Genomic DNA, 72,089 nt, shown 5'->3' with positions numbered 1-72,089 from the left:
AGTCCGGCTGACAATTATTTAAAGTATATAAACAGATATAGTGTTGTTGTTTTACAATGTTTGGTACTATTCTTCTTTTAGGGCCAATGACCATTGTTCTCAAATTAATCTTTGAGCCACATATAATACTTGTGAACCAGAATTAGATTGTTAACGAGACCGTGTATGTGGTAAAGCTGTTTATTAACCTTTATCCCCTTGTTTTTGAGTTGTTGTAATTAACACATTTATTGCGTAGAAATAATTGGCTTAGCTGGGAAAAGGTCTTCTTATCTTTATTGCCTTTCTTTTAAATAATCCTTCTTCTGGCATATACATACATACAATCAGGTTGTGTAGACACGGTTAAACAGAACTCACAGTTTCTACTCCACTAAGAAGGTCCACTTTATGGTAAATTTTGTGATAACACCCCCTCTATATGACCTTGTGTGATTCATGCCACATGTTGATGGTACCATATTTATTAATCTTGGTGTTTGCTGCCCCTTTTAGGGGTAAGTTCACACGGCGGAATGTCTAAAGGAATTCTTCCGGAATATTCCACATGGACTTCTGCTACAACATCCCATGATTTCAATGGAATTCTACTGCACTCTGCACTCTGAAAACCCTGATTCTGGTGTCCACAGAAAAAACTGACTTGTCGGAAACGCATTGCCGGAACTTTCAAATGTGCTAAATGTCTGGCTATGTTTTCCGGGTGTATATTCCACACATTTTACTACCGTGTGAACATACGCTAAGGACATCTCCAAGGGGGATTCAGACAGTTCTCTCAGTTATAGTGCGGGTGAATGAGCAAAATTATGTTTTACTTATCCCGATTGGTGGTCCCATTAGTGAGATACAGCCCCCACTGCTAACATTAGCTCTTTTGTATAATGGAGACGGGTGCCGGCAGGAATAAGGGAGAATTGGGGATTGAAGCAGGGATGCTTGCAATCCTGGCTCCTGCCTCCATTGCGCAAAAGAGCTCATTGCATATTAGCATAGGGGGGGGGTCTATCTCAATTACGGGACCATTGCTCAAGGTGAGTAAGACATTGTTTTACTCATTTACCCGCACTATCAGCCTGTGTGTGGGGTTTAGTGTGGGTAAACAAGCTGCCAGATTGCCTTTAAAATACCAGACGATTTGGCGAACCAGGGAGAAGTTGGAGCGCATCAGGATGGGACACAGTTATAATTAGTTCATTTATGGGGCATAGTTTATAATTAATTCACATATTGTGGAACAGAATATTATTGATTTATTTGCGGGGCATAGTGTGTAATAATAGGGGGACAAAGTTTTTTGAATTTCAGGGGGGGAAAGGGTGTTCCGAACTTCACAGCTAAGGTGTATATTGTAAAGAATTTATAGGGTGGCATGATTTCAGGGGCTACAGCAATGTTGTTTTTTTTAAACAGTGTGCCTCCAGCTGTTGCAAAACTACAACTTCCAGCATGCCTGGACCATCATTGGCCATGCTACAGTGTGTGTCAGGGTTATATTAAGAGAATACACTGAGTGGTAGTATTATATTTAGAGGATACAGTTAAAGGCAGAGGCAGGTAAATATTCAGAGGGCACAGTGTATGGCAGGGCTATATTCAGAGGGCACTGTGTGGCAGGGTTATATTCAGAGTGCACAGTGTGTGGCAGGGTTATATTCAGAGGGCACAATGTCTGGCAGGGTTATATTCAGAGGGCACAATGTCTGGCAGGGTTGTAATTATTATTGTCATTATATAGAAAATGAAAATCTGCTGACCTGGAGCTAATGATGTTCGGGCATCAAACACTACAGTGAAGATGTAGCTGGAAGAAGTGATGGCAGTCTGGATCAGATGGAGAAGAAAAAGACTTAAGAGAAAACATTACCTGTGAGCCATTGATATCATTGTGTATTCTGTCTGACTGTATCCCATCAGTGCTGTAGTCACTTGTAAGGTCTACAACTCCCAGCATACCCTTACCACTACTTAGATCATACTAGAAGATGTAGTTTCACATGGTAAAAACTTTTTTAGCACGTTACCCGTACTTAACAATTATTATACTTGATTATTATTGTCAAAATAATTTTCTGCTACAAGATATACCGCAGGCATCTGTCAAGCCAATTGTAATCCCGCCCCTGGGCATCTCCTTTACAATTGCTTTCTTGTGTAGCAGTTAAGTTCTTTCTGTGTTCACACAGCCCATAAAAAATACATGACTCTTCTACCACTATGGAATATTTCCCTTATTTATAGTCAGACGTGTTTGCTTTGAAAGCAAACCTGCTTGTGGCATAGTTGGCAAAGTACTATGCAAACAGGGAAAAAAAACTGCACTATACCAGCTGTTCACATCAGGTGGTCTAATATCTATGGTGGCAAGCAGACTTATAAGCATGGGCATACTTAGGAAAAATAAAATGGGCATGTCAGACCCCTGTACATCAATCAAGTAGAGGCTGGGAGGTTAGAGTAAGCAAGGAGGCATGCCAAGCTGTGGCACTTAAAGGGAAACTGACCGCTGGGTCACCGGCACTAAGCCCAATGCACAAGGTTATAGTAGCATAGTTCATAAGGTTATATCTTTATTTATATATATCCCTAATGAGTCCCTACTGAGTACAGGTGAACCGGATTAAAATGGGTTATCCACCATAAGGTGATTTTAGTACGTCCTGCCAGACAGTAATGGACATGCTTTTGAAGGATCTCTGCTTGTTTTGAGGCTAAATGACTATGTTGTGGGATTACCATAATACTGTGGCTAGCTTTTGGTGAACTGGTATTTCCTGTTGAAATTTGTTTCCTCAATTTACAATTCCATGAATCCTTGTTTGGAGAAATCCCACAACGGGTATTGAAAGTAGATGTCCGTGCTGCCAGTAGTTGATGACCAGGAACGGTGAGAATAACAGTTTTATTAACACACAAAGCGTGTCGGCATGCCTGACGAAAGGGCCATCCCGGCCCAGAAACGCGTTGTGTGTTAATATAACAGTTATTCTCACCATTACTGGTCAAGTCTGAATTCATCAACTACTGGCAGCGCGGACATCTACTTCCAATACCCGTTGTGTGATTTCTCCTATCAGTTGCATGCCAAGCTAGCGTGGGAAGTCTGCAGCAGCCAGAATTACTCCCATAGTGATTTATTTAGCTTGACGAGTGTTGTGCCTTGCCTTGCACAACCTAAGAAGGTTAGCGTATATATAGCACCATCACAACTTCATTTATTTAATAATCGTTCTGCACACAGGAGCGCTTTGTGCTTTTTCTTTTTTTTCTATGATTCCTTGTTTGTAAGTGTGAGGTCACTTTTCTCCCTCCCACATATCAGCCACCCCACCCATTGAAACAAACCTGTGATCCCTTACATGCAATAGACCAGTGTTTTCTGACCAGGGTGCCTCCAGCTATTGCAAAACTACAATTCTTGCAGAATAATCTTCCACCCAGTGGTGGCCCTACCCATTGAAACATGGGAAAACCTGAGACGACACTCATTTTGTATGCTGTTAAAAATAAACATTGTGGCAAAAAAATCACCGAAGAATTGCGTGACCACCATAAAACACAGGTACAGACACTATATTATGAACTACTCTAACTTAACAGCTCCTGTAGCATATTCAAATAAAAATAAATCCCAGTATACCCCTTTAAGGCTGTATTCACATGGACAGTATCCTGAGCATATTTGATGCACAGGATTTGAAGCTGCACATTTTATGCTATCGAATTGACTGAACACAGCTGAAAATCTGCAGATTCAAATCCTGTGCAGGATACTATACATGTGAATAGACCCTAAAGAGGACCTGTGACCAGTTAGGAAAACTTGAACTCTCCATATTACTTTGTAGCCTCAGCCTCATTGATAAAAAAAAAAACTTTTTTGTTTGTGTCCCTCCTATGTTCATAAGCTTTAGCTATATTATTATTTGGCTCCCAATACAAAGTAGCACCAAAATAGCCTACCTACACAAAAACATAAACCTGGTCCTGTCTGACGCTACCCATTGCATTGCTCTAACACTGTCTGCATTAATATAGCAGTTTTAGGCTGGAATTTCCACTAAGGTTTTTCAGCCAAAAAACACCAATAAAAATGCCATATCCACTTGGCGTTTTTCAGTTTGGCATTTTTAATCCTTTTGGTCTTTTTTCTTTGCAATTTTAAGCTCCCTGGCAATTTTTGAAAAACGACATCATGTTGAGACTTTGGCATTTTTTAAGGAAAACCTTTGCGTTTTTCTCCTATAAAAGTCTATGGGAGTAAAAAAAAAAAGGCCAAAAAAAAAGCCACGTGGGTTTTAACATTGGCGTTTTTGTGGGCTTTTTTTATTCTTTTTTTTTTTTTTTACTTTAGTGATCCAAAAAAGGGATAGAGTTAACTTTTTTTTTTTTTTATTAAATTTCATAGCTTACCAATAAAAAAAAAAAAAGATACAGTAAAGATGGAAAATTGTAGGGAACAAAGTTTATATTTTTAAGAACAACATTTTTTTCATTCAAGGACCAATTTATGTGAACGGGCAGGGACATAAAAATGTAACTGGCAATATAAAAAATGGATGAAGGGGCCAGGTAATTGTAAAAATAATATATTTTTTAAATTCATTTTTTATTAATAATGTTTTTTTTTAATACGGTAAAGTGTTTTAGAAAGTGTGTGTGATTTTTACTACTTTTCAACTTTATTCTCTCTCCATGCTAGGAGCTTTAGTATCTGCACTAAGAGACAGATCACAGTGGGTGTCACTCCTGATACCCGTTGTGATCGTTCCTTATAATCTGGAGAAATGGGCGGCAAGCCGCACTTCTCCGCAGTGCCTGGCTGCCCTCTAAAGTTCTCTTCAGATTAAAGATTCATATTTGGCGCTGAGAGTTGTGATTGGCTGGATGACAGTGGTCACAAGTCCATTTAAATGTATGGCCAGCTAATGTTTTAAAATCAACTGGCGCTAGAATGTAAAAAATATTAATTATTCCAGTACTCATCAGCTGCTGTATGCTCCAGAGGAAGTTGTGTAGTTCATTCCTGTCTGACCACAGTTCTCTCTGCTGACACAGCTGTCCATGTCAGGAACTGTACAGATTACGAGCAAATCCCTATAGCAAACATTTCCTGGACAGTTCCTGACACGGATAGAGGTGTCAGCAGACAGTGTTGTGGACAGACTGGAAAGAACTACACATCTTCCTCGGGAGCATAGAATAAATTTATAAATCGGTATAACTTTCTGGCACCTGTTGATTCGTAAGAAAAAAAAAAAATTCCACGGAGTACCCCTTTAAACTCAAATTGCTGGCAAGGTTCCTGTTTCCAGTATATTGAAATGGAAGCCTAAGGCTCAGTTTCAACTTGGGTATTTCTGGGCGTTTTTCCCCCAAAAACGCCAAACGGCCCCATGGCGTTTTTTTTTCAGGGAAAAAACGTTGAGGCCAGATGTTAGCTGCAAGTCAATAGAAAAACGCGAAATGCCATATCCACGTTGCGTTTCTCAGTTTGGCGTTTTTTTATTTATTTATTTATTTTTTAATCCTTTTGGTGTTTTTAAGCTCCTTGGCAGTTTTTCAAAATAGCAGCATGTTGAGCCTATGGCATTTTTTTTTACTGAAATCGTGGTGTTTTTCTTCCATAGAAGTCTATGGGAGTAAAAAAACACCAAGAAAATTGCCATGTTGGTTTTAACTTTGGCGTTTTGCATGCGGTTTTTACTCTTTTTTTTACTTAAGCGATCCAAAAAAGGGATGGAGATACCTTTTTTAATAAAATTTTGTAGGGTACCATTAGAAAAATAAATAAATAAAAAGATACAGTAGGGATAGCAAAAATTGTATTTAACAAAATTGATATTTTTTTATAACAAATATTTTTTTAATTTTTAAACAGGGATCAATTTATGTGGATGGCCAGGGAACTAGAAAAATAGCCGACAATAATAAAAATTAAAAAAGGAGCCATTTAAATGTAAAAATAATATATTTTAAAAAATGTCTTTTGTTAAACTTTTTATTAGCCGAGTACCTGGCGCTGCCTGGTTTTTCCTTCCTAATCCTTGTTGGGAAGGAAATCAACAAAGAAGGAAGCTTTTGACTTCATATCCCATATATTGTTGTCATATCCCAACCTCATATCCCTTCCTCATATCCCGTCCTCATATCCCATCCTCATATCCCATCCTCATATTCCGACCTCATATTCCTTCTTCATATCCCAACCTCATATTTTGTCCTCATATCCCAACCTCATATGCTGTCCTTATATCCCGTCTTCATATCTCTTCCTCATATCCCGTCCTCATATGCTATCCTCATATCCTGTCCTCATATCCCATCCTCATATCCCATCCTCATATCCCGACCTCATATGCTGTCCTCATATCCTGTCCTCATATCCCATCCTCATATCTCGTCCTCATATGCTGTCTTCATATCCCATCCTCATATCCCGACCTCATATGCTGTCCTCATATCCAGTCCTCATATCCCGTCCTCATATGCTGTCCTCATATGCTGTCCTCATATGCTGTCCTCATATCCCGACCTCATATCCTGTCTTCATATCCCATCCTCATATCCTGACCTCATATCCTGTCCTTATATGCCGTCCGGCCGCCATGAGGGGGGATACAACCCATACAACTGTATGGGGCCCGGAGCTTCAGGGGAGCTTGGCCGTTTTTTTTGGCCTTTTTTTTTTTCTTGCTTGTCAGTCAATGAGTGGGCTCGCCACCACTCCTGACTGATAACTTACAGTTAAGGCCTGCCACTGTGCGTGCCGCCACTGCTGCGGTCAATGCTGCTTCCTGGAACCTCCGGGGCCGGCTGTCTCTGTAAATTTGCAGTGGCTGGCGGGAGGTACTATTTACTCGCGCACGCCCGCTGCGCATTGATACAGCCGCCGCCGCATTGTAGCGCTGTGGCAGAGCAGAGGAGAGTCTCTCTGCTGCCTGCTGCTGACTGAGCAAGTCAGGTGTGCCGCAGCTCTGCTCCGATGGCTAGCTAGCGCTAAGGTGAGTGGTAGCAGTGGTGGGAAATGAGCACTACTGCACTAGTGCAATATATATTGTGATTTGGGGCTGGGGGGGCCCAGAGGCAAAGCAGCACTTCATAGCGTCCGTGGCAAGCAGCTGAGCTGGGGCCTGCTGCCTGGGGAAAAGATATGAGGAATAAACTATATGGGGGCAACAATTAGCAGCAAAAGGGGTGTACAACAATTATATAGTGGCAATAGTTTTCACAGAGGGGCCTACCACAACTATATGGAGCCCCCTATATAGTTTAGGTAGGCCTCTGTTCATAGTTGCTGCTTCCATATAGTTTGGGTAGGCCCCTCTGTTAAAGGAGTAGTCTGGTGAAAAATAACTTAACCCCTATCCAAGGATAGGGGATAAGTTATAGATCACTGGGGGGGGGGGCAAGCGCTGGGTCCCCCGCAATCTCCTGCACGGGGCCCCAGTAGTTTGCCAGAAGCTGACGTCTGTACCCCCCATGAAGCCACTGCCTGCACACCACCTCCATGTATCTTTATGGGTACATGGAGGGGCGTGTCGGCCGGCGCTCCGTGCGGGGTACGGCACGCCCCCCTTCCAGCCGACTGCCGGGACCCCGTGCAGGAGTTAGTGGGGGGCCCCAGTGCTCGGACCCCCCGCTATCTATAACTTATCCCCTATCCTTAAATAGGGGATAAGTTATTTTTTACCAGACAACTCCTTTAATAGTTGCTCCCGTATAGTTGTTGTAGGCCCGGGCCCCTCTCAGAGAGGCCTACAACTATGTGGGAGTAAAACTACTAATAAAGGGGTCTACCCCAACTATATGAAACACATACCCTTAAACCCCTCTATAACCCCTCTTTTATTGCATAACCCCTTAAAGGAGTAGTCCAGTGCTGAAAAACTTATCCCCAGCAGTCGGACCCCCTCGCGATCTCCTATACGGGTCCCCGGCAGCCACGAAGCGGCGGCTGACATGCCACCTCAATACAGCTCTATGACAGAGATGATGTGTTGGGGACATATGAAAGAAGGTAGTGTAGAATCTGGTTTAAAAGAGTAATCATTTTGCTTTTTAAGGTGTTTTTTCTTAAATGTGGCAGGGGAAGATTGCTAGAGAGATTAGAAAAGGTAGAGTAGTTAGTGTTAGTGTAAAGCCCTGCTGAAAAGAGTCTACCTTCATATTCTTTGTAGTACTAAAAAGAAATGTTAAAAAATTGGGGGTGGGTCGTAGGGGAGATCTATGGGTGGAGTCAGAGGCCTATGGATGGAGTTGGGGCGGGCAACTGCGTGCAGTGGGGGGGGGGGGGTCAGGCCTTTAGCTGTATAAGGGGGCCTCAGAATTCCTGATGGCAGCCCTGTATTCCGTCCTCATATCCCGTCCTCATCCTGTCTTCATATCTACTGCTCCCAACATGGAGTACACTTCTGTTACCTGTTGCGATTTGTCTATTAATGTACTACTGCTTCTAGCATGGAGCAGAGTGTGCTCCATGTTAGGAGCAGTAGTACCTGCAGTTAAGGACAGATCACAGCAGGTGTCACTCCTGACACCCGCTGCGATCATCCTTCATTGCTGAGTTGTGGAGCAGCTTTCTCCATCCCTCTGCATCTCTACACTATACTTCGGCCAGCCAGTGACGTGAATAGAAATTCACATCACTGATTCATATTTCCCGCTGAGAGCGGTGATTGGCTGCCACCATCTGGCCAATTACCACTCTGGGCAGAAAATATTAATCAGTGATGTGAATTCTATTCACATCACTGGCCGACCCGGAGTATAGTGTAGAGATGCGAGCGCTGTAAAGAGCTGCTTCGCATCTATGCAATTTAAAGGAAGATCACATCAGGTGTCAGAAGTGACACCCACAGCGATTTATTAAACACATTATTACATTACTAATAAAAAGTTTTACAAAAATTATAAAATATATATGATTTTACATTAAAATTGCCCCTTTCTACATTTTTATTATTGTCTCTGCCTCCCACATAAATTGGTCCCTGTTTAAAAATAATAAAAATGTTATAAAACAAATATACATTTCATTAAAAATAATGTTTTCCATCCCTACTGCATCCTTTATTTTTTTTTATTAGTTTTTAAAAACACCAGAAAAAACGCAAGAAAAAAACGCCAAACACAGAAAATTTTGGCATTTTTTCTGGTGTTTTTTTTTTTTCTTGCGTTGTTTTGGGCCAGAAAAAAAACAAGTCGAAACTAAGCCTTATGGATCCTAATAGATTTATTGCTGTAATAGAATTTGTCTACTTGCCACTAAGAGCTGCAGACACTGTGGATATCTGTTCGGGTATAAAAGCAAACTATACCATTACGGGACCTGATGGATGTTGGCAAACTTTTGAAACTGCCTTTTTAATTCTCAGCCAAGTGTCAGTGTCAGCTCCCTTCTTGGAGGGTCTAGGAGGTGAAGCAAGTGAGGTGGTATGCTGGGAGTGGCACTTGAGCAGCTCAGCTCCACCTCCTTGACACTTGGCTGAAAAATAAAATTATAAATATAAATTATAACTTTACCAACCACCATCAGCTCCAGGAATAGTACAGTTTCCCTTTTATTTTTTTAAAAAGCAAAGTAGACCACACTGCTGCGTCTGTCAGGATCCAAATAAACCTAATCGTACAAAAGAGAACTGATGCTGAGGCTAAGGAATGTGGTCTGAATTACCCAAAGTGCAAGAAAAAGTGTAAACGTGTTACACAAAAAAAATGTGCGCAAAGAATGCGGTCTATTGCAAACCCTTCTCCGAAAGGAGGGAGGCCCCTCAACAAACCTTAAACAGCCTGAAACCGAAACTGCCTGGTGTTGCTCATAACAACCAATCATAGCTCAGCTTTCAGGCAGATTTTGGTTTCAGATAGGTTGATATATGTTGGTCACTGTGTTGTACAAATCCTAGGGCTTGGTCCACCAAAGACAATCTGTCATGCCTTGCACAAAGCATAACTGTGTATCAAGTTTTCCTAGAGTATCCTTTAAAGGCATACTCCAACGTTTAACAACTTATCCAACCTCTGGGACCCTTCCCACCATTATATCCAAAACAGGGCCCCAAGAAATAAGGGCTGCATGGATTGCCGGGTCAGCACGCTCCGTACTCAGGTATCTCCAGTGCTCCAATAGAGAATGAACGAAGGTCAGGCCACTGTGATCAGAAACTTTTACCACAACCTGTGGATGGGGCATACGTTGGTAAACACTGGAGTACCCCTTTAAGGAACGGTAATGTAGTAACAAGCACATTTTTGCATGATCAGTAAGAAATTACTTTTCATATTTTTTTATTTTTTTTATATGTACCTTAGTAGATAAGGCTGCACCCATTCTGATTCATTTACTTTTCCCCTGTGACACACATTCCTTTACAGTAAATTCCACCTCCTTTCTTCACCCTTCACAAGACAGCGGGGGCTGCTAAGACATTCCTGAAAGGATCAAATATTTCCGAATAGTTTCCTGCATGAGAAAAGTATCTTTCAACAAATCTCATTAGATTTTTAAAGTGGTTTTGAAAGCACATTTTATATCAGGTCCAAGCCCCTGGAGTCTCACCAAGCTAAATTTTATCTTCTACTTAGACAAAAAGAAAAGTATCCAGACTAACTTTACCTATGTCTTTTGAAAATTGCATCACTGTCTGTCTCAGTACTTACCAAAACAAAAACCAAGGTTCATGACAATTAGGCTCTTGTCTTTGGATGAGATATAACTGCTATCTTTACACAATAGAGTCTACCTTGTCCTTGCTTGAGGAACGTCTGCTGGCTCACAGATAAACAATTTTTCAGACAACCAGTCATTTAGCTGACACCCTTAGAACATATCAGATTGAATTGTCCATTGAGAGCAGCCTATGGGGCCCTGAACCAGGATCATCTAAAAAGTTCCTTGAAAATTAGTAAATATCAGGTTTAGATGACTGTAATAATGTGGAAAATGGTTTGGGAATAAGGGAATAAGGTGTCTGATCGCCGGGGTCCCACCACAGCACACAGCGCCAGGCGTTCATTTAGAACACTTGGTGCGGGTGGTGGGGGTTGTGCACTCACGGCCACGCCCCTCATGCAAGTCTATGGGGGGAGTGTGACGGTTGCCACGCCCCCTTCCATAGACTTGCATTGAGGGGGCATGAAGTGACAGCACGAGGGGCATGGCCGTGACGGCACGACCACCGCCGCCTGCTCCAAGCGTTTGGAATAAAATGTTCTGAACGCTGGGGCATGCCTTTTTGTCCTTCCTAGCTGGCATTATCTTGCACCATTAGACATGGGGGTGTGATGTCCCAGTACATGTATATGTTCCTGTACTACCTGTAGGCCCTGTCAGGTTGAGTCCCTCAGTGACCTGGGGGCTCCCCTGCAGGGACTCCCCTTGTTCTCCTGTTAATTTAGTAAATTTGGTGTATGTACCTTTAAGAGCATAGACAGGATCCTTATGTCTAGATAGTATACAGGACCTTTGGAGGACCCAAGAAACTGTGAGTAATCCTGTCACATGTTATGTTATGCAGTTACATGATTTGTTGCAACATGTACGTCCCAGGCTGACCAGTTTTAACCTATGACCCACAGCTTGACCAATTGGCTATAGTCCTGCCCCCCCCCCCCCCCCCCACACACACACACATACTATATAGAGGGGTGGCCATCTTTAATTAGCTCTCTTAGACCCTACCATCTGATCTGAGAACAAGTCTTTGCTGAAGCAGCTACCAGAGATCTCAGGACAAGTGTTCAGAATCTGGAGTACCACAAAGCTACAACTCTCCAGTAAGTCTCAAGTCTATGTCTGCAGTCACCGAAGTTAGTCAAGTCCTGCACATAGTACAAGTCAAGTCTAATTACAAGTCAAGTTAATTACAAGTATATTGGTCCAGCAAGCTGCAAGGTCCTCTGGGTCCTGGTCACCTCTCCGGGAATTCTGCCCATAGTTGTGAAGATAATTAAACCTGTCTTCTACTCAGTAAAGACTCCGTTTACCCTCAACTGGTTGTGGACTCTATTCACTACTAGCCCATGGGATAGCGGAAATTTCGAAGTGTTAACGGGAGTGCGAAATCCCATAGAAGCGTATTGGGCTTTCCTTCAAGGTGGAATTCCGCCATGTGAATAGACCCTTAGAATTGACAAATTTTGAAGTATCATTCAATACAGAATTTTAATTGTAAATAATGTGATAATGAACTGAACTGAATAAAGGTGGCATGATGCAAATAAAGATTATATTATGTGATATTTTTGTAAAAAATTATTTATGTAAAGAAAAATGTGACGGTATATGGTTTTATTCCTGAATTGCAAATATGACAGAATATGCACATATTTAAAAACAGTACGTGATGCACTCTGTGAAGCTTAAAGGGGTACTCCGGTGGAAAAACCTATTTTTTTGGATCAACTGGTGCCAGAAAGTTAAACAGATTTGTAAATTACTTCTATAAAAAAAAATCTGCATCCTTCCAGTACTTATTATTGGCTGTATATTACAAAGAAAGTTATTTTGTTTTTGGATTTCTTTTTTTTTTCTGTCCACAGTGCTCTCTGCTGACACCTCTGAACTGTTCAGAGCAACATAGGTTTGCTATGGGGATTTGCTCCTGTTCTGGACAGTTCCTGATACGGACAGGGGTGTCAGCAGAGAGCACCGAGGACAGAAAAAAAAAGAAATCCAAAAAGAAAATAACTTTCTCTGTAGTATATAGCAGCTTATAAGTACTGGAAGGATTAAAGGGGTTATCCAGGAAAAAAAAATTTTTTTTATATATCAACTGGCTCCAGAAAGTTAAACAGATTTGTAAATTACTTCTATTAAAAAAATCTTAATCCTTTCAGTACTTATGAGCTGCTGAAGTTGAGTTGTTATTTTCTGTCTAAGTGCTCTCTGATGACACCTGTCTCAGGAACTGTCTAGAATAGAAGCAAATCCTCATTGAAAACCTGCTTCTCTGTGCAGTTCCTGAGACAAGCAGAGATGTCAGCAGAGGGCACTGTTGTCAGACAGAAAAGAACAACTCAACTTCAGCAGCTGATAATTATTAGAAGGATTCCCTTAAGGACACATGACGTACCGGTACGTCATGTGTCCGCTCCCGACCTATAACGTGGGTCGGGCCCGGCCTCTAACAACGGCCGGGACCCGTGGCTAATAGCGCGCGGCATTGATCGAGGTGCTGCGCGCTATTAACCCTTTAGTGAATGTGAAACCTTGCCGGATAGCTCAGGGAGCTGTTCGGGATAGCCGCGGTGAAATCGTGGCATCCCGAACAGCTTACAGGACAGCTGGAGGATCCCTACCTGCCTCCTCGCTGTCCGATCGCCGAATGACTGCTCAGTGCCTGAGATCCAGGCATGAGCAGTCAAGTGGCAGAATCATCGATCACTGGTTTCCTATGAGAAACCATTGATCAATGTAAAAGATCAGTGTGTGCAGTGTTATAGGTCCCTATGGGAGCTATAACACTGCAAAAAAAAAGTGAAAAAAAAAAGGGAATAAAGATCACTTTTCCCATAAAAAAAAACACAGTGTAAATAAAAATAAACATATATGGTATCGCCGGGTGCGGAAATCCGAATTATAAAAATATATCGTTAATTAAACCGCACGGTCAATGGCGTACGCGCAAAAAAATTCCAAAAAGTCCAAAATAGTGCATTTTTGGTCACTTTTTATATCATGAAAAAATGAATAAAAAGCGATCATTAGATCAGTCAGATCAATCAGATCAATGCAAAAATGGTACCGCTAAAAGCTTCATATCACGGCGCAAAAAATTAGCCCTCATACCGCCCCATACACGGAAAAATAAAAAAGTTATAGGGGTCAGAAGATGACAATTTTAAACGTATTAATTTTCCTGCACGTAGTTATGATTTTTTCCAGAAGTACGACAAAATCAAACCTATATAAGTAGGGTACCATTTTAATCGTATGGACCTACAGAATAAAGATAAGGTGTCATTTTTCCCGAAAAATGTACTACGTAGAAACGGAAGCCCCCAAAAATGACAAAACAGCTGTGTTTTTTTCAATTTTGTCACACAATAATTTTTTTTGCCGTTCCGCCGTAGATTTTTGGGCAAAATGACTGACGTCATTGCTAAGTAGAATTGGTGATGCAAAAAATTAGCCATCATATGGATTTTTAGGTGCAAAATTGAAAGAGTTAGGATTTTTTAAAGGCAAGGAGGAAAAAACAAAAATGGAAAAACCCTCGGTCCTTAAGGGGTTAAGATTTTTTAATAGAAGTCATTTACAAATCTGTTTAACTTTCTGGCACCAGTTGATTTAAAATTTAAAAAAAGTTTTTTCCACCGGAGTACCCCTTTAAACTAGTCGATGGTTTTTATGGATGCCAAAACGCAGTACCTGTCATACATAAACTACTGTCTTATTGTATTGTCTTGCTTCATGTTATATGCTGCCAAAGGCCACAAGTTTCAATGTAAATACTTCAAATTAGCGTATATACCAGAGAACTGTTGCCGTGGGCCGTGAAATGCAGTCAGATAAGTGATACAGGGTGTGGTAAGACTGCAGTGCTGTCAAGGTAATTGGAGGGAAGTAGAAGAGGTGCAGCATACCTTATAACTGTGTCATTCTTCTTGAGACAACATTTTCTTTACTCCTCTTAGCTTCTCCTATATAGTCATAAATGAATAACAATAACATCATTCACTGTTATCATTGTGAATATCCGGCCCACAGCTATAGTTTAGAACTGGTAAGAGGAAATACACTTCTTTATATCATTTCATCTACCCAGCCAGAGCTTGTAGTGGATCAGTACCTCAAATCTTTTTATAGGGAAATTACAAATTCTGGTCATAATTTTCTATGAAAAACTCTGTAATATGGCATTCAATGGCAGACTGTTTATCAGACACCACATGAATCTGACAAAACACCCATGTCACAGCCAAAATTGCAATGTAGACCTATCCTTATATACAGTTTCTGCAAGGGTGAGCCACCATGTTGGATTGCAGTAGTTAGCAACAGGGATAAAGGTCTTCTGCCGACTACCAGGAAGGAAAAATGTAAGAGTATACAGCAGTGGGGGGAGTCGGGAGGCTCCTTTAGACATTAGGTAGTCAGCAAGTCTTGCCAAATTGGTGGTTTTGGTGGACATTTTCTAATGTATTTGGCCAGCTTAAGCCTTTTCAAATCCCATGTCTATTAGTTTATGAAGGGTTGCTAACAATTACTTTTCCCACGCAGAGCAATAAGGAAGCTATGGAGCTGGCCACCATATCAAGAATTTAAAGCGGTAATCCCGACCTAGACATCTTATCCCCTTTCCGATCTCCCTGCTGCACCCGGCATTCGTTTAGAGCGTCTAATGCAGCGCTGGAGGTTCGTGACGTCACGGCCACACACCCTCAATGCAAATCTATATCTCGGCTTCGGCACCCAAGACATCCGGTGCACTGAGCGAACTTTGCTCTGTGCCAGATGACTTGCCATGTGGGGCAGATAGGAGATAAGATGTCTAGGGGAGGACCATCGCCTTTTTCGCTGAACTCAAGGGAGACGCCACCGTGGAGCTCCTACTGTAGAATAGCAAATTCACTTTATTCAATTATAAGTTGTCAATTAGGATTCCATGAATTCTAACATTTCCAATGGGCCAATGTACATATATAGGGTGCTTTAAAGGGGTACTCTGGCGCTAAGACATCTTATCCCCTATCCAAGCGTGACGTCACTATGCTCCCGTGATCGCCAGTAATCAGACCCGGAGGTAACACGCTCCAGGGACTGATTTTAACGGGGTGCGGCGTGGAAGATCATGGTGGTCCCCAGCGGCGGGACCCCCGCAATCAGGCATCTTATCCCCTATCCTTTGGATAGGGGATAAGATGTTTTAGCACCGGAGTACCCCTTTAACACAGGATGAGTCCACTGCACATACCAGCATGTAAATTAATGGAATAATATCTGCATGTGTGGATATGTAGATATGTATATAAAAACCCACATATGTGAATTTGGGTGATTTAAACAGCAAAATCGGCACTTTCCCATTTTCATGCGGGCGCTCTATAGATTTAACACCCAAAAACACCCTTTCACAGCAGAACAAATGTTTGTTTCATTAATCTCACTATTTTCATCATCAATATCCTATTGATAGTAATAATGAAATTAGAAGTACACAACTTTCATCTTAGGATAGACAACAAGATTGGCACACTACAAATCTATCTATAGGACTCCATTGGGGGGGGATTTATTAAAACCTGTGTCGAGGTTTGCCCATAGCGACCAATCAGATGGCTTCTTTCATTTTTCAGAGGCCTTTTAAAAAATAAAAGAAGCAACTTGATTGGTTGCTATGGGCAACTGCACCGGTCTTCCTCCACATAGGTTGTGATCAATCTCTCTCCTTGTAGCAATAAGAAAGCATGAAGCAAACGTGACAATAGGCGGTAACAAAGTTGCTGTTCACTATGGTACATAAACAACAGCTGTCACACTTCAAAAGAAGAAAATGGGGGCCAAGTAGGGTTGTCACCTGGCCGGTATTTTACTGGCACAGCTGGTATTTTGGCCACCTTTCCTGTATTTATATACTAAAAATACTGTCAATGCAATGGCCGACATTTATCCAACCAATACTCCAACTCCCGGTATGTTGCACCATAACCTTTATCAGTGTTTCCCAACCAGAGCACCTCCAGCTGTTGTAGTTTTGCAACAGCTGGAGGTACCCTAGGTTGGTAAACACTGACCTATATTATATACTACTATATAGTCCAACATGCTGGAAGTTGTAGTTTTGTTTGGGGCAGCTGCTGAGCCACATCAGTTAGTTACTAACTGGAAGTTGTAGTTAGTAACTAACTGCAACTCCCGAATTTAATACAAAAGGCGATCAAAAAGTCCCATCAAAACAAAATGGTTAAAAACTACAGATCGGGGTGCAAAAAATGAACCCTCATACAAACTTTTACTTGAACTTTTATGCAACAGTCTTTACAATTAAACAGTTTCTCTCGAGGTAACCGGGATGCAGGTTCCTCACAGGCTTTGCTGGGATTTATAGTAATGAGTTTTATGCAGGCCACCATGCTACTAATTATAAGATTTGAGTAGAATAGTAGTCACACAGGATTGATAGGTTGAACTTTATAACTCACGGTTTTAGTGGCTGCTGGTTCTTTAGGCTTTGGCCTAGTTGAGATGAATTGAGATTGAAGATATGCTGATTGTGATTTCTTGATAGTCCGGAACTAAGAGATAAGAGCAGGAACCAAGAGAAGAGCCAAGAGAGTGAATTTGGTGACTACAGCCCCTTATATAATAAGGGGGCTGGACTAAGCTCATTCACCAGCAAACCTGTAGGTCCTGAACCCAGTGAACTCTGGGTACATCACATGACCCAGGAAGGTCCTTAAACCTCCGTACATTCACAACTATACTTTTACCTATACATTAAATAATATACATATAAACACAATTATATGAGACGACCAAGGGGCAAGCCATGCAGGAGAGCCCTGTGATGGAGGAACTCTCGCTGAGGGGACTTAACACAAGGGACAGGAGAAGGTCCTGTACCGGGACACTACATATGTGTATCCTGTGATGTTACGAATATATAATTAATTATGCAAATTAGCATGGCCAGTATTTTTTGGCAAGAAAGGTGGCAACCCTAGGGCTAAGTAGTTGATACTTTTCCCTTTTATGAAAGTACAACTCAAAGAAAAGTTATACAGCAATTCATGACATCAGTGCCCTTCACTGGCCCTACATATGAATTTAAACCCCCTGCCTAATATTGCGCAATTCGCCATTTGCTACCAAAACAGCTCTGTTCCCCTGAGACATGGACTCCGGTGTTTTTCCAGCTCTCTGATAGAGTTTCATGGAGGGGGTGCGTTGGCCACAGCTTTGTGCTGTGGTCAGAACACTTCATTCATGCAGAGAGCCAGGGTGCCAGGTGGGAAATCAAGGTTGGTCCCAGCGATTGGACCACCGCTATCTGACACAACATTTCCACTACATATGCTTTGTCAGTTTTTGAATCTGGACTCCCTCTATAAAGGGGTACTCTGGTGAAAAACTTTTTTTTTTATTCAACTGGTGCCAAAAAGTTAAATAGATTTGTAAATTACTGCTATTAAAAAATCTTAACCCTTCCGGTACTTATCATCTGCTGTATGCTCCACAGGAAGTTCTTTTTTTTTTAATGTATTTTCTGTCTGACCACAGTGCTCTCTGCTTACACCTCTGTCTGTCTAAGGAACTGTAAGGAGCAGGATAGGCTTGCTATGGGGATTTGCTCCTGCTCTGGACAGTTCCCGAGACAGACAGAGGTGTCAGCAGAGAGCACTGTGGTCAGACAGAAAATACATTTAAAAAGAAAAGAACTTCCTGTGGAGCATACAGCTGCTGATAAGTACTGGAAGGATTACGATTTTTCAACAGAAGTAATTTACAAATCTGTTTAACTTTCTGGCACCAGTTGATTTAAAATAATAGTTTTTTACCGGAGTACCCCTTTAAGCTTTTCAGTGTGTGTATTAGTAGACTACATTTGGTCACTTAAAGGGGTACTCCAGTGGAAAACATTTTTTTTTAATCAACTGGTGCCAGAAAGTTAAACAGACTTGTAAATGAATTCTGTTAAAAAAAAATCTTTACCCTTCCAGTACTTTTTAGCAGCTGTATGCTACAGAGGAAATTATTTTCTTTTTTAATTTATTTTGTGTCTTGTCCACAGTGCTCTCTGCTGACACCTGATGCCCGTATCAGGAACTGTCCGGAGCAGGAGAAAATCCCCACTGCAAACATATGCTGCTCTGAACAGTTCCTGACATGGACAGAGGTGTCAGCAGAGAGCACTGTGGACGGTTCCTGACATGGACAGAGGTGTCCGACAAGACAAAAAAGAAATTCAAAAAGAAAATAATTTCCTCTGTAGCATACAGCTGCTAAAAAGTACTGGAAGGGTAAAGATTTTTTAATAGAGTCATTTACAAATGTGTTTAACTTTCTGGCACCAGTTGATTTAAAAAAAAAAAATATATATATATATATATATTTCCACCGGAGTACCCCTTTAAAGTCTATGGGCATGCCATGGGTACATTACAGTATACATCAGAATACCTTTTTGTCAGTATCCCAATGTATACCTGTGACATAGCAATGCATACAAAAAGTACTTGAAAACAAGAATATAAGTTGTATATCAGATTACCACTACTTGGTGTTTCATGTGATCATTTAATTTTATTTTATATCCGTTAGTTTTTAATAATGTTAATAATGTTAATGTAATTAAAAGTGACGTTTTAACTGCTCATGATCCTTGGAGCAGCTGGAGGCACACTTCGTTTCTTTCATCCATACAAAAAGTACTCAAGCTCACCAAGGGCAACGTGCCACTGTCTGCACAGACCAAGCCCGACCTCAGCATGTAGCAGGAAGCAATGTAAAAAATCACACTCTGGTCACGCTATAAGGAAACGGTATATTCTTTTTTATTACTATGACTATGATTAAGGGAGTGCACAACAACAGCAACCCTTCCTTGTTTGCCTGTCTGTAAGTGTACCTGAGTTTACTGCCATCATAATAAATAAATTGACCCTTTGCTACATACCAGTGTTTCCCAACCAGTGTGCCTCCAGCTGTTGCAAAACTACATCTCCCAGCATGCCCGGACAGCCAACGGCTGTCCGGGCATGCTGGGAGGTGTAGTTTTGCAACAGCCGGAGGCACCCTGGTTGGGAAACACTTCTACATACTGAAGCTGGACCAGAGTGTGCTTTTCCTACATAGCAGACAGACACCCAAAACATGACTTGAGCTTACCTTAACAAAATAGTCAATGTTATTTCACTTTATATATATATATATATATATATATATATATTTATATATATATGACAAATAATTTTCTCTTCAACGATCAGTATTTTTGATTTCATTATAATTCTTCTCAATGTCCTAAATGTCAGTTTATGCCACATTCATAATATACATTTCGACATATATAGGCTATCATTAGCTATATAGACTATCATCCACCTGCCTTGTGTTTGGCCAGTACATGTCGGTATACCTTTGTCTCCACTGTACTGAATAGTGCAGCAGACTATGCTTTTTTTTATGCCGTAAAACTTTCTAACAATAAAAAAAAAAAAAAAGCTTAAATGGTATACATACAGAAGAACATTTGTAAACAATCCAGATGGGGTGTGAACTTAAATGAAAAAGTTCTGATCCAGAAAAACCCGTACACTAGGATCATTATCATTAGGAATTGTTAATATTGCCAAAATCACTTAAGTTTAAGGTTTGTTAATGGTCTATTCATCAGTCGCTGACTAGGTTTCTGTGCTGAAGACTTTTGTTCGCATCAAACCTGCTCCCTTTCCCTAGGCATCTCCACCCCGTCACTGTTTGCAGTGGGCAGGATCAGAGGGAGGAGAGCATTGTCACTCCCCCCAATTCTTTCTGCTGAGCTCTAGGTATAAATTTCACTTCTAGCAGCAGGAGAGAGTAGCCAGCAGTTCTTTACCAGTGGTCATCGTGAACCTCTTTAGCCCACTTGCTTGTAACCATGAGCTTCTCTTCTTTTTCCAATTACTCCACAAGACAACAGCGCCCCTATACCTTGAGCTCTCCATATGGAGGAGCCAGCAGTGCTGCTAGTGTCCATGCTGGGGCAGGAGGCTCGGGAGCCCGGATCTCAGTATCCAGGGTATCTACTTTGGGCTCAGGGTTCGGTGGTGGCTCCAGTGCTTTTGCATCTGGGTCTAGCCTTCTAGGAGGTGTCCAAAATGAAAAGGAGACCATGCAAGACCTCAATGACCGCCTGGCATCTTACCTGGAGAGGGTACGCAGTCTTGAATCAGCCAATCAAAAACTCGAGGTGCAGATTCGTCAACATATGGATAAGAAGGGACCCTCAAAGGACTGGAGCCCATACTTCAAGACTCTGGAAGATCTGCGGAAACAGGTTTGTTCTTTGTTATATATATATATATATATATATACTATATAATGTCACCTATAGACTCACAACGTAGTTAAATAATAAGTTAAATATGGAATGATACCGTAGTTGGTTAACTATAAACTGTTTAAGAAGAACTTTACAATAGTCTTGGAATTAAATGTGTATGTAAGGAAGATATGGAATATGATGATGCACTTGGGTGTGGACAGGATGAGGTTAAGCGGATTCTCTTCCTGCCTGAGATGGTGAACTGCAAACAAATCATTAGGGATGTGAATAACAGAGCAAGACTCCAAGGATTTGAGCTTCAGCGCGACACATGTTAAGCCAATATTTAATATCTGGTCATTTTTTGACCATATTTAACAATTCACTAAGTTATGAGAGTTAATGGAAATCACTAACATAACACCAGAAGTTGGAAATCTGGAATTGCTTCACCAGCTGTGATAGGGGCAATGTCTAGATCAGTGGTCTCAAAATATGGTCCTCCAGATGTTGGAAAACTTCCAAAACTTCAACTCCCAGCATGCCCGGACAGCCGTTGGCTGTCCGGGCATGCTGGGAATTGAAGTTTTGCAACATCTGGAGGGCCACAATTGGAGATCACTGGTCTAGATCCTCGGAACAGTGGAACAAAAGTCCATGCCATCCATAGCCATGCAAGGATGTTTGCCACCCTAGGCAAAAACTAATTTTGCCACCCCTTGACCTCGCCCATTGGCTCTGCCCTTTGACACACCGCACCTTACTACTTACTACTGGGGTGACACACTGTAACAAACTCCCGACAGCGGTTCTGGCTGGGCGGGTGCTTCAGATGCTGGCTGGTTGCTAACTTTCATGGAGTGGGCAGAGCCGTGCCCCCTTAAAGAGGGCGCTCTAGGTGGCTGCCTATTTTGCCTATAGGCAGAACCGGTCCTGATGCCATCGGCACTGATTTATGGGTAGGTTGGTGAAAGCCTAGGTGAGCATTGTAAAGTAACCACCTTTATAAGACTCAAGTAGTCTACCTTTATGCTTGCAGAAGTGTTGAGCTGACTTTACCTCTTGGTCTGCTTACAGGTATTTGACAGCACCGTTGAGAACTCCCAGCTGGTTCTGCAGATTGACAACGCACGTCTCGCAGCAGACGACTTCAGAGTAAAGTAAGTCTTGACTGTCCTGTTGAGTTCATGATACAGACTTTCTTTTTACAATGACTTTGCTTCGTGTGTTAGGTATGCATGATGCTACAGAAAACATGCTTTCATGGCTGAGTTAGAGAAGGAAGTTACAGTAGAGAACAAAGGAGATTGTTCTAAGTTCCCTTTCATTCTTACATTAGGTATGAGTCAGAGCTGGCTATCCGTCTGTCCGTGGAGTCTGATATTAATGGGCTGCGCAAGGTCATCGATGATACCAATATTTCCAGACTGAATTTGGAGAATGAGATTGAGTCTCTAAAGGAAGAGCTGATCTTCCTGAAGAAGTCTCATCAAGATGTAAGTAATAAAAAAGTGCATTATTTAAGGAAATTGTTGGGTGGTCTAGAGAATGAGATGGATGTCTACTGAACAGTACAGGAGCCATGTTGATTTTGTGTTTTCTCATGTTCCCGTAGGAGGTCAATCAGCTCAATGCTCAGATAGCTGGTTCTGCAGTTACAGTGGAGGTAGATGCCCCCAAATCTCAAGACCTTGGTAAAATAATGGCTGACATCCGGGCACAGTATGATGCACTGGCCCAGAAGAACCGCGAAGATGCTGAGAAATGTTACCAGTCAAAGGTAATAAAAGTGGCCTTACCTTATACTGTCAACCAAATTTAACTCAATAAGAACTTAAATTGGTTTGCACTGTCATTAAGTCTTATGTCTTCTTTTCCACATAGGTGGAGGAACATACAGTACAAATAACTCAGGATTCTGAGGCTCTTCACTCCGCAAAGACCACAGTAACCGAGCTAAGACGCAGTTTACAGTCACTGGAAATTGAACTTGAAACTCTACGAAACCAGGTATAAAATAGAACAATAAAGGGGTACTAGACATCTTATCCAAGAGATAGGGGATGAGATGTTTGGGCGGGGGGGTCCTGCTGCTGGGGACCCCCGCAATCTCCCTTCTGCACCCGACTTTCGTTTAGAGCACCCACGGAGGCTCATGACATCACGGCCCCGCTCGTGATGTCACGGCCGTACCCCCTCAATGCAAGTCTATGGAAGGGGGCGTGACAGCCCCACCCATAGACTTGCATTGAGGGGGCATGGCCGTTATGTCCCGAGCCTCCGCCAAGCATAGCCAGTAATTCAGCACAGAGCTAAGTTTGCTCCATGCACCAGTTGTCTGGGGTGCCACATCCGAGAACGTGGAGTCCCAAGCAGTGGGACCCCCCTGCGATCAGACCTATTATCCCTTATCCTTTGGATAGGGGATAAGATGTCTAGGGATGGAGTACCCCCTTAATCATAGTGATAAGCATGAGCATAGTGGCAGGCAGTTTATATGGGCCCTGCAGTTTAGGGGGGTGCTATAACTCAAGAGGTGGTGCAGTTAGCGATCACTGTGGATGGTAAAGTGTGAGAATAGAAATGACAGTAAAAAGTTACATTCAGATCTGGAGAAGACTAGGGGAAGGAGGAAGAAATTAATAGAATAACATAGAGACCAAATAATCATGAGCTAATGCTGTTAGTGGTTACATAAAGCACTATTTATGTATGTGGTCACAATACATGCTGATATCTGTATTAAACAATGTTTCCCAATTCCACAGAAACAAAATCTTGAAGGTTCTCTTCATGACACTGAATCCCGCTACGCCATGGAACTCGAGATGCTCGCTGGCAACGCCCAGGCTTTTGAGGCAGAGCTGACACAAGTGCGCAATGACTCCCAGAGACAACAGCTTGAGTACCAGAATCTTCTCAACACCAAACAAAGACTGGAAAACGAAATCCAGACATACAGACGTCTCCTCGATGGGGATGACTTTGAGTAAGTTTCAAGAATGTTACCTGTCACTTAATTATATTTATTTATAAGCTGTAACGCCATCATATTCTGTTCCACAGACTTTGATTTTATCAAGTCATATCTCTAGGGGAGCCGACAATCTAATATTCCTATATCAGAGGCTATTAGCCTGTGACTCAATATATGAAATAAAAGAAACTAGAAATGTAAATCAGTAATGGTAAAATATTCTAAAATGAATGGGATGGATGTAAAATGTTAACACATGGGAGATTTATCAAAACCTGTCCAGAGGAAAAGTTGCTGAGTTGCCCATAGCAACCAATCAGATTGCTTCTTTCATTCTTCAGAGGCCTTTTCAAAAATGAAAGAAGTGATCTGATTGGTTGCTATGGGCAACTCAGCGACTTTTCCTCTTGACAGGTTTTGATAAATCTCCCCCATACTTTATTGCCCTAGTCCAACTTGATGTGCAGAGCAATGCTAACCCCTATGTAAATCATTGGCCCTGATATACTATTGTAAACCCCACATGTTTTGTCGGGCTGTGCGCCAGAATTGAAAGAAAAAAAGTTGACTAACTCTCCATTTTACTGAGAGAACCCGAAAAAGGGTGGGTGACGAAAAGGGCGTGTGGCCCTGACATTTTCACAAAAACCCAATATATTTACTAAGGTTTTCACAGAAAATGTGGTGGATTTCAGCTGAGGAAAACCCGACAGATCAGAGAAGGTGTAAAAAAAATAAATAAATAAATAAATAAAAATAAAAAAATGTAAGGAAACCTTAGTAATTACATGAGAAATTTTTTTTGTAGGGAATTAAAACCCACAAAGAAAACTACACTGCACTCTTAGTAAATCAGGATTCATTGTGTTACTTCTCTTCTAATCTTTCTTGTGCTTTCTATTTGCAGCCTTCAAGACGCAATTTCAGCAACAACAACACAGACAGTGAAGAAGGTCATCACGACAACACAGAAGATAGTAGACGGAAAAGTTGTATCAGAAAGCAACGACACACATGTGCTTCATTCTTAACTGACCATTCTGCCGCCCGCCAGGAAGCAACATAGTCCGAGGCATTTCAATAAATAAAAGATCCAGGATTTCAATACTTCCCTTGTATTTGTGGTTATTACTGACTTGGTTAAATAAATCTGGGTATAGGGCATCTCATAATTTCCATATCCTAAGACTAAGTTCACACTGTTGAATTTTGGCAGGATGTCTGCCAGGAACATTTCGGTAGACATAAGATTCTGCAGAAAGAATTGGCATGTCAGTTTTTTCTCCAGAGGCCAAAATTTGCAGAAAATCCACCATGCGCATGGTGCAGCAGAATCCCATTGAAAGCAATGGGACTCTGCTGCAGCAGAATTTCTAAACAAAATTTTTTAACCAGATTCTGCTTGGAAATTCCACCGTGTGAACAAGGCCTAAAGCTGACCATATAAACTATAAATGCTCATGTTCTAACCATAAGAAATAAATGTTCATCTATGTTGCTAAAATCACCAACTCTTGCAAATAGTAGTTTGTTCTAAACCTTTCAAGGGTGTTGACTATTAAAAGCTTGCGGTTTTAAAAAAATTTAATGTACATCAATGATCTTACTAAATTATCTGATCTAAGCAGGGTAGATACAGGGGATCTCCAAATTTTGGGCCTCCGGTTGCTGAGAAACTACAACTCCCAGCATGCCGGGACAGCCAACGGCTGTCCAGGCATGCTGGGTGTTGTAGTCTTGCTACAGCTGGGGGTACACAGTTTGGAGATAACTGGAATATATTGATCAGCTTAAAAGGGGATGGATGAGAACTGAAAAACCAAACAACGCCACTCTTGTCAATGGGCTGTGTTTAGTATTGCAGTTTATTCCTATTACCTTCAGCTACAGAGTAACACACTGTTTTGTTTCTCACTAAAATCAGTCAAAATTTGTGCATGTAAATAGTGGCTTAATCTGTGCTACCAGGAAACTTATCTGAGCTACATACTATACAGTGGGGAAAAAAAGTACTTAGTCAGCCAACAATTGTGCAACTTAAAAGGTTGAAAGAGTCCCTGTAATTTTCATCATAGGTATACCTCAACTATGAGAGAAAGAATGGAGGGGGGGGGGGGGGGTAAGAATACAGAAAATTGCATTGTATGATTTCTAAAGAATTAACTGGTAAATTCCTTGGTAAAATAAGTATTTGGTCACCTACAAACAAGCAAGATTTCTGGCTCTCAGACCTGTAAATTCTTTAAGGGTACATTCCCACAGGGCGTATACGCAGCGTATTTGACACTGCGCAAAATTTATGGCAGCAGCGGGAAATATGCTGCGTATTCCTCGCTCTCTATACACACAGGGCTTTCCGGCGGCAGCGCTATGCGTCTAGTGAGTTTTGGAGGCAGAGCCGTGTGCCGGCGTGTCTGACGCATGGCCGCCAGAAAGCCCTGTGTGTATAGAGAGCGAGGAATACGCAGCGTATTTCCCGCTGCTGCCATAAATTTTGCGCAGCGTCAAATACGCTGCGTATACGCCCTGTGGGAATGCACCCTAAGAGTCTCCTCTGTCCTCCACTTGTTACCTGTATTAATGGCACCTGTTTGAACTTGTTATCAGTATAAAAGACACCTGTCCACAACCTCAAACAGTCACACTCCAAACTCCACTATGGCCAAGACCAAAGAGCTGTAGAAGGACACCAGAAACAAAACTGTAGATCTGCACCAGGCTGGGAAGACTGAATCTGCAACAGGCAAACAGCTTGGTAGAAAGAAATCAACTGTGGGAGAATTATTAGAAAATGGAAGACATACAAGACCACTGATAATCTGCCTCGATCTGGGGCTCCATGCAAGATGTCACCCCGTGGTGTCAAAATGATCACAAAAACGGTGAGCAAAAATCCCAGAACGACACGGGGGACCTAGTGAATGACCTGCAAAGAGCTGGGACCAAAGTAGCAAAGGCTACCATCAGTAACACATTAAGCTGCCAGGGACTCAAATCATGCAGTGCCAGATGTGGTTCCTGTGAGCAGGATGACTGATCCGTGTAAAGGAAAGAATGAATGGCGCCATGTATCGTGAGATTTTGAGTGAAAACCTCCTTCCATCAGCAAGGGCATTGAAGATGAAATGTGGTTGGGTCTTTCAGCATGACAATGATCCCAAACACACTGCCCGGGCAACGAAGGAGTGGCTTCGTTGAAAGTCAGTGTTGCCCAGCGACAGCCCCAAAACATCACTGCTCTAGAGGAGATCTACATGGAGGAATGGGCCAAAATACCAGCAACAGTGTATGAAAACCTTGTGAATACTAACAGAAAATGTTTGACCTCTGTCATTGCCAACAAAGGGTATATAGCAAAGTATTGAGATTAACTTTTGTTATTGACCAAATACTTATTTTCCACCATAATTTGCAAATAAATGCTTTAAAAATCAGACAATGTGATTTTATGTTTTTTTTTCCCTCATTCTGTCTCTCATAGTTGAGGAATACCTATGATGAAAATTACAGGCTTCTCTCATCTATTTAAGTGGGAGAACTTGCACAATTAGTGGCTGACTAAATACTTTTTTCCCCACTGTATCTGGGGATCACAATAGTAGTAGCTAAAAAGCTGATAGAAAACCCCATTATAAGGATTTTAGGGTTTTACTTTTGTGGTGACACGGAGGTGCAAGATATGCTTGTCAGGTTGTGATGCCAGGGCACCTATACATGGTCCGAGGTGGAGACAGCTTCTCCTGGGCCAGGCACGGATCAATAAATACTGATGCCAGGTTACGGATAACTGTCTTTTACTGAGCCAGGAGTAGATGGTGCAACACTCGCAGTACGGAGCAGAGAAGAAGGGATGCAATAACATAGTTCATAAGGTTTAAAAAAAAAAAAAAACAGAGTCCATCAAGTTTAAACTATAACCCTAATGAGTCCTGACTCCAAATATGGCAATCAGAATAGATCCCTGAATCAACCTTCTGTCCCTATAGATCTAGAATCCATAACCTGTAATGTTATTATTCTCCAAAAATGCATCATGACCCCTTTAATTTCTTTTACAGAGTTCACCATGACCACCTCCTCAGGCAGAAAATTCCACAGTCTCACTGCTCTTACAGTAAAGAATCCTCATCTGTGCTGGTGTAGAAACCTTCTTTCCTCTAAACGTAGAGGATGCTTCCTTGTTATAGATACAGTCCTGGGTATAAATAGATCATGGGAGAGATCTCTGTACTGTCCCCTGATATATTTATATTTAGTTATTAGGTCTCCCCTAAGCCTTCTTTTTTCTAAACTAAAGAACCCTTGCCTTGCTTAGACTTATTGGGGGGGTATTCATCAAAGGATTTATGTGTTTTTTTTCCTGTAACTTTGGCGCAACGCTTTGGCGCAGTGTCTTTTTGCACCAAAGTTTGGCACATTCTCTCCACTGTCATTTTTTAACTTTCTCAAAATCACACGGCCCTGTGTGTGATTTTTACTTTGGTCAGTAATTCATCATTTGCGCCAATCGATCTTTGGTGCAATTTTGCACCTTTAGGGGTGATTTTTGGCACAATTCACCGCCAAGAGAAAAGGCGTCAAAATACATTAAAACATTTTTTTTGTGAAAACATTGACACCTCCGGGGCTGCGCAATACTATCCTGCGACATAGTTGTCTCTGAGGGACCTTCACCCTCCATTGAGCCAGCATTGGACATGGAACACAGGTTCACGAAAGGTAAACACTAAAGTAACCAAAAAAAAAAACTACTCAAGTTAAAAATAAAATCCATTTCACATGGTGGCTATAAACCCCACAAAAGAAAATAACTCATGTCGCTTGCTGATATACTGCAGGAGGGACTCCGAAATGGCTGCTCTACAGGGTAAAATACGCGTCCTCTGTGGTGGTAAGTTCTTTGTAAAAGGCGCTGTGAACAGCTGATTTCAACATTTGCGCCAAAATTACTAACAACGTGCACCAAATGATAAATTTGGTGCATGTCCCCAAAAACTTTCAACAGGCAAATTTGATAAATACCCCCCATTGTGCTTTTCACCCACTTGAATTAGATAGACAGCAGTGACTGAAACTTGTCTGGGCAACTCCTCCCCCCTACACTATATACAGGGCAATTTGGGGGTTTCCATTGGGTAACATCGTCACCTGGTTACTCTGCATCTCCTTTCTTAAGGGTGCAGTACACATATAATAACATAATACAGTAAATACAGCAAAGTGCATAAACACAGTAAACAATAGAACAGTGGGCCCATCACATCCGAGGAGATCCGCAGCCTACAGGACAGCCTTTGGTGCAGGAATACCACATTTTTTCATACACAAAAAAAAATAGGAAAAATTTTTTTTTCACAGAGAAACTGTCAGCTGCAATTCACATTCGATGTGCAGTTATGAAACCTTTACCGGCTTACATAAATAAATCAAATGATCAGCTGTTTAAATATGCCATAGTGCTCATATGGGCACTGCAGCCTCATCCTTGCATGCACCAAATGTTTTGTAAAATATAACACTTCCAATTCTTGTCTTCAAATAACAAAACATGAATAGTATACAAAAAGATTTTTATTAACAAATCAAAATAAAATCCCTCGCGAATATCCCATAAAAACCAATACACAATTGACAAATTAAAAACAACATAGGGGGGAGAACAGGAGTATGTACCTTTCATGATATATTAGAGGTCTGCTATTGTACTCTGCCACACAAAAATCCAGAATCTTAAAGTGATTACACCCCCCAATTTTCTGTAAATATTTTATGATATGTTTTAATGTGACAACACTTGAGAAATGTCACTCAGCTACAATGTAAAGTAGTGAGTGTACAGCCTGCATAACAGTATTTAAAGGGGTACTCCGCCCCTAGACATCTTATCCCCTATCCAAAGGATAGGGGATAAGATGTCTGATCGCGGGGGTCTCGCTCATGAAGCACCCACTTGTCATGAGCTGCACGAAGCGAAGATTGCTCCATGTCTGGTGACTCCAGATACAGGGGCGGGAGTATTGTGACATGGCGGCCGCTGTGGCGGATTACCCCTTTAATGTTGTGTCCCCTCCAAATAACTCAACATACAGCCATTAATGTCTAAACCTTGACAAAAAAAGTGAGTGCACCCCTAAGAGGAAATTATCAAATTGGGCCCAATTTTCCATTTTTCCTCTCTGTTGTCATGAGACGTGTTAGGTAACAAGGTCTCAGGTGTGTCCATGGGGAGCAGGTGTCTTACATTTGGTGTTATCACTCTGAAATTCAACCCTGCCCTATATGTCTCCATGTGATAATTGTATTAAGGTCTGTGCGACTTTTAATACAATTGTCAAACGGCCTGCCACTGCTTTGCGACATTTAAACAAAGCAGTTCAGTAGGCATTCATAAATGTCTGTGCGCCATTCAATAATTTTGGTGCACGGTCGCCACTTTGCCTGCAACTTTTTTTCTGATTTTTAAAGAATTTATTTGCAAATTATGGTGGAAAATAAGTATTTGGTCAATAACAAAAGTTCATCTCAATACTTTGTTATATACCCTTTGTTGACAATGACAGAGGTCAAACATTTTCTGTAAGTCTTCACAAGGTTTTCACACACTGTTGCTGGTATTTTGGCCCATTCCTCCATGCAGATCTCCTCTAGAGCAGTGATGTTTTGGGGCTGTCACTGGGCAACACAGACTTTCAACTCCCTCCAAAGTTTTTCTATGGGGTTGAGAGCTGGTGACTGGCTAGGTGACACCAGGACCTTAAAATGCTTCTTACGAAGCCACTCCTTTGTTGGCCGGGTGGTGTGTTTGGGATCATTGTCACGCTGGGAGACCCAGCCATGTTTCATCTTCAATGCCCTTGCTGATGGAAGGAGGTTTTCACTCAAAATCTCACGATACATGTCCCCATTCATTCTTTCCTTTACACGGATCAGTCATCCTGGTCCCTTTGCTGATAAACAGCCCCAAAGCATGATATTTCCACCCCATGCTTCACAGTAGGCATGGTGTTCTTTGGATTCAACTCAGCATTCTTTCTCCTCCAAAAACAACGAGTTGAGTTTTAACCAAAAAGTTCTACTTTGGTTTCATCTGACCATATGACATTCTCCCAATACTCTTCTGGATCATCCAAATGCTCTATAGCAAACTTCAGATGGGCCCGGACCTGTACTAGCTTAAGCAGGGGGACACGTCTGGCACTGCATGAGTTGAGTCCCTGGTGGCGTAGTGTGTTACTGATGGTAGCCTTTGTTACTTTGGTCCCAGCTCTCATTCACTAGGTCCCCCCGTGTGGTTCTGTGATTTTTGCTCACTGTTCTTGTAATCATTTTAACACCACGGGGTGAGCTCTTGCGTGGAGCACCAGATCGAGGGAGATTATCAGTGGTCTTGTATGTCTTCCATTTTCTAATAATTGCTTCCACAGTTGATTTCTTCACATCAAGCTGCTTGCATATTGCAGATTCAGTGTTTCCAGCCTGGTACAGGTCTACAATTTTGTTTCTTGTGTCCTTCGACAGCTCTTTGGTCTTGGCCATAGTGGAGTTTGCAGTGTGATTGTTTGAGGTTGTAGACAGGTGTCTTTTATACTGATAACAAGTTCAAACAGGTGCCATTAATACAGGTAACAAGTGGAGGACAGAGGAGACTCTTAAAGAAGAAGAATCCAAGAAGGAAAATGAAATCCAGCTCCCCCGAAAAATATAGAATAACGGTATAAAAACACAAAAAATGTATTTCATCCTTTAAAAATCAATGAGATGGTGAGAATTAAAAGCATAGATGAAACGCCGACACGTTTCGAACCATATGGTTCTTAGGCATGACTAAGAACCATATGGTTCGAAACGAGTCGGCGTTTCATCTATGCTTTTAATTCTCACCATCTCATTGATTTTTAAAGGAAGAAGAAAAATTTTTGTGTTTTTATACCGTTATTCTATATTTTTCGGGGGAGCTGGATTTCCTTTTCCTTCTTGGATTCTATTGCAACTGACTACACGGCTTGACCTGCATCCGTGCTCCTCCACCAACTACCCTTCCAGTGGCTACTTCTACAGGGCGGTGAACTGGTCTATTTTTTCTTTATGTATTTTTTCTTAAAGAAGAAGTTACAGGTCTGTGAGAGCCAAAAATCTTGCTTGTTTGTGGGTGACCAAATACTTATTTTCCACCGTAATTTGCTAATAAATTCTTTAAAAATCAGACAATGTCATTTTATGGATTTTTTTTCTCATTATGTCTCTCATAGTTGAGGTATACCTATGATGAAGATTATAGGCCTCTCTAATTTTTTTAAGTGGGAGAACTTGCACAATTGGAGGCTGACTAAATACTTTTTTGCCCCCACTGTACTGTGGCATACTGTGATTCCCTCCCCTCAGAGACTGGGCTGCAGGGCAGTATTCCCACAAGACAACCCCTTGCCTTGCTAAGGGTAAAGGTTACTGACTGGCCAAGCATGTCTCCAGATCTTAACCCTATTGAGCATTTGTGGGGCATCCTCAAAGGGATGGAGCTAACATCATTATGTTGCCACGAAGGAGTGAAAGAGGACTCCAGTTGCAACCTATAAGGCACTGGTGAACACCATGTTTAAGAGGCTTAAGGCAGTGCTGGAAAATAGTGGTGGCCACACAAAATATTGACACTTTGGGCCCAAATTAAAAATTTCTACCTAGAGGTGTACTCACTTTTGTTGGCTAGGTTTAGACATTAATGGCTGTGTGTTATTTTGAGAAAACGGCAACATTAAAGGGAAGCTGGTTCCTCCACACTAAACCCAATACACATCCAGTATCAGCCTACATTGCTGGTATGGTAATTAACCCCTTCACAACCCATGACATCGGTATGTCATGGGTCAGGTATGGGGAATGTGGTCCACGTCATAACCGGCAGATGTCAACTGCTATCAGTGGAGACTGATATATATGCCCCAGTGCATCACTCAAAAAGATATAAACAGCGTTGTCAGGATTGTCTTTAGGATAGCACAGTGTTATGTTGTCTCCTGATGGCTCCATGTGGCTTTTTACAGGTGGCTAAATGAGGGACATTATAGTAAATGGAAATCCACGTGGCACCCTGAAAGAAGCCGAAAGGACATTAGTCAATGTCTGTGAAGAGACAGCAACTTTAAAGGGATACTCCAGATTTCAACTGGCTCTAGAAAGTTAAACAGATTTGTAAATTACTTCTATTAAAAATCTTAATCCTTCCAGTTCTTATGAGTTGCTGTATTCTCCACAGGAAGTTCTTTTCTTTTTTAATTTATTTTCTGTCTGACCACAGTGCTCTCTGCTGACACATCTGTCCATGTCAGGAACTGTCCAGAGCAGGAGGAAATCCCCATAGCAATCCTCTCCTGCTCTAGACAGTTGCTGACATAGACAGAGTTGTCAGCAGAGAGCACTGTGGTCAGACAGAAAATAATTTCAAAAAGAAAAGAACTTCCTCTGTAGTATACAGCAGCTGATAAGTACTGGAAGGATTAAGATTTTTTTAATAGAAGTAATTTACAAATCTGTTCAACTTTCTAGAGCCAGTTGATATGGAAAAACAATGTTTTCCACCAGAGTACCCCTTTAAGTGAAAATATATTTGCAGTGTTTATGCTATACTAAAACAACTTACCATGCAAGTAGTACTTGCAGTTTTTATTGTGTTAACCACTTACGCAAATAACGACAAGAAAAAAACTAAACCATAATGTTAACAGAAAACGTTTACAGTTAGTGCAAAAATGTATTGAAAACATCTTAATAAACCTTTAATAGAGTGTGTTTAGGAAAAATTCACTTTTCTGCAATTATTATCCATATATATATATATATATATATATATATATATACACACACAAAATAAAAACTCTTATGCAGCACTACTCCAACGCCATATAGCAAATGGTGCCTGCACTCCAGACCTGACCAAAGTCCATAAAAGTAGAAAAAGAGACCTGTTTTGGATGTTTTACATTCCTTGGAGCCTGTTGAGTGTATACAGAAATTGATGGATAAGATAAGAGAACAAAGGAGGAATCAATGGCAGCCTTCAATTAGGAGACTGTATCGGGGTGGGGTGTAGCCCTCCATTAAACTCTGGATTACCTTTTTTCTCAAAGGGGGTTTAGTTGTTTGTTCTTTTTAATTATCCTTGTAATAGAAATCAGCATTCCATGAAGTCATTTCTCGTTGAGTTTGTTGTTGACTGAGCCTATGTATAGCAGCTAATGTGACCAGACAGAGCAGGGGTGTACTAAAGGTTACAGGGACAACACATTAGCCCGAGCCTCTGCTAAGATGGGACCTAGGACCACCTAAGACTTCCATCAGATGAAGGCAACTAAGCTGTAGTTACTGTTATAGCTGTTTCTTTTTTCAAACATTTTCCTCATTATGAAAACCATCCAAACAACGAGGGGGTCTAGCTGGTTGCGTTTCACACATTGATATACAGTAGTAGTTGAGAATATATTAGGCAACTTTTAACCAATTCTGTGTTCTATCACTATAATCACACAGCTCAATGACCTCTATGTCTACAATACAGGAAGCAGTGTTGCCACCCCCATATTAATCCTGTGGATGACATGGGCCATTATGTGATCCCATGGATACCAGTGCTGGATTAGAGCTCTTTGTTGTCCCTTAATGGTGCTGAGCTGCAGTACCAGAATGGTGGTATTTATGGAAAAATTAAGTCATCCTGGACAACTCTTTGAGTCTTATACTAAAGGGTGCCTGCTGACTCTCCACCGATAGTGTACTGGGAGAAATAAGCCAACACTAGAGCAGGCTGTGGAGAACATTCATGCTTATGGGGAGGTCTGAAGAGGCAACAGGTATAGAAAATGTAAGCCCACCATTACTAGGCCCAAAAGTAAGGTGTGTTCATTTATCAATTGTAGTACCTTACATAGAATACTACATTAGTACATTAGTGTGTTAACAAGATGATAATTTTCTTTCATGTATAAACCTCTTTCATTTTTGGTTCGGGTAACAGTAAACTGGACATCACAGAGAGAAAATGGTTTAATTCACATGTACTATAGCCACATTTCTGCAACTGTATTATGATTGCAAGTCCTGATCCAACTGCAGGTCTAATAGCCCAAACTGATAGCATGAAATATAGCCACATTGTCATTGTCTGATATTGGCCAAACCCTGTACAAAACAGAGAGAAAAACAAATAATCCATAGAAATGAGATGTCCTAGTAGGTACTGATCGATATCACCACTAGAAGCCACATCACTATGATCTGTGTTGCAATTAACTAAAGCCTTCATGACGTATTGAGGAAATAATAAGGCAGGTGTACCCATTCACCTGTGCAATCAATGAGTAAGACACGAGTCACAAAATCAAGGTAAAACCTGTCTTTTACCCGGATGTGGAGGAGACACTGACAATATTACATGTGATCCACCATACAAAGATATAAAAGTTATACATGTATGAAAATACAGGAACAAGCAAAAAAGCTTTACAAAATAGGTTCAAATTGTCCTAAATATTTACATTAATGTGCTGTTGAATGTCATTTTAAAAAGTTATTAACATGTTACACAGACATGTTGAAAGTATTGTTCCGTTCGGATCTTAGTGCTGAGACTAGTGCAGAAGACACACAAAGCCCCTGCCCAGGCCGTCTAATGGCAGGAGACGTGCCCCCTAAGAAGCATGGGCAAAGTGGTGTAAGCCTTTATTCATATGCACTTTTTGCACTGGGTTTTTTTGGCTGAAAAAAGTCAAGTGATTTTTTTATGCAGATTTAAACAGATTTTTTACACAGATTTAGCAAATTTTCCTGTGCTCAGTGCCTGACTTTACTGATGCAAAAATGCCATTTGAAAACTGCCCCTGGGCCAAAAAAAAAAGCACCAATGAAAACACTAAAGGAAAAAATGCCAAGTGGGTTTGGTGTTTCACATTTTCCTATTGACTCTCATGCTGCAGCATTTTATTGGTTTCCGTTGTGTTTACTTAGTTTTTTTTTTCTTTAACCAAAATCACCACAAAAGGGGAAAAAAATGACACAATCACCCCATTTCATTCTTTTTGTGCAAAAAACACTGAAGCCAGATGTTAGCTGTGAGTCAATATGATTATTGAAAAAAAAAGGCCAAACCCAATAAGCCTTTTTTTTAAGTGTTTTTTTTACTCTGATTGGTTGTTATGGACACTTTTTATGTATCCTCCCGCTCCTACTAACTGAAAGAAGTCACGAGGGGCGTGGACGTGGCATGACGTCACGAGGAGCGTGGATGTGACGTCACCACCCCCGCCGCCCCCACCCAGCATTCTAAACAAATGCCGGGTGCTGCACAGAGATCACAGGGGTCCCACAGCTATACTTTGGATAGGTGATAAGATATCTAGGGGCAAAGTAACCCCCCTCCCCTCCCTGTGGCACACTGTGAATTGGGTATTGGGTATAAAACAATACCTCCACTCCGGGACAATATATTACTTCTGCAGTGACTTTATAATACAATCATACTGTAAGGAAATAGAAACCACTATACACAGACCAGTATCACCAAACTACTATACAAGGGACAAATAATTATGCCTCACCATGACCACTACCTTTACCACTGACTAATACTGCTTTATTGTTATTGAATAATAATCACTATACAAAGACCAATATCCCCTCATAGAGGGACCACATAAAGTAGATACCAGCTGTACACAGGTGCTGTAGACTGTATAAGTGATTCCAAATAAGTGATTACAGTTACATACTCACGGGGGTGTCATTTCTGATCAGAGTCATTCACTTTTCTCTTTCTTCACCATCTGTCCTGGATAATCATGAAGAGGTCTCCCTACCACAACTCGTCTCCACCGAATCTGCCAGACAAACATATTAGGCTTTTGCTTACAGCCAGGGCAAGATTATCATTGGAGCTCATGGACCCCATGTGCCCAGTGAAACAAGGGGGACCCCTCCCGCTACTGTCAGCAGGCCCGGGGAGCCAGGAAGGGGAGCAAGGAAGTAGGAAGTCCGTGCCTCTGAACCTGCTGGGACCTGGGACCTGATCAGCAACAAAGCTCGTCGGTGATCTCCCTTCATGGCGGCCACAGGTAAGGAGGATGACGGGGTGGATTATGATTGTGTGTGTATGGATGTATACTGTGTGTGCAGCACTTACCGCGGCCTCATGCACAGTAAGCCAGGGCAAGGACACTGCTGATATCATCGGCGTATCCCTGCCCCAGCTGTGCTCTGTGCAGGAGGGGATCCTCACCACTGCTACCAGAGTCTCACTAATGCTGTGTCTAACATCAGTGGTGTCCCTAAGGAGGGGCCAGAGGGGGCCAAGGCCCCCCTACATCGTGCTTTGCCCCCCCCCCATGTGTCCCCCCAAGTAAAAACTCTGAGAAGTCCCCTCTAGCTTCCATGGTGCCAGTGGGCCAGGGGAAGGAGATCACAGGCAGCAGACTGTATCAAAAAGAACTTCGGTGCAGCTAATTCCTGCTGGCCGAGGTTCTCACAACACAGTTGCATTGCCGCCTTAAGAGGAGATCCTGGCTGTACTTCCTTGGGGGCGAGGTTGGTGAAGAAAAGTGTAGTGGAAAAGGACCAGGAGGGGATGGGGGGGCTGAAGTGAGGTTGTTTGGGGGGGGGTGAGGTGGGATGGGGGGGGGGTGAGGTGGGGTGGGGGGGTGAGGTGGGGTGGGGGTGAGGTAAGGTAAGTGGGGGTTTGGTGAAGGGGGGGGCAGAAAAGTGGAATAGTGGAGAAGGACCAGGAGTGTTGAAGCCTGTGTTATGGTAATTTTTTGGCATTTTTTTATTGTGCTTTTGCCTTCTCAGGAAACTTAGCCTTAGTCCTCCTCTAGTCCTTAAGGCTAAGTTTCCAGAGAAGGCAAAATCACAAGAAAAAAAATGCCAAAAAATTAACATAACACAGGAAAAAGCAGTAGCAGTTTTTTTGTGTTTTTGCAGGTAAAAAAAAAGGGAGAAACCTAGCCTTATGATCTCTTGGATCAGGAGTCTGGAGGAGGACTTATGGGTCTGGGGGGGCAGAGGGGTCTGGGGCAATTAGGGCTCATCCACACTATGAACTTCTGCCAGCAGAATTTCACTTGTTTTCAATGGGATGCTGCTGCTCTGTGCACACTATGGAAGACACAGTGTGTGGTAGTATTATTTTTAGAGGGCATGATGTTTGGCCGTATAATATACAGGGTACACAGGGTTTGGCAGTATTATATTTAGGAAGCACTGTCTCTTTAAGGGTTATAATGAGTGTTGTCTTTATACAGAGGATGAGGATCAGCTGGCAAAGTGAGGAACCAATGATGTCCAGGCGTCGAACTTTAGGGTACGTTCCCACACGGCGTATTTTGCTGCGTATTTGCTGCGTATTTGGTGCTGCGTATTTTCCTACCCATTGACTTCAACAGAGAAAATAAAATACGCAGCAGCAAATACGCAGCAAATACGCCGTGTGGGAATGTACTCTTACAGAGGAAGATGGAGCTGGAAGAAGACCTGGCATCTGGACCAGATGAAGACGAAAAGGAAAAACAACAGAGAAGACGTCTCCTGTGACTAATTTTATGTTTGTGTTTTCTCCTGACTGTCCCATTAGGTCTCTCGTCACTTCTAAGTTTTGCAGTAATAATGGATTTTTACCCTGTACCCCAATTTGAGGCTCCAGCTGTTACAAAACTACAACTCCTAAATGCCTGAAGCTCTCCTGATATAATGGGTGTTGTAGCTTTGCAACAGCTGGAAAGAGTGACTTGAACTGAAGTGATTTTAGACCATGCAGCCCATGTTATTTTAACGGGGGCCTGACTCCTGTGACACCAACCAAAAAAAAAAAAAAAGCGACATAGTCTAATATGCCCAGGCCTATTTTTGGTCTCAGTCTGTTCCTTACTTGACAGGCCTAAGTCTAAGTAGAAGGGAAGGGGGACTGTCAGGGGGGTTGGGGGCCCCATCATAATGAAGTGCCTTAATCTGGCCCTGCCTACAGCACAATTCCCACCTCACAATACAAACCCCCTATGTGTATTACACTGCCCAATATAGTATTAGGCCTCAACATTGCCCCCATAGAGTATTATGCTGGAAACATTGCTCCCATAGTATATTATGTCCCTCATTGTGTCCCCATAGAATATTTTGCCCCCACACATTGCCCGCCATAGTATATTATGCTCTTCACATTGCCCCATAGAATATTATGCCCCTTATATTGCCCCAATAGTATATTATTTCCTCATTGTACATTATGCCCCTGACTTTGCCCCAATAGTATATTATGCCCCTCACATTGCCCCCCTCCAATTGTAAATTATTCCCCTCATATTGGCCCCCATTGTAGATTATTTCCCTCATATTGGCCCTCATTGTACATTATTCCCCTCATATTGCCCCCCCATTCCATTGTATATTACTCCCCACACCATGGGGGGGGGGGGACTGAACTCTCCTTCGTTCCCCTGCAGGGACAGCCTCAAGCAGAGCTGCTGCCATGCAGGAAGCCCAGGCTGGAGTACCAGGACAGAGCCTTTGGCTCCTTCCTGTTAAGTCAGCCGCCGCAGCCGAGCGCACGCTCAACGCTGTGTGTGTCTTAAAGGTGCACACAGTGTTGAAAGTGGTGGTTGCTGAAGGATTAGGGACAGGTGTCCTGGATCCCCTGGTGGCACTCCCGCTTCACCTGTGGGCCTGGTTGCAGAGGGTGCGATGGGGCCTGCAGGTAAAGGATCCGGTTGTGCCACTGCAGGGACCGTGCAGGTCCCATTATGGAAATTACCAGCAAATGGCAGCCTTAGGTTCCGGGGCCCCCTGGGGGCCTGGGCCCCTTACTGGGGTACCACCTGTGCCCCGCTGATGGCATTCCTGTGTGTGATACCAGCGGTGGTGGATTAATGAGGAAGGTAGGAATTGCCTTTTTTTTATTTCTACCACCTGTCACAGCATAATTCTTTATAAAAGTTACTCTGGTGAATACAGCTTTACAATAATCTCCCTCTAATTCCTAAATACAGACATTACTCAAAATTCACCTAAACCATTTGTTCCAGTTGAAGAGCTCCTTTCATTCCTGAACACCATTTCCAGTCAGTCTAATAGTACAACATTCCTGACCGTATCAGTTTATTATCGTGGCTTTTGTTTTGTCATTTACTTGACTAACCATATGAATTATTACTTTGTTTCTGTGTTATTATCAACTATGTCTGACTCTCCACCTTGATGGTTTTTACTTCTTTTAAGAACCACATTTTCTCAGGAATAAGAAATCTTTCCATTTTTATCTTATAACATTTTCATAATATTCCATAGTTGTATCTGTCCCTCAGGACACTAGATTCAATTTTCTATATGCTCTTTACTTACCATCTAAAGAGACTGCTCTTTTGATCCCTTGTAATGGATATTGTCATTTTGTGTTTCATATGTTGTAAATGTATGTTGTCTCTATTTTTACTGTTCAGTGGTTAGTACAGTTACCTTGGAGTTCTGGGGTCCTAGGTTCAAATCCCACAAGGACCAAATCTGCAACGAGTTTATAGTTTACCTCTGATTACTCCAGTTTCCTTGCTCCAAAACCTTCTAGTGAATTAAGATTGTAAGCCCCAATGGAGACAGGGACCAACAATATGACTGAACAGTATACAGCGTTGCGGAATCTGTGTGAAGAATTATTAATATTATGTAAAAAAACTTTTGCCTTGTCCTACTGTAGTGTTCAGAACCTGACTAATCACTAGAAGGAGCCTACGTGTCTATGTGAGTGAGACAGTCCCCTAGACTTCCATTAAGGGACTGTCCAGGTCACATGACACAGAGCTGGGAGAGAACACGCTAAGCGCGTACTTCTACAACCTCATTCTATTGATTGGTTTGAGCACCAAGACCCCAATCAGACCCCAATGTTTTTTTTTATATTGACATAGCCCATTTAGGTATTGAACAGTTCTCATTGAAAAAGGCTTTTTTGTGGTTACTTCCTGATCGGGTTGTTGACTGACCATAATGGAGAGGCCGTCAGGCTTAATTAATAGGGAAATAGGAAATAAAGAATCAAGAAGACTCCAACTTGTCGAGTACTTCATTCCCACAAAGACAGTGTAATGTAGGGAAACAGGGATGTGTGGCCCTAAAATCCACCCACACCACTGTTCCTACCTAATTGTACTTCCACCCTAAGTGGTGTCAGCCCCAACTGGCCAAGGGGCTGTACCTAAGTACAAGAGAGAATGGTCAGCTAACAGGGTCAATACCTGAAAGGAACATGGTGACAAAATCAGCAGGCAGAGAATTAACAAATGCCACTAAAACGCCTTAAAAAAGTGCATGTTACAGATACAAAATGATAGCATTTTAAAATGCATTTTTTTCATGGTTTTTCAGATAGTAATCTTAACAAAGTCTCCTTATAATTCCTAAACAACATACATTCCTCTTCGAAATTCTACTGAACCATTTGTTCCAGTTCAAAAGCTCCTTTCATTTCTGAACACCATTTCCAGACAGTCTAATAGTACAACATTCCTGACCGTATCAGTTCATTATCTTGGCCTTTATATGGTCATTTACGGGAAATACAATATGATTTCCGTGTTATTATTACCTATGTCTGACTCTCCACCTTAATGCTCTTTACTTCTAGCAAGAACCATTTTCTTTTAAAATTAAAAAGCAGAAAAAAAGAATTGTTGTGTAATTATCTCTTAACACCTAGCGAAATATTCTGTCTAGCTGTTTCTTTATCATATTTGTTTCCCAGGACACTGGATACCAAGCAAAATGGCCACCATTATACATAATTGCTAACAATTCTAAAAAAGCATGCAAACCGGGTCACAAAATAAGTGGGGTTTATGAACACTCCACCCAAAAGAATAAAAAATGACAAAAAGATTAAAATCCAACTTTTAACAGTCCTTTTCTACAAAGACATGTGATGAAAGGCTGGTGGACCTTTCCAAAACCAGTGCGACGTGACAGCTCTAAACAAGTTAGGGTCTATTCACACAGTGGAATTTCGGCACCAATTACGCGTTCGCTTCCTTGGGTGGTTTCTGGCTTGTGCGGATTTTGTGTGGAATTGGTGCGGAATCCGTGTGGAAATTGCACATGCAGAAATTCAGAAGTGTGAAATCCCATAGAAGTTTATTGGACTTTCTTTTGAGGTGGAATTCCACAATTGTAAATCCCGCCTGTATGAATGGACCCTCATGATCTATTCACACGGCAGAATTTCCAATTGCGGAATTCTGCATGTGGAATTCCACCTCAAATTAAAGCCCATAGACTTCTATGGGATTCTGCACTCCCATTCACACTTTTGAATTTCCACTTGCGGAATTCCCCAAGCGGAAGTTTAGAAGTGTTAATTGGAGTGCAGAATCCCATAGAAGTCCATGGGCCTTAAATTGAAGTGGAATTCCACATGAAGAATTCCGCAATTGGAAATGATGTCGTGTGAATTGACCCTTAGGGTATTTTATACACTATGGCCATATTATGGTTTACTACCCCTTATTATCATGACATCACAGCACAATGTAATAGGGTTGATATGATTTTGCATAACCTGCAGCATTTTGCCATGATTACAAAAACAACAACAGTCTGACTGCATCCTGTGAATATGCCCCAACACTTTTTGAATTATTGCATTCACTATAGAAAGGGACAGATTTCCTAATAGTGCACTACACTGAGAGTATTAAACTATATGAAATAGGCAGATATCACGGCATCTTTATCCCAGCGATGCATGCTGTGCAATAAATTCTTAAATATGTTTATGTCAAAATAATTGTACATGTCAATAATATATGTCATGACTCCACTTAGTACTACTCCTTTCTTTATACACTTTTCAAAACTGTCTAATTTGGCATAAGAAGTTTCTAATGCACATCATAAATTTGTTGCAAACTTTTCACCAAAGTTGTTCAATTCCTATGTGACAAACCTAACGGAGTTTTCCCATGAGGATAAAAGTTTTAAAAGAAGACAGGAGGTTGTATAAAATAATATAGCATACTATAATAAAAATAAAGCAGGTGGTGGATCCCCTGGGCCTGTGTGGATGATGACGTGAGCCGTGACAGGGAGCGGAGTCTAAGGTGCCGCTGGTTTTCACCAGAGCCCACCTCAAAGCGGGACGGTATTGCTGCGGCAGGTGGCACCCAGGTCGCTACCCCTGGCATGACCCGTTTACACAGGTTGCTGAGATGAAGCGTGGTACAGAGCGATACAGACAAGATGTGGTAAGGATAGCAGATGGACAGGGCAAGTGGCACAGTAAGGAACAAAGGAACAGGTAAACGGAACAATGAAGCACAGAAGCTTTCTCTCAGGCACTAGGGCAACAAAGATATGGCAGGGAGTTATGGGAGGAACAGATACTTATAGGAGAAGGTGCAGGTGAATTCACTAATTCAGGGCGTACTGATCCTAGGAGGTGGGGGCACGCGCGCTGGGGTTGAGAACACAGAAGACCAGGGAGGTGAGTGACGAGCTGGGACTCGCATGCGGGCGCGTCCCTGCGATGCGAATCCCAGCCCCACCAGCAGCAGGGACATGACAGGAGAGCTCTCACGGCCAGCGTGTCTGGCCAGAGCGCTGACATTACATATACTCACCTGCACATTCTGACATTGCATGATCCCTACTGCTCACTGCTTCCATTAACATTGCCAACACATTGGAAATGCCTGCTCAGCCAAACTCTAGCTGAAGGGAAATTCTTTAGTTTTTCAAGCAACAAAATGTGCAATTGTAGTTAATAGTCTTATCTGTCTTAACACAACAAGGATCTACTGCAGTAACCCCTCTAAGCTCGCTATATATTGAACTTTGCCTTAAATGGGAAGTAGCCTCTTAGTTTTTCACAATTAAAGGAAATTCCAGAGGAGATGAGAAAAAAATTCATTGAAATATCAGACTTTAAATCTTTACTTAGATTTCAGGCCTCCTTTGCACATAGTCTTCGCGTTTTTATGTTTGTTTTTTGACTTGTCAAAACTGTCAAGTGTTATATGGATTTTAATGATATTTTTTAGAAGCCTGTGTAATTGCTTGAAAATAGAGAAGTCAAATTTTAAGACAGTATATCATTTATGTCTTTTTCTTTTACTGATTTGAGCCAGATACTGAAACATGTTCTTTTTTTCTAGTCTGTTTCTATTCTGATTGTATTTTTTTTAAAATACATTTTTAATACAATATAATGTATTTTGTCTGAGCTGTTTTTGACAACATTTAGAGATATCCTTTACAATAAACCCCATGGACCTAGACACAAGAGACTGGCTCAGACCCTATTCACATAAAGGGGAGAGGTTTCACAGCATGCTCTGTGACCTGTACAGAAGCCATTCCTCAGGGAAGGGAGGCTGATCTCAGAGCATCAGCTATTGTGTTATCTATCTACATGTGTCACCTTTCACTAAAAGGTGATGGTAAGGAGAAGACTGCTGGAAAGTCATCTGTAAAAGGACTTGTGCCAGCCCAAATGTAGACTTGGAGGACAGAATGAAAACTTCAAGATTTCCAGATTAGTTTAACATATAGATGAAATGACGAAGTGTAAAAAAATAGTAAAAATTTCTTTAAACATTTTTTTATATTGACTTTAAGAAGTTGTGTTCTTATTGTATCTCTCAGATCCAACAAGTCATGATTTGAAGAAGTCTTCATGATTGTCTGGGTCAAATATAGAAGAAAAAGAAATAGAACTATTCCAAGATGTCAATTGTGAGTCACCGGATGTAGCTCATATGTCTGTGTGACATGTCATTTATAGGACAGGTAGAGTTTTTTGGGGGTGTTTTTTGCACTGTACCCGAAGATACAGCCATATCGGGTCAATGCAAAGGGCGAGATGGAATCAAGCTTCAAAATCGTCCCCCGATATAAAAAATCCATATTTTATTAATATATAGTTCCCAAATAGGGAACATATCAGATATTAAACTGATAATAACAGATACTACACTTGAACTTAGCCAAAAGGTAGAGTTTAAAGGAATACTCCTGAGGGGGGAAATGTTTTCAAATCAACTAGTGCCAGAAAGTTGTATAGATTTGTGCATTATGTCTATTTAATCTTAAAGGGGTATTCCTGGGATTTTTGGTTCTTTGCATATAAGACAGGGGCAGCAAAGTTAGTCTAGTTACTTATGTAATTTATGCAGTTTTGAATTTATTTGTCTTTCTTTTAACCAGAAGTGCATTTTCTGCAGTCTATGAAATGAGTGTTGTTTCGGACCTTTCCCAGCTTGCTGTGCAGTCCAAGACCAAACATGACACGTCAGGTTCTGAAAGGGGTCTTGGCTGTTTTGTCTGCTGTGTGTGAAGCCAGCCCCCTGATGACGTTACTTGCACACATGTGCGTGCATTCATCATCACACAGATCCATAGCTTGTGTCAGGTTGTGCTGTGCTGCAGTGGGTGCGACGACTGATGTGTGGGAGGAAAATAAGTCATCTCCCACCTTGAAACAAAGGATCCAGGGGATTGTAGTCTGGCCACAGAAACAGAAAATAGCCAGTTCCCAAAAACAAGCTGGTAGCATCATGAGGGACACAGGAGATGGCCATTTACTATCAACACAAGCACAGATCCTTATTAAGCATGTCCATTACTGTATGCAACTTTAAACCTTCTAGTACTTATCAGCTGCTGTATGCTCCAGAGCAAATTGTGTAGTTTCTTCCAGTCTGACCACAGTGCTCTCTGCTGCCATATCTGTTTCTGTCAGGAACTGTCCAAAGCACAAGACGTTCATTATAGGAATTTGCCCCTGGTCTGGACAGTTCCTGAGTTGGCAGAAGAGAGCACTGTGGTCAGACTGGAAAGAGCTACACAACTTCCTGTGGAGCATATAGCAGCTCTGTACTGGAAGGCTTAAGATTTTTAAGCAGACATAATTTACAAATCGATATAGCTTTTTGGCACTAGTTGATTTGAGATTTTTTTTTCCTTCTCTCTGACAAAACAAACCATCTGTCCTTGGTTATGCAAAAATGGAAGCTATGGTGCCAGTATGAACACAGCCTAAGTGGCTATGTGGGCTTTTATTTGCAGTATTAGGCTGGGTGTGGACATTCAGCACATTTGACTAACCAGCAGGCACTAGGACTGCTCGGAAATGCGCCGTTTCACAGACGGCAATACATTTTCTTGTGGAAACATTGAAACACGGTTAATGTTTTTGCCAGAATCAGGATTTCTGGGATTCAGAGCTCAGTGCAGCAGAATCCCATTGAAATTTAATGAGACTGCGGAAAATTCTGTGACCCTCCACTAACACACAACTGAACCATATGTTTTTTTTGGTTGATTTGTTTTTTTCTTTTATTATTATGTTATATCCATATTTTATTTCAGTTTAAAGGGGCCTTCTATGAATTGCCTATACTGTTTAGTACCTCACTAAACCAATAATTATCCTTCTTGTATTTCTTGCCATTTATCCACATGTTTAATAATGTGAGGACTTTTGCAACTGCTTTAATTTGTTTCTACGAAAAAGAAAACTGGTAAATTGTTCTATTTTCATCACGAAATGGCGTAACTCTATCTGACTTGATATGTGACCATCAATGATGTGTTATTCTAGAAGTATTATTAATGAGGCAGAAACACGTTATGGATCCTTTGATTTCTTTGCTCTTTAGAACAATATTATATTGAGTAATATTTCCTCCTATGGGGTTAAGTTACTAGTTCTCTGTTAACAATAAAACCGTGTGAACATGGAGATGCAGTCTCATTCTTTAGAAAGTAATGCAAGTAAAGACCTGCTAATAAGAGAATACAACTTTTGTCCTGGCACCACAGTACTAAGGAAGTATAAATTCATCTATCAAAGCACCTAAAAAGCATCTATTAAAGAAACTGATACTCAACAGATGAACCCTGGCACTGCTGCTCCACTAAAACAGTCGCTGCTAAGTTCCTCTAGCCGGCAGACCCTACCGGTGCTCACATATGAAGATCAAAGGTACATCTAACAAGAGCATATGCAAAGAATGGAGCCATGGTGCTGTACAAGTAGCGTTCTTCTTTATTTCATTACATTCGTTACATTACCCCACCCCTCTGTTTCCGTCCGCTCTGCCGCATGTGTTTGTACTCTACCATGCTGTAACGAAATAAAGAAGAACGCTACTTGTACAGCTAAGACCGTGTGAGTGCTCCATTCTTTTCATATGCTCTTGTTGGATGTACATCTATTAAAGAAGATGTCTGAAGATAGGGGATAAGTGTTTGACTGTAGGGGTTCGACCAGTGGGACCCCCGGCGATGTCACGTACGGGGCCCCTACTCGGCCCTGGCTCAACTCCTGTGGTGACGTTTCACATCCAGCACGTCAACTGGTCCAAACACGCCCCCTCCATTCATCTCTATGTGAGGGATGGAGACACAGCATTCATCGGTCTCTGCCTCTCCCATAGAGATGAATGGAGGAGGCGTACGAAACTTGCTGGGTACGAAACTTGCACTAGCAGAGCAGAGCCGGGGCCCTGTACAGCGGTCGGATCAGACTCATGATCAGACTCTTATGCCCTATCCTGCAGATATCTTACCACTGGACATCATCTTTCATATATTTATTTATTGTGGCCTAGTGCAAATATATTTGCAATACTGTACAGAGATTCTCACCATTCACATCCATATTTATTGACGATTTAACAATAGCAAAAAGAGAGAAAGACCGGGCATTGCCTGTGTGGATTCCCATACAAACTGATAGCAGGCAACAGAGAAGGGTGAAGATCCTTAGCAGACAAGGAACAGATAGGGGTGCTGCACAAGAGTAGATGTATGTAATATCATAGCAAAAGAAGAAGTAAACAGAGCACACACCTAGTATTCCTGCTGCATAGATTTATTTCAAGTTCAATTGGAACATAGACAGGATATTACCCCTTGTCGCGAGCAGAGCTGGATGGCAGGAGCGTGCCTGCCATCCAGCTCTGCTTGCGACACGGGGTGATTTCCTGTCTATGTTCCAGTTGAACATGAAATAAATCGATACAGCAGGATTACCAGGTGAGTGCTCCATTTCCTTCTTTTATTGATGATTTGTTGGTTCTGTTGACAGGGTAATTCAAAAAGGATGGTGCATAAGTAACATTAGTGGTAAATGGTCAGTTAGATGGTCATTGAAAATCAAAGCAAAATCTGCTATGGTGCCCATCATTCCATGGTGTCCATGGAATAATGAGTGTTATGCTGCATGCCGGCTGGGAGTAGTAAGGTTATTATGTAATTTGGCAGAACAGTGTAGCTAACCTGAAAGTCCCTGTCAACCCCACTGACTCTTTTGTCAAGTTAATTTTTCCCGTAGTGCAAGGTGCAGGAATGAGACCTTTGGACACTAGGATTCTATTAAATAACTTTAAAAACTTTACTGAACTTCTTGTGCAAATCCAAGATAATACAGTTGCTTTAATACAGCCTGGAATCGTACAGCTTGTTGACTCAGATGAATGGATACAGTAGGGCAAAAAAGTATTTAGTCATCCACCAATTGTGCAAGTTCTCCCACTTAAAACGTAGAGAGAGGCCTGTAATTTTCATCATAGGTATACCTCAACTATGAGAGACATAATGAGAAAAAAAAAAACATAAAATCACATTGTCTGATTTTTAAAGAATTTATTTGCAAATTATGGTGGAAAATAAGTATTTGGTCACCTACAAACAAGCAAGATTTCTGGCTCTGACAGACCTGTAACTTCTTTTTTATGGGTCTCCTCTGTCTTCCACTTGATACCTATATTGATGGCACCTGATGGAACTTGTTATCAGTATAAAAGACACCTGTCCACAACCTCAAACAGTCACACTCCAAACTCCACTATGGCCAAGACCAAACAACTGTCGAAGGACACCAGAAACAAAATTGTAGACCTGCACCAAGCTGGGAAGACTGAATTTGCAATAGGCAAGCAGCTTGGTGTGAAGAAATCAACTGTGGGAGCAATTATTAGAAAATGGAAGACATACAAGACCACTGATAATCTCCCTCGATTGAGAGCTCCATGCAAGATCTCACCCCGTGGTGTCAAAAGGATCACAAGAACGGTAAGCAGAAATCACAGAACCACATGGGGGGACCTAGTGAATGACCTGCAGAGAGCTGGGACCAAAAGTAACAATTGCTACCATCAGTAACACTACGCCACCAGGGACTCAAATCATGCAGTGCCAAACGTGTCCCCTGCTTAAGCCAGTACATGTCCGGGCCTCTCTGAAGTTTGCTAGAGAGCATTTGGATGATCCAGAAGAGGATTGGGAGAATGTCATATGGTCAGATGAAACCAAAGTAGAACTTTTTGGTAAAACCTCAACTCGTCGTGTTTGGAGGAGAAAGAATGCTGAGTTGAATCCAAAGAACACCATACCTACTGTGAAGCATGGGAGTTGAAACATCATGCTTTGGGGCTGTTTTTCTGCTAAGGGAGCAGGACAACTGATCTGTGTAAAGGAAAGAATGAATTGGGCCATGTATCGTGAGATTTTGAGTGAAAAACTCCTTCCATCCGCAAGGGCATTGAAGATGAAATGTGGATGGGTCTTTCAGCATGACATTGATCCCAAACACATCACTCCGGCAACGAGGGAGTGGCTTTGTAAGAAGCATTTCAAGGTCCTGGAGTGGCCGAGCCAGTCACCAGATCTCAACCCCATAGAAAACCTTTGGAGGGAGTTGAAAGTCCATGTTGCCCAGCGACAGCTCCAAAACATCACTGCTCCAGAAGAGATCTGCATGGAGGAATGTGCCAAAATACCAGCAACAGTGTGTGGAAACCATGTGAAGGCTTAGAGAAAACATTTGACCTTTGTCATTGCCAACAAAGGGTATATAACAAAGTATTGAGATGAACTTTTGTTATTGACCAAATACTTATTTTCCACCATAATTTGCAAATAAATTCTTTAAAAATCAGACAATGTGATTTTATGGATTTTTTTTTTTTGTCATTATGTCTCTCATAGTTGAGGTATACCTATGATGAAAATTACAGGCCTCTCATCTTTTTAAGTTGGAGAACTTGCACAATTGGTGGCTGACTAAATACTTTTTTGCCCCACTGTATTTGGTAAAATGTACATCCTGGTGCCCTGGTACTTAATGCACCATGGTGCTCGTGTCATGCGCAGCCAGGGACCCGCCGGTAATAGCGGACATCAGCGACCGTGCTGATGTGCACCATTAACCCCTCAGATGCTGTGATCACTACAGATCACGGCATCTGCGGCAGTGCAGTCGGTAACATGGATGATCGGATCGCCTGTGTCGCTGCCGCGGGGATACGATCATCCATAATGACAAATGGAGGTCCCCTCACCTCCCTCTGCCTGTCTCCATGGGTCTTCTGTTCTGGTCTGAGATTGAGTAGACCAGAGCAGAAGATCACCGATAATACTGATCAGTGCTATGCCTTCTACATAGCACTGAACAGTATTAGCAATCAACTAACTGCTATAAATAAATAGTAAATAAATCAAAGTGTAAAAACTAAGTAAAAAAAATTAAAATTAAAATTTAAAAGTAAAATAATCATCCCTTTTTCTCATTTTACCCCCAGAAAGTGTAAAAATAAATAAATTAATAAACATATTTGGTGTTGCCACTTGCATAAATATCCGACCTATCAAAATATAATGTTGCTGATCCCGTACGGTGAACGGCGAAAACGTTAAAAAAAAAAAAAAAGTTCCAAATTGCAGATATTTTGTCATATAATATAAAAAAAAATATTAATTAAAAGTTTCAGATATGTAAATGTGGTATTAATAAAAAGTACAGATCGCGGTGAAAAAAATTTGCCCTCATACAGCTGCTAATACAGAAAAATGAAAAAGATATAGGTCATCAAATAGAGGGATTTTAAACGCACTAATTTGGTTATAAAGTTTGAGATTTTTTTTTAAGTATGTAGTCATGGCTATCATTTTAATGGTATTGACCTACAGAATAAAGAACACATGCCATTTTTACTGTAAATTGTACAGCGTGAAAACGAAACCTTCCAAAATTAGCAAAATTGTGGTTTTCTTTTCAATTTCCCCACACAAATAGTATTTTTTTTTTATTTTGCCATACAATCTATGGTAAAATGAGTGATGCGATTACAAAGGAAAACTGGTCGCGCAAAAACAAGCCCTCATAATCATTTAAAAAGAGTTATGATTTTTAGAAGGTGAGGAGGAAAAAACGAAAATGGAAAAATAAAATTGGCTCCTTTCTTAAGGCCAAAATGGGCTGTGTCCTTAAGGTTAAATGTTGCTATTATAGCAGCTTTACTTTATTTAGCAATCTCTGAGGTGTATAAAATGAAACATTTTTGTTAGGGTATCACTGTATTTTCCACCATGATGCCACATCTATCTCTACAGAACAACACTCTCCATAATAAAACGATTATATGCTATAAACTGTGTTCACACTAGGCACATGACCCCTATGACAGTTGTATTGTTCACATGGACTTAACATAGTCGTAATTAGACTGTACTTTGTAGGCGTTAATGCAGTGGTCTCAAACTGTGGGCCTTAAAGGGTACTCCGCCCCTAGACATCTTATCCCCTATCCAAAGGATAGGGGATAAGATATCTGATGGCAGGGGTCCCACCGCTGGGGACCCCCGTGATGTCGGCTGCAGCACCCCAGACATCCGGTGCACGGAGCGAACTTCGCTCCATGCTGGATAACTGGCCATGCGGGGCGGAGGCTTGTGAAGTCACGGTCCCGCCCCGCTTGTGTCATCACGGCAGCCGCCACACCCACTCCTATAGACTTACATTGAGGGGGGTGGCCGTGAATTCACAAGCGGGGCCCAGCCGTGATGTCACGAGCCTATGGCGTTGCACCCGACGCTCTAAACTAACGCTGGGTGCAGCAGGGAGATCGTGGGGGTCCCCAGCGGCAGGATCCTCACGATCCTTTGGATAAGGGATAAGATGTTTAGGGGCGGATTACCCCTTTAAAGGAGAACTGTAGTGCAATATAACACAGTAGGCCTTAACCCCTTCAGGACCAAGCCCATTTTGGCCTTAAGGACCAGAGCGTTTTTTGCACATCTGACCACTGTCACTTTAAACATTAATAACTCTGGGATGCTTTTAGTTATCATTCTGATTCCAAGATTGTTTTTTCGTGACATATTCTACTTTAACATAGTGGTAAATTTTTGTGGTAACTTGCATCCTTTCTTGGTGAAAAATCTGTAAATTTGATGAAAAATTTGAACATTTTGCATTTTTCTAACTTTGAAGCTTTCTGCTTGTAAAGAAAATGGATATTACAAATAAATTATTTTTGGTTCACATATACAATATGTCTACTTTATGTTTGCATCATAAAATTGACGAGTTTTTACTTTTGGAAGACACCAGAGGGCTTCAAAGTTCAGCAGCAATTTTCAAATTTTTCACAAAATTTTCAAACTCACTATTTTTCAGGGACCAGTTCAGGTTTGAAGTGGATTTGAAGGGTCTTCATATTAGAAATACCCCATAAATGACCCCATTATTAAAACTTCACCCCCCAAAGTATTCAAAATGACATTCAGTCAGTGTTTTAACCCTTTAGGTGTTTCACAGGAATAGCAGCAAAGTGAAGGAGAAAATTCAAAATCTTCATTTTTTACACTCACATGTTCTTGTAGACCCAATTTTTGAATTTTTACAAGGGGTAAAAGGAGAAAATTTTTGTATTTGTAGCCCAATTTCTCTCGAGTAAGCACATACATCATATGTCTATGTAAAGTGTTCGGCGGGCGCAGTAGAGGGCTCAGAAGGGAAGGAGCGACAAGGGGATTTTGGAGAGTACGTTTTTCTGAAATGGTTTTTGGGTGGCATGTTGCATTTAGGAAGCCCTTATGGTGCCAGAACAGCAAAAAAAAAAAAAACACATGGCATACCATTTTGGAAACTAGACCCCTTGGGGAATGTAACATGGGATAAAGTGAGCCTTAATACCCCACAGGTGATTCACGACTTTTGCAAATGTAAAAAAAATAATAATAATTTTTACCTAAAATGCTTGTTTTCCCAAAAAATTTACATTTTTAAAAAGGGTAATAGCAGAAAATACCCCTAAAAATTTGAAGCCCAATTTCTCCCGATTCAGAAAACATGCCATATGGGGGTGAAAAGTGCTCTGAGAAGGAGTCACATTTGGCTTTTTGAAAGCAAATTTTGCTCTGGGGGCATGCCGTATTTAGGAAGCCCCTATGGTGCCAGGACAGCAAAAAAAAAAACCACATGGCATACCATTTTGGAAACTAGACCCCTTGGGGAACGTAACAAGGGGTTAAGGGAACCTTTATACCCCACAGGTGTTTCACGACTTTTGCAAAAAAAAATTTTACCTAAAATGCTTGTTTTCCCCAAAATTTTACATTTTTAAAAAGGGTAAAAGCAGAAAATACCCCCCAAAATTTGTAACACAATTTCTCGCGAGTACGGCGATACCCCTTATGTGACCCTAAACTGTTGCCTTGAAATACGACAGGGCTCCAAAGTGAGAGCGCAATGCGCATTTGAGGCCTAAATTAGGGAATGGCATAGGGGTGGACATAGGGGAATTCTACGCCAGTGATTCCCAAACAGGGTGCCTCCAGCTGTTGCAAAACTCCCAGCATGCCTGGACAGTCAACGGCTGTCCGACAATACTGGGAGTTGTTGTTTTGCAACAGCTAGAGGCTCCGTTTTGGAAACAGTGGCGTACCAGACGCTTTCATTTTTATTGGGGAGGGGAGGGGGGCTGTGTAGGGGTATGTGTATATGTAGTGTTTTTTACTTTTTATTTTATTTTGTGTTAGTGTAGTGTAGTGTATTTAGGGTACAGTCACACGGGCGGGGGTTCACAGTAGTTTCTCGCTGGCAGTTTGAGCTGCGGCAGAAAATTTGCCGCAGCTCAAACTTGCAGCCAGATACTTACTGTAAACCTCCGCCCATGTGAACATACCCTGTACGTTCACATTGGGGGGGGGGAACATCCAGCTGTTGCAAAACTACAACTCCCAGCATGCGCTGACATACTGTACATGTGAGAGTTTTAGTTTTGCAACAGCTGTAGGCACACTGCTTATGTATCACTGAGTTTGTGACCTATCTCAGTGTTTCACAACCAGTGTGCCTCCAGCTGTTGCAAAACTACAACTCCCAGCATGTACGGTGCATGGTGTACATTGACTGCTGAGAGTTGTAGTTTGCAACAGCTGGAGGCACACCGGTCGTGAAACACTGAGTTAGATAAAAAAAAAACTCTGAGTTTCACAACCAGTGTGCCTTCAGCTGTTGCAAAACTACAACTCTCAGCAGTCACCGACAGCCAACGGGCATGCTGGGAGTTGTAGTTATGCAACCAGCAGATGCACCACTACAACTCCCAGCATGCACTTTAGCTGTTTGTGCAAGCTGGGAGTTGTAGTTATACAACAGCTGAAGGTACACTTTTCCATAGAAAAAATGTGCCTCCAGCTGTTACAAAACCATATGTCCCAGCATGCCCATAAGGGAATGCTGGGAGTTGTGGTGGTCTGCCTCCTGCTGTTGCATAACTACAGCTCCCAGCATGCCCTTTTTGTATGCTGGGAGCTGTTGCTAAGCAACAGCAGGAGGCTGTCACTCACTTCCTACTGCTACCGGCACACAGGTTAGTCCCTCGCCGCCGCTCCTGGGGCCCCGATCCCAACATTGACGCCGGGGATCGGGGTCCCCAGCTCCCGGGGTCCACGTCCCGCTCACGTCCTCCGGAAGAGGGGCGGAGCGGGTTGCGGAAGTGACACCAGCAGCAGGCGTCCTGATTGGTCGGCCGGTAATCTGGCCGACGAATCATGGCGATCGTGAGGTGAAACCAGTGCCACCTCACCTCTGCAGGCTATGGCTGTTCGGAACCGACAGAGACGGCCCCGATCAGCCAGTAATTCCGGGTCACTGGAGACCCGATTGACCCGGAATCGCCGCAGATGGCTGGACTGAATTGTCCAGTGATCTGCGGCCATCGCCGACATGGGGGGTCATCATGGATACGCCCTCGGTCTTTAAGGACTCGGAATGCAGGGCGTATCCATACGCCCTATGTCCTGAAGAGGTTAAATGGGTACTCCTGTGGAAAACTTTTTTTTTTTTTTTTATCAACTGGTGGCAAAAAGTTAAACAGATTTGTAAATTATTTCTATTAAAAAATCTTAATCTTTCCAGTACTTATTAGCTGCTGAATACTGCAGAGGAAATGGTTTTCTTTTTGGAACACAGAGCTCTCTGCTGACATCATGACCACAGTGCTCTCTGCTGACATCTCTGTCCATTTTAAGAACTGTCTAGAGTAGGAGAAAATCCCCATAGCAAAAATATGATGCTCTGGACATTTCCTAAAATGAACAGAGATGTCAGCAGAGAGCACTGTGGTCATGATGTCAGCAGAGAGCACTGTGTTTCAAAAAGAAAACCATTTCCTCTGTAGTATTCAGCAGCTAATAAGTACTGGAAAGATTAAGATTTTTTTAATAGAAGTAATTTACAAATCTGTTTAACTTTCTGGCACCAGTTGATTTAAAAAAAATAATAAGTTTTCCACGGACTACCCCTTTAACCCCTTCCCGCTATTGGACGTATGCATACGTCCAGGCGAATTACACGTTCGCGCAAATGGACGTATGCATACGTCCAAGCGATCTCCTGCTCTGCCGCGGGCAGCGCAGGAGATCGCGGGTGGGACTCAGCTGTCAATCACAGCCGGAGTCCCACCGCAGCTGCCGGGGCCGTGATCGCGCCGGTCCCGGCAGCATTAACCCCATAGATGCCGTGATCAGTTCTGATCACGGCATCTACGGTGTTTGCAGGGGGAGCGCTCTCCCCCTGCCCATCAATCGCGGCGATAAAATAAGGGGGATCGGGGGTGTCCAAGACACCCTCGATCCTCCTTGAAGAGATAGGAGTGAGGTGGCAGGGTTGCCACCCCTCCTATCCCTGCTATTGATCGGCGGAGCGGCCGACCAATAGCAGACTGGGGGCGGGGGGGTTAAAGTTCGGTTCCCCCCGCTATGCCCACCCATCGGTGTCCGGGCACAGCGGGGGGAACTGTGTAATAGCGGCGGCGGCAGCGGCGGTCACTTACCCGGCGGCGGCGGCTGTGATTACGGCGGCGGTGGAGGTAAGTATGACGCCGCGTGTCCAGAGTCTGTTGCCTAGCAACATCTGCAGGGTGACAGTTTAGAGAGTGGTCTCTAAACTGTCGCCCTCCAGATGTTGCAAAACTACAACTCCCACCATGCCTTGACAGCTGTTTGCTGTGTTGGCATGCTGGGAGTTGTAGTTTTGCAAGATTTAGAGGGGTTCAGGCTGGAGATCACTGACAGTGGTCTCTAAACTGTAGCCCTCCAGATATTACAAAACTACAACTCCCAGCATGCCCAGACAGCAGTTTGCTGTCTTAGCATGCTGAGATTTGTAGTTTTGCAACATCTGGAGGGCTACAGTTTAGAGACCACTGTCAGTGATCTCCAGCCTGAACCCCTCTAAATCTTGCAAAACTACAACTCCCAGCATTCAGGAACAGCAAATGGCTGTCTCGGCATGCTGGGAGTTGTACTTGCGTGCCTCCAGCTGTTGCATAACTACATCTCCCAGCATTCCCTTTGGCAATCAGTACATGCTGAGAGTTGTAGTTCTGCAACAGCTGGAGGCACACTGGTTGGGAAATACCGAGTTAGGTAATAGGTTCTATTACCTAACTCAGTATTTTCCAACCAGTGTGCCTCCAGCTGTTGCAAAACTACAACTCCCAGCATGCACATTCTGTCAGTGCATGCTGGGAGTTGTAGTTCCCCCCCCCCTCCCATGTGAATGTACAGGTTACATTCACACTGGCGACGGATTACAGTGAGTTCCCTGCTTCAAGTTTGAGTTGCAGCCGCAGCTCAAACTCCTAGCGGGAGACTCAGTGTAATCCGCCGTCAGTGTGAATGTAACCTAAAAACACTACACTACACTAACATAAAATAAAGAGTAAAACACTACATATACACACGTACACTGCCCCCCCACCACCACCACCCCTTCCCCCCCAATAAAAATGAAAAACGTATCCTACAGCAGTGTTTCCAAAACGGAGCCTCCAGCTGTTGCAAAACAAAAACTCCCAGCATTTCCGGACAGCCATTGACTGTCCAAGCATGCTGGGAGTTTAGCAACAGCTGGAGGCACCCTGTTTGAGAATCACTGGTGTAGAATACCCCTATGTCCACCCCTATGCAAATCCCTAATTTAGGCCTCAAATGCACATGGCGCTCTCTCACTTCGGAGCCCTGGCGTATTTCAAGGCAACAGTTTAGGGCCACATATGGGGTATTGCCGTACTCGGGAGAAATTGCCTAACAAATTTTGGGGGGCTTTTTCTCCTTTTACCCCTTATGAAAAGGTAAAGTTGGAGTCTACACCAGCATGTTAGTGTAAAAAAAAAAACATTTTTGTACACTAACATACTGGTGTTGCCCCATACTTTCAAATTTCACAAGTGGTAAAAGAAAAAAAGCCTCCAAAATTTGTAACGCAATTTCTCCTGAGGACGGAGATACCCCATATGTGGGCGCAAAGTGTTCTGGGGATGCACAACAAGGCTCAGAAGGGAGAGTGCACCATGTAAATTTGAGGTCTAAATTGGTGATTTGCACAGGGGTGGCTGATTTTACAGCGGTTCTGACATAAGTGCAAAACAATAAATACCCACATGTGACCCCATTTTGGAAACTACACCCCTCACGGAATGTAACAAGGGGTACAGTGAGCATTTACACCCCACAGGTGTCTGACAGATCTTTGAAACAGGGGTCTGTGAAAATGAAAAATAAAATTTTTAATTTGCACAGCCCACTGTTCCAAAGATCCGTCAAATGCCAGTGGGGTGTAAATTCTCCCTGCACCCCTTATTACCTTCCGTGAGGGGTGTAGTTTTAAAAATGGGGTCACATGTGGGGGGGTCCACTGTTCTGGCACCACGGGGGGGCTTTGGAAATGCACATGGCCAAATTCTCTCTCCAAAAGCTCAATGATGCTCCTTCTCTTCTGAGCATTGTAGTTCGCCCCCAGTGCACTTCAGGTCCACTTATTGGGTATTTCCATACTCAGAAGAGATGGGGTTACAAATTTTGGGGGGTATTTTCTGCTATTATCCCTTGTAAAAATGTAAAATTTGGGGGAAAACAAGCATTTTAGTGTAAAAAAATTTTTTTTTTTTTTACATATGCAAAAGTTGTGAAACACCTGTGGGGTATTAAGGTTCACTTTACCCCTTGTTACGTTCCCCAAGGGGTCTAGTTTCCAAAATGGTATGCCATGTGGGTTTTTTTTTCTGTCCTGGCACCATAGGTGCTTCCTAAATGCGGCATGCCCCCATAGCAAAATTTGCTTCCAAAAAGCCAAATGTGACTCCTTCTCTTCTGAGACCTGTAGTGCGCCAGCAGAGCACTTTTCATCCCCATATTGGGTGTTTTCTGAATCGGGAGAATTTGGGTTTCAAATTTTGGGGGGTATTTTCTGCTATTACCTTTTTTAAAAATGTAAAATTTTTGCTAAACCAAGCATTTTTGGTAAAAAAAAAAATATTTTTTTTTACATATGCAAAAGTCGTGAAACACCTGTGGGGTATTAAGGTTCATTTTATCCCTTGCTACGTTCCTCAAGGAGTCTAGTTTTCAAAATGGTATGCCATGTCGGTTTTTTTTTGCTGTCCTGGCACCATAGGGGCTTCCTAAATGCGACATGCCCCCCAAGCAAAATTTGCTCTCAAAAAGCCAAATATGACTCCTTCTCTTCTGAGCATTGTAGTTCGCCCGTAATGCACTTCAGGTCAACTTATGGGGTACCTCCATACTCAGAAGAGATGGGGTTACAAATTTTGGGGGGTATTTTCTGCTATTAACCCTTGCAAAAATGTGAAATTTGGGGGGAAACACACATTTTAGTGAAAATTTTTTTTTTTTTTTTTTTACATATGCAAAAGTCATGAAACACCTGTGGGGTATTAAGGCTCACTTAATTCCTTGTTACGTTCCTCAAGGGGTCTAGTTTCCAAAATGGTTTTTGGCACCATAGGGGCTTCCTAAATGCAACATGCCCCCAAAAAACCATTTCAGAAAAACGTACTCTCCAAAATCCCCTTGTCGCTCCTTCGCTTCTGAGCCCTCTACTGCGCCCGCCGAACAATTTACATAGACATATGAGGTATGTGCTTACTCAAGAGGAATTGGGCTACAAATTCAAGTATAAATTTTATCCTTTTACCCCTTGTAAAAATTCAAAAATTGGGTCTACAAGAACATGCAAGTGTAAAAAATTTAGATTTTGAATTTTCTCCTTCACTTTGCTGCTTTTCCTGTGAAACACCTAAAGGGTTAAAACGCTTACTGAATGTCATTTTTAATACTTTGGGGGGTGTAGTTTTTATAATGGGGTCTTTTATGGGGTATTTCTAATATGAAGACCCTTCAAATCCACTTCAAACCTGAACTGGTCCATGAAAAATAGCGAGTTTGAAAATTTTGTGAAAAATTTTAAAATTGCTGCTGAACTTTGAAGCCCTCTGGTGTCTTCCAAAAGTAAAAACTCATAAATTTTATGATGAAAATATAAAGTAGACATATTGTATATGTGAATCCAAAAAAAATATATTTGGAATATCCATTTTCCTTACAAACAGAGAGCTTCAAAGTTAGAAAAATGCAAAATTTTCAATTTTTTCATCAAATTTTGGGATTTTTCACCAAGAAAGGATGCAAGTTACCACAAAAATTTACCACTATGTTAAAGTAGAATATGTCACGAAAAAACAATCTCAGAATCAGATTGATAAGTAAAAGCATTCCAGAGTTATTAATGTTTAAAGTGACAGTGGTCAGATGTGCAAAAAAGGGCTGCGTCCTAGAGGTGAAAATGGGCTGTGTCCTTAAGGGGTTAATGCAGTAGTCTCAAACTGTGGCCCTCCAGATGTTGCAAAACTTCAACTCCCAGTAGGCCTTAATGCAGTGGACTCAAAATGTGTCCCTAATGCAGTGGTCTCCCAGTAGTGCTTAATGCAGTGGTCTCAAACTGTGGCTCTCCAGATGTTGCAATACTTCAACTCCCAGCATGCCCGGACAGCCAACGGCTGTCCGGGCATGCTGGGAGTTGAAGTTTTGCAACATCTGGAGGGCCACAGTTTGAGACTATTGCATTAATTGATGGTGTACAGTCCGATCATATGTAGAGAGCTTTGCCTGACATGACCTCACAAGGTGTAGAAGTGATGCCCAGCTGGTTATAGTACATGTACAATAAACCTACATATGCTGCCAATGCCGCCAGTTGTGCAATTAAAATAGGTTTATTCATATATTGTTTTAGTAAAGTGAAAAATAAATAGATAGCGTCTAACACAAACTCCGCAGCAATTACGGAGACATTGGCACTGCTGCCCGATATCACTCCAGGTGTGCCCTCAAAGTGACCCGTACATCTGATAAAGATTATTACTGGGCACACAGAGAATAGATAACTACTAACACCGTTTTTAACCACAGGCTACAATTACACCACAAGTAATCTTAGACCTTGTATTTGACTGGCTTGTAATTTTCTTTTAGATATATGTAGGGTCATGGCGTTCCCAGGAATGCTGGTCCACTGTATTTGTAAACTCTAATAGAAAACAAAGGAAACCAAGTTAAACTCTAATAGAAAACAAGCAAAACCAAGTCTGTAGTCTACAAATGTTTAATCCACATAATATACAAAAAAGTCAAGTAGTTCATGTTTAACCAGGTACCCAAATTGTTTTCAGGGAACAATAAGTGACAACTTTTTGGTGGTGGCACCTGTGAGTAAACATGTTAATCCCATATTCTATAGGTCTCTACAAACACTTGTTGTGGTGTTTTCACTCTTAGGTCTTGTTTAACCCCTTAAGGACTCAGGGTTTTCCGTTTTTGCACTTTCGTTTTTTCCTCCTTACCTTTTAAAAATCATAACCCTTTCAATTTTCCACCTAAAGATCCATATTATGGCTTATTTTTTGCGTCGCCAATTCTACTTTGCAATGACATCAGTCATTTTACCCAAAAATGCACGGTGAAATGGAAAAAAAAATCATTGTGCGAAAAATCGAAAAAAATACGCCATTTTGTAACTTTTGGGGGCTTTCGTTTCTACGCAGTGCATATTTCGGTAAAAATTACACCTTATCATAATTCTGTAGGTCCATACGGTTAAAATGATACCCTACTTATATAGGTTTGATTTTGTCGCACTTCTGGAAAAAATCAGAACTACATGCAGGAAAATTTATATGTTTAAAAATGTCATCTTCTGACCCCTATAACTTTTTTATTTTTCCACGTACGGGGCGGTATCAGGACTCATTTTTTGCGCCGTGATATGAAGTTTTTATTGGTATGATTTTTGTTTTGATCGGAATTTTTGATCACTTTTTATTCATTTTTTAATGGTATAAAAAGTGACCAAAATACGCTTTTTTGGACTTTGGAATTTTTTTTGCGCGTACGCCATTGACCGTACGGTTTAATTAATTATATATTTTTATAGTTCAGACATTTACGCACGCGGCAATACCACATATGTTTATTTTTTATTTTTTTTACACTGTTTTATTTTTTTTATGGGAAAAGGGGGGTGATTCAAACTTTTATTAGGGAAGGGGTTAAATGACCTTTATTAACACTTTTTTTTTTAATTTTTTTTGCAGTGTTATAGGTCCCATAGGGACCTATAACACTGCACACACTGATCTCCTATGCTGATCACTGGCGTGTATGAACACGCCTGTGATCAGTGTTATCGGCGTTTGACTGCTCCTGCCTGGATCTCAGGCACGGAGCAGTCATTCGCCGATCGGACACCGAGGAGGCAGGTAAGGGCCCTCCCGGTGTCCGATAAGCTGTTCGGGACGCCGCGATTTCACCGCGGCGGTCCCGAACAGCCCGACTGAGCAGCCGGGTCACTTTCACTTTCACTTTAGAAGCAGCGGTCAGCTTTGACCGCCGCTTCTAAAGGGTTAATACCGCACATCGCCGCAATCGGCGATGTGTGGTTTTAGCCGCGGGTCCCGGCCGTTGATTAGCGCCAGGACCGACGCGAGCCGGCGGGAGGACGTAAATATACGTCCTGCGTCGTTAAGGGGTTAAACATTTATTATAAATATTTTATTTATACGGCACCACACACACTCAGCCGAGGCACATTGACTTGCACCTCTCATTATAAAGGTTGCTAAATCCACAGGAAGGCATTCGGGGTCCAGCCAGGCCCTTAAAGGTTATCCAGGAAAAAACTTTTTTTTATATATCAACTTGATCCAGAAAGTTAAACAGATTTGTAAATGACTTGTATTAAAAAATCTTAATCCTTCCAATAATTATCAGCTGCTGAAGTTGAGTTGTTGTTTTCTGTCTGGCAACAGTGCTCTCTGCTGACATCTCTGCTTGTCTCGGGAACTGCACAGAGTAGAAGAGGTTTGCTGTGGGGATTTACTTCTACTCTGGACAGTTCCCGAGACAAGTATCATCAGAGAGCACTTATACAGAAAAAAAACTACTCAACTTCAGCAGCTTTTTGATAGAAGTAATTTACAAATCTGTTTAACTTTCTGGAGCCAGTTGATATATACAAAAGTTTTTTTCTGGAATACCCCTTTAACCCCTTGGGGACGGAGCCCATTTTGACCCTAAGGACGGGAGGATTTTTTGCACATCTGACCACTGTCACTTTAAGCCTTAATAACTCTGGATTGCTTTTACGTATGAATTTGATTCCGAGATTGTTTTTTCGTGACATATTCTACTTTAAGATAGTGGAAAATTTTCATCGATATTTGCATCATTTCTTGGTGAAAATTCCCCAAATTTCATGAAAATTTAGCATTTTTCAAACCTTGAAACTCTCTGCTTGTAAGGAAAAATACATATTAAAATATATATTAATTCACATATACAATATGTCCACTTTATGTTGGCATCATAAAGTTGACATGTTTTTACTTTTTGAAGATATTAGAGAGCCTCAAATTATAGCAGCAGTTTTCCAATTTTTCAGGAAAATTTCAAAATAGGAATTTTTCAGGGACCATAATGGAATACCCCATAATGGACCCCATTATGAAAACTGCACCCCTCAAAGTATTCAAAATGACATTCAGAATGTTTGTTAACCCTTTAGGTGTTTCAAAGGAATAGCAGCAAAGAGGAGGAGAAAATTCAAAATAATTTTTTATATGTAACATGTTCTTGTAGCCCAACTTTTTTTCATTTTTACAAGGGATAAAAGGTGAAAAAGACCCCCAAAATTTGTAAACCAATTGATCTCGAGTGAGGAAATACCTCATATGTGGATGTAAAGTGATCTGCAAGCGCACTACAGGGCTCAGAAGAAAAGGAGCGACAATGGGATTTTGGAGAGCAAATTTTGCTGAAATAGTTTGGGGGGCCGTGTCACATTTAGGAAGTCCCCATTGTGCAAGAACAGAACCCCCCCCCCCAACATGGCAAACTATTTAAGAAACTACCCCCTCGAGGAACGTAACAAGGGGTACAGTGAGCCTTAATACCCCACAGGTCGTTGAAGAACTTTCATTAAAGTGGGACATGAAAATGAAACATTTTATTTATTTCACTGAAATGCTGGTGTTACCCCAGATTTTTCATTTTCACAAGGTGTGATAGGAGAAAATGTAACCCCATTTTTCTTGAGTAAGGAAATACCTCATATGTGGATGTAAAGTGCTCTGTGGATGTAGTAGGGGGCTAAGAAGGGAAGGAGTGACATTGGGCTTTTGGAGAGCAAATTTTGCTGAAATGATTTTTGGGGTGCCAGAACATCAAAGACATGTCACACTATTTTGGAAACTACACCCCTCAAGGTACGTAATAAGGGGTACAGTGAGCCTTAAAGGGGTACTCCCACCCTAGACATCTTAAAAGGATAAGGATAAGATGTCTGATCACTGGGGTCCCGCCGCTGGGGACCCCCACAATGTTGCATGCGGCACGCACCTGTTTCTTGTCCGGAAGCGCTGGATGGTCTGGGTCGCGACCACGGGAACGGAAGTCCGTGACATCAGGACTCCGTCCCCGTGTGACGTCACGCCCCATCCCCTCAATGCAAGTCTATGGGAGGGGGCGTGACATCCTGACGTCACAGACTTCCGTTCCCGTGGTCGCCACCCAGACCCTCCATTGGGATGCAGACAGTGAAAAGCGCCCAGAAAAGGTTGCCAACAATCAAATACAAGGACAACCCATATTTTGATGTAAAGTGTACATTCTCATGTCTATTAACCACAATTTTTCTGTTCATCTTAAGAGTTCACTTAACAGGATAATGTATTTGGTATATCTCTGTATTCCTAGAGTCCAAAAGAGGATATACATATGGATTGCCAGACTAGTGCATAGATTAGAAAGAATAGAAAAAATGCTCCAAAATGTCCTCAAGGGTAAAAGGGATCAGCTCTGCCATGGTCCTCACATGATCATTATCATATGCTATGTATTAACATCACATAAGTCAATAGGATTTCCTATTCAGAAAAAAAAAAACAACCATAAACATTGACATCTCACAATTCAGTGGGCCATCCAGGAACAAAAAGATGATGAAAAAAGGAAGAAAAAAAAACACATACACATTATAAACCAAAATGCATATCAATCAAAAATATTGTGAAAATGAAATGAAATGAGTGGAAGAAAAATGCGAAGTGTACAGTGAATATGTTTGTGTTGAGAACTATATGAATTATATGTGTAAAACTAGAAACAAGTGTGTGAATGAAATGTACTATGTGAAAATTACAGTGTATGAAGTCTAGCTATAAAGTAAAAAAAAATTTAATATAAGTGTGTTGTGTACAAACGATGTGTAAAATATAAGTATATTGGCCCTCATTTACTATTGCAAACCCGACAAGTTTTGTCGGGTTGTGCGCCAGATTACATCGCATTGCGCCAGAAATTGAAAATTTTGCACCAGAATTGAAAAAACCCAGACTAACTCTCCATTTTGCTAAGAAAACCCAAAAAAGGGGCGTGGTTGCCTGTGAAAAGGGGGCGTGTTCTCCGAAAAGGGGCGTGTTCCTGACATTTTCACAAAAACCCAACATATTTACTAAGGTTTCCCCATAAAATGTGGTGGATTTGAGCTGAGGAAAACCAGACAGATCAGAGCATGTATAAAAAAAGCAAAGTGTAGGGAAAGTGGAAAATGTAGGGAAACCTTGGCAAATGCTGTTGGAAAATAAATAGTAGGGAATTAAAACCCACAAAGAAACCTACACTCCACTCTTAGTAAATAAGGGCCATTATGTATAGTGTGAGAAAAAAAACTAACCACCACAAAAAAAAAAAAAAAAACTGAAATCCAGTAAAAGTTCCTCATTGAGTCCATGTGGTGTGACCGTATACAGATCAAAGATCCACCTGGACTCATGCCTCAACAAAATTTTGGTCACATCACCACCCCGTATACCACATGAAACCTTTTTTAATCCAAAGACTCTCATACCCCTTGTTTTACCTGCATGTTTTCTCCTGAAGTGATCCGCCACAAATGTCAGAGTACAATCCATCTTGAAGTCTCTATCCACCAATGCTATTGTTGATAGAAGTTTTTTGATACGTTTCCATAATTCCTGTGAATTTTGCCTTATGTAAATCTGGTTACAAGGACACACTATAGCATATATAATGTTTCCTGTTTTGTAGTTTGTATCTGGTGCCATCCCAGGGATGAACAAATTCCCTGGAGGGCTCCATATACTGACATATTGTGCACTCACAACAAGGGAATGGCCCCTTGAGAAAGTGTGGTACGAAATGGCGTTGGGCTGCCGAGGTACGCTGACTGAACATGGGCAAGCACTAAGCACTTTACCATAGATATTGTTTACAGCACTAGACACCTTTTTTTATTATGCTTACTTTGCACATGTGAGACGGGATTTGGGTAGCGGGACTCGTTATTCCACAGTGGTATGCAATTTGCACCTCAGAGTCTCTGCTCATGATATTTTCATCTGCCCTGTCTCTGCTATATTTATATTCACATATAATTGTCTTTGTCTTAGTGTTGATACCTGTGATCAATAGAAAAAATTATTGGATATTTATCTGTGGTATTAGTGCACCTTTCGGATATATAATAATTACTGTACCTCGGCAGCAGTCCAGGATCTGTGCTTTTGTTCATTTCTTCAAGTTTGTTGTGTATTTTATATTGTGTTCTAATAAAGATATTCAGATTTTACATGGTATATACACTCCAGTCTTTCTTTTCTTTGGTGAAGTTATAATTTAGGGAGTAACCATTGAGTACTGCAGGATCATGGGAGACACCCAGTATATAAGATGACATATAGAATGAAAAGGTGTCAATTTGGGTTCTTTTTTTGTATATTCCATTGATTATTGTATAGAGAAATGAATTGTATCATAGTATCTCTTTCCCTCATCAGCAGATGTAAAAGATCCTCCCGGTCCGTCTGATATGCTCTCTGAAAGGCTTGTGAAATTATCCTTTTTGGGTAACCCCTCTTCTTTAGACGGTCAGTCAAATCCTCCACGTGTCTTCTAAAATCATCAATACGTGAACAGTTCCATTGCGCCCATAAAAATTAATGTATATATTTCCTGTACACTTCCTGTGGGTACACGTGCACCCCCTCCCAACTACCCAAAAAGAGGTTAGCATAGGAGGGGGCACATCGCACACCCATGGCAGTCCCCAACAACTGGCAATAGTACTTGCCATTAGGGCTGCAACGATTATTCGATAAAATCAATGAAATTTGATAACGGGATTCGTTGTCGACGAATCTTGTTATCGAATAATTGTCCGATTCGTTGTCCGGGCGCCGGCGGTCATAAGGCTGCTGCGGGCGTGTGGTCAAACACTAGGCCGCATTGCTGCAGCCTCTGTTCAAGTCCCTGTCCCACCCTCCGCTGACCCACTGCTCACCAATCACGTGTGCTGCTGTTGCTTCTCCCCTACACTTCCCGGCACAGTTCAAACTGTAAAATTCAAACTCCCTGCTGTTCTTGATGAGTGCAGGAGATTGCACCTGTGTAGTGTAACCATGGTGACCGTACAGTTAAGAATATATCACTGTATGTGCAGGGAGGGAGAAGGAGGTACAGCTGTTAGGTCTATGTTTATGTGTGATTGTGTGTATGCAGCAGAGTTGAGTGTGTGATTGTGTGTATGTAGCAGAGTTGATTGAGTGTGTGTGTGTGTGGCAGAGCTGAGTGTATGAATGTGTGTATGTAGCAAAGCTGTGTGAGTGTGTATATGTAGCAGAATTGAGTGTGTGTATGCAGCAGAGTTGAGTGTGTGAGTGTGTGTATGTAGCAGAGCTGAGTGTGTGTATGCAAAAGAGTTGAGTGCGTAATTGTGTGTATGTAGCAGAGCTGAGTTTGTCAGTGTGTATGTAGCAGGGCTGAGTGTGTGATTGTGTGTATGTAGCAGAGCTGAGTGTGTGAGTGTGTGTGTATGTAGCAGAGCTAAGTATGTAAGTGTGTATGTAGCAGAGCTGAGTGTGTGTATGTAGCAGAGCTAAGTGTGAGTGTGTGTATGTAGCAGAGCTGAGTGTGTGAGTGTGTGTAGCAGATTTGAGTGTGTGTATGTAGCAGAGCTGAGTGTGATTGTGTGTATGTAGCAGTGCTGATTGTGTGTATGTAGCAGAGTTGAGTGTGTGATTGTGTATATGCAGCAGAGCTGAGTGTGTGAATGTGTGTATGTAGCAGAGCTGAGTGTGTGATTGTGTGTATATAGCAGAGCTGAGTGTGTGAGTGTGTATATGTAGCAGAGCTGAGCGTGTGATCATGTGTATGTAACAGAGCTGAGTGTGTGATTATGTGTATGCAGCAGAGCTGAGTGTGTGATTGTGTGCATGTAGCAGAGCTGAGTGTGTCATCTACAGACACTAGGATGCAATGCTCTGCACATACCCCCATGGGTAAAGCAGTGTTTATGTAGTACATATACACTGCTATACACATGGGGGTGTGTGCAGAGCATTTGCACCCTAGTGTTTGTAGTACTACAGAGTCTGTACTACAGAACTGGGTCGGGTGCTGTGCATACCCCCATGTGTATAGGAGTGCTATATAAAAAGTGTAAAGTAAAAAAAAATAATGTCAATAAACTGTTCCCCCAATAAAAATTAGCTCCCCCTTTTCCTATTGCTATACAAAAAAAAGAAAAAATATTTTTTTTTTTTACATATCTGATACTGCTGCATGGCTAACTGTCTGAACCATTCAAAATTAAATGTTAACAAATCATTAACATTTTATTTTAATATTTCAGACAGTTACCCATGCGGCAATATCAAATTTACGCTGGTTTCTGTATGGGATTATTAATAATGATCCTGTACAGCAACTGGCGTAAACTTAAATAAATAAAAATAATCCAAAATTGCTGCTGTTTGGTCACATCACATGCTATAAACTTTTAATATGGTTTTAATAATGGTTGTATTTGATCATTTCTGTCAAACTGGGCTAGTTGTGTCTCCAATGTCTGTATATGTTGTTGTTTAGGCTGAATCAACAACTCTTTATCATGATCTATTAACATGTTGGTCACAATCACAGTTTCCCATGTCACCTTAAAAGTCTCCGTGACCTCCCAAGAGGGGAAAATCTGGACTCTAAGAACCCTGGGGAACATAGACAATTTCAAATATTCTTCTAAACTCTTGATATTCCACCAAACTCTAGTCAGTAATTTATGAGCTTCCACAATCTCCTTAGTAATGTGAGATAATTCACTATTACTCCCTTCACCAATATTAAGGTTCGCACTAAACACATTGGACACCTGGCTTTTCCAGAGTGCCTCCCTAGCCTCCTTTGTCATAGTAGCCAGCTTCTCTTTAATAGCATATGTAACTGGAATACTACATTCCCCAGCTGGCCTTACATTACTACTCCCATCCTTCCTGAGAGCACCACACAAAGAAGAGGACTTCTCGGTAAAAAGCCAAAAGAGAACTAAGTTCTACTGAACTGTAACCTTTCATTCTAGCCAAACTCATTTTCTAACTTTAAAATTTTTTAAATTGATCTATTTCTATAAAATATGAAAAAGCATCTTCACTATATCTACCTACTCATCTTCACTATACCTATCACTGTGGTTCTTGTGCAGGTCTTGTGTCTTTGCATACAGATGTATAGTCCATAATGATGTATTGTCCATTACTGGAGTAAGATTACTTTTTTACAGTGTGGATGAAAAAGTACAAAACCTCCAAAAAACTCTACAGGTGAACAATTTAACTGTATTGTGAAATCTTTCCATCTATCATTTTTATGACATAGCAATGCACCTCAGCACTGTTCTGTATGCCAAATGGATCGGTCTCTCTTTTTTAAGGAACAAAGATGTCTCTCAGAAAATCATTTTTAGATTTAATCTTAGGCCTCATTTACACTGCCATTGGGCTTTGTTAGGTAGAGCTCAGTCGGCAGTTCCGTCAAGTTTAGTGGAGAATATAATGGTGCAAGCTGCTAAAATCCTGTAAAATGACAGGGTCACCGATGGACCCAATGCAAGTGAATGGGGGGCGTTGGGACCCAGCAGTAGCTGTTTGCATCCGACCTGTTTCAGGGTCCAATTGGCTAAAAAAAAAAAAGAGCAAGCGGCCGTGTGAACCTAGCCTAAAATGGGCACTGTCATATACAAAAAATGTCTAAATGTTGTACATCCTCGCAAAACACAAACCTCTAATATACTTCATAAGAAGATTTTATTTCCATTATATAGAAATCATGGCTTATAAAATCATGGCTTTGTCTAAGCTGAAGCACAGGCATGGACCAAGTCCAGTAAGTGAGGGTGGGCTAGACGCAATCTTCACAACCCTTATTAAATATGTGAAAATATTTCTTCTTTGTTAAGACACAACCACATACGAGAGCGAACCTCTAGAGTCTGCCTAGCATGGGTTAAGTGATGTTGCGTGACTGTTTTAACAGGTGCCAAGCGACAGAAGCCCGTCCCCTCCGCTGTACAGGTCTGGTAACTAACTCTGATGTAAATAATTAACAGCTACCTGAAATAGAAGATGCCGCGCATTCACAGCACCTGCTCTTTTTCCACCTATTCTACCATTAAATAATGATTTTGCGGGAGGGGATAGATTTGCCTGGATGTTTGCATATTGGGTGAGCCTGATGGCTGCATATAATGAAAATGGCAGATAGCCATAACTCCCACCGCCTAAACAAACATCACACAGGAGTGTCGCTGAACAAAGAGCTGCTGTAGCTGCAATTTAACCCTTCATCTCCTATCTGCAGAGATCAAAGTTCTTAGATCTTCTCGTATAGTCAACACTGGGAAACATCCATTTTCATGTTTTATTGAAGGAGCGCAGCACTAGAAAATGTTAAGTAAAGGGCCGTATTCAAAGGTCATTGCCATTAACATGCTGTATGTTTACTTTTCTATTTTAGATGGAACTGATAAAGGTATTCCCACATGTGAGGCTTCGCTTAAGTTCCATGTCTTTACTTGCTGAGACGTCTCTGACTCCCATGTTCAGCAAATAACTTCATTCGTCAGCTGCATCACACTGGGTCAGATATCAATAGTATTCATGGTCCATTTAGCACAGCAGTCAATATCAGTCTTCCTTTAACCCCTTAAGGACCAAGCCCATTTTCACCTTAAGGACCAGAGCATTTTTTGCACATCTGACCACTGTCACTTTAAGCATTAATAACTCTGGGATGCTTTTACTTTTCATTCTGATTCCGATATTATTTTTTCGTGACATATTCTACTTTATGTTGGTTGTAATTTTTTTTCGATACTTGCATCATTTCTTGGTGAAAAATTCCAAAATTTGATGAAAAAATTGAAAATTTAGCTTTTTTCTAGTTTTGAAGCTCTCTGTTTGTAAGGAAAATAGACATTCCAAATAAATTATATATTGATTCACAAATACAATATGTCTACTTTATGTGTGCATCATAAAGTTGACATGTTTTTACTTTTGGAAGACATCAGAGGGCTTCAAAGTTCAGCAGTTTTCCAATTTTTTTTTTAAATTTTAAAATCAGAATTTTTCCGGGACCAGTTCAGGTCTGAATCTGCGGAATATGTAGGCGCTATATAAATAAAATTAATTAACACACGTGGCCTTCAATTCCGGACAAATTTTCTCTCCAAAAGCCCTCTCTTCTGAGCATTGTTGTTCGCCCACAGAGCGCTTTACAGCCACATATGGGGTAAGTTCTTACTCAGAAGAAATGAGGTTACAAATTTTGTGGGTCTTTTTTCCTATTTTCCCTTGTGAAAATGAAAATTTTAGGGTAACACCAGCATTTTGGTGAAAAATTTTTTTTTCTTCATTTTCCGATCCAACTTTAATGAAAATTCTTCAGACACCTGTGGGGAGTTAAGGCTCATTATACCCCTTGTTACATTTCATGAGGGGTGTAGTTTCCAAAATGGGGTAACATGTGGGTATTTATTTTTTTGTGTTTGTCAGAACCGCTGTAAAGTCAGCCACCCCTGTGCAAATCACCAATTTAGGCCTCAAATGTATATAGTGTGCTCTCACTCTTGAGCCTTGTTGTGCGCCCGCAGAGCATTTTATGCCCACATATGGGGTATTTCCATACTTAGGAGAAATTGCGTTACAAATTTTGGGGGTCTTTTTTTTCCTTTTTACCGCTTGTGAAAATAAAAGTATGGGGAAACACCAGCATATTAGTGTAAATTTTTTTATTTTTTTCCACTAACAGGCTGGTGTAGCCCCCAACCTTTCCTTTTCATAAGGTGTAAAAGGAGGAAAAGCCCCCAAAATTTGTAGTGCAATTTCTCCCGAGTACGGAAATACCCCATATGTGGCCCTAAACTGATTCCTTGAAATACGACAGGGCTTCGAAGTGAGAGAGCGCCATGCGCATTTGAGGACTAAATTAGGGATTGCATAGGGGCTCTACGCCAGTGATTCCCAAACAGGGTGCCTCCAGCTGTTTCTAAACTCCCAGCATGCCTGGACAGTCAGTGGCTTTCCGCAAATGCTGGGAGTTGTTGTTGTGAAACAGCTGGAGGCTTT

At 41.6% G+C, this 72,089-nt stretch overlaps 1 protein-coding gene and 1 non-coding gene across 2 annotated transcripts; one reads left to right on the top strand and one right to left on the bottom strand.

The window, feature by feature from the left end:
• Positions 1-20,505: 20,505 nt before the first annotated feature.
• KRT18 (keratin 18) lies at positions 20,506-25,056 on the top strand. Its single transcript, XM_056560424.1, has 7 exons — positions 20,506-20,984; positions 22,050-22,132; positions 22,312-22,468; positions 22,588-22,752; positions 22,857-22,982; positions 23,741-23,961; positions 24,857-25,056. The coding sequence occupies exons 1-7, from the start codon at positions 20,586-20,588 to the stop codon at positions 24,978-24,980; spliced, it is 1,275 nt and encodes a 424-aa protein (XP_056416399.1). The 5' UTR covers positions 20,506-20,585; the 3' UTR covers positions 24,981-25,056.
• A 19,710-nt stretch (positions 25,057-44,766) lies between these two features.
• Positions 44,767-44,965, bottom strand: LOC130359907 (U2 spliceosomal RNA). Its single transcript, XR_008890498.1, has one exon. It is a non-coding gene; the product is annotated as a U2 spliceosomal RNA (small nuclear RNA).
• Between the last annotated feature and the right edge of the window lie 27,124 nt (positions 44,966-72,089).

This window comes from Hyla sarda, chromosome 2 (genome assembly GCF_029499605.1).
Source record: "Hyla sarda isolate aHylSar1 chromosome 2, aHylSar1.hap1, whole genome shotgun sequence".
In the NCBI taxonomy this organism is placed as follows: Eukaryota; Metazoa; Chordata; class Amphibia; order Anura; family Hylidae; genus Hyla; species Hyla sarda.
This window is presented reverse-complemented; position numbering and strand designations above follow the sequence as displayed.

Bases quoted from the DNA above. Each gene is read 5' to 3' on its own strand.
- KRT18 (XM_056560424.1), top strand. From the start codon at position 20,586: ATGAGCTTCTCTTCTTTTTCCAATTACTCCACAAGACAACAGCGCCCC. The intron at 20,985-22,049 runs GTTTGTTCTTTG...GTCTGCTTACAG, and splicing joins TGGAAGATCTGCGGAAACAG to GTATTTGACAGCACCGTTGA. The intron at 22,983-23,740 runs GTATAAAATAGA...CCAATTCCACAG, and splicing joins TTGAAACTCTACGAAACCAG to AAACAAAATCTTGAAGGTTC.